Source organism: Papio anubis, chromosome 4 (assembly GCF_008728515.1).
Source record: "Papio anubis isolate 15944 chromosome 4, Panubis1.0, whole genome shotgun sequence".
Classification (NCBI taxonomy): domain Eukaryota; kingdom Metazoa; phylum Chordata; class Mammalia; order Primates; family Cercopithecidae; genus Papio; species Papio anubis.
The window spans coordinates 89689552-89761640 of record NC_044979.1 but is presented as its reverse complement, the minus strand read 5'-3'; the positions used below and the strand labels follow the sequence as shown (position 1 = coordinate 89761640).

The 72089-nt window shown below is 35.4% G+C and overlaps 1 long non-coding RNA gene across 1 annotated transcript; it reads right to left on the bottom strand.

Annotated features, from left to right (window-relative positions):
* Nucleotides 1-22371: 22371 nt before the first annotated feature.
* LOC103882999 lies at nt 22372-57073 on the bottom strand. The gene is made up of 5 exons (XR_002521032.2): nt 55528-57073; nt 45994-46261; nt 44944-45079; nt 26772-26929; nt 22372-22749 (listed from the first exon to the last, which is right to left on the bottom strand). It is a non-coding gene; the product is annotated as an uncharacterized LOC103882999 (long non-coding RNA).
* Between the last annotated feature and the right edge of the window lie 15016 nt (nt 57074-72089).

Here is a 72089-nt window from a genome sequence, read left to right as displayed (position 1 = left end):
TCAATTCTACTTTAAATATTTGGTAGAATTTAGTAGTAAAGTCCCTGGGCCCCAGGCTATTTTTTACTGGCTGACTTTTTGTTATGGCTTCAATCTCATTACTTGTTATTGGTGTGTTCAGGTTTTGGATTTCTTCCTGGTTCAATCTCGGTAGGTTGTATGTGTTTCAGAATTTCTCAATTTCTTCTAGATTTCCCAATTTATTGGCATATAGTTGCTCATACTAACCACTAACGATCCCTTCAATTTCTACAGTATCAATTGTTATGTGTTCTCTTTCATCTCTGATTTATTTAGATATTCTTTTATTCTTTTTCTGGCTAACAGGTTGTCAGTTTTGTTTAACTTTTCATAAAACTTTTTGTTTCATTGATCTTTTGTATTGTTTTCTTCATTTTGATTTATTTCTGCTCAAATTTTTATTATTTATTTTATTTTACTAATTGTGGGTTTGCTCTTTTCTAGTTCTTTAAGATGCATCATTAGGTTGTTAATTTGAAGTTTTTCTTCTTTTTTGATGTATCCACTTATATCTATAAAAGTCTCTCTTAGTACTGCTTTTACTGTATCCCATAGTTTTTGATATGTTGTGTTTACATTATTGTCTGTTTCCAGAAAATTTTCAATTTCCTTCTTAATTTCTGTATTGACCCACTGGTTATTCGGGAGCATATAGTTTAATTTCTATGTGTTTGTATAGTTTCCAAAGTTCTTCTTGTATTGATTCCTAGTTTTATTCCATTGTGGTCAAATAATAGGCTTGATATTATTTTAATTTTTTGAGTGTTTTGAGAACTTGTTTTGTGACCTAGTATATACTCTATCCTTAAGCATGATCCAAGTGCTGAGGAAAAGAATGTGTATTCTGTAGCCATTGGGTGAAATCTTCTGTAAATATCTATTAGATCCATTTGATCTATAGTGCATATGAAGTCTGATATTTCTTTGCCGATTTTCTGTCTGGAAGATCTGTCCAATGCTGAAAGTGGGGTATTGGAAGTCTCCATCTATTATTGTATTAGGGTCTCTCTCTCTTTAGCTCTAATAGTATTTGCTTTACATATCTGCGTGCTCCAGTGTTGGGTGCATATATATTTAAAATTGTTATATCTTCTTGCTAAATTGACCCCTTCATAATTATATAGTGACCTTCTTTGTCTCATCTTACAGTTTTTGTCTTGAAATCTGTTTTGCCTGATGTGAGTATAGCTACTCTTGATCTTTTTTGGTTTCCATTGGCATGGAATATCTTTTTCCATCCCTTTATTTTTAGTCTATGTGTGTCTTTATAGGTGAAGTGTATTTCCTTTAGGCAATAGATCATTGGGTCTTGTTTTTTAATCCATTCAGGTAGTCTATGTCTTCTGAGAATTTAGTCCATATACATTAAATGTCATTATTGATAGGTCAGGACTTACTCCTGCCATTTTGCTATTTGTTTTCTGGTTGTTTTGTGATCCCTTCCTTCGTTCGTTCTTTCCTGTCTTACTTTTAGTGAGGTGATTTTCACTGGGGACATAATTTACTTTCATGCTTTTCACTTTTTGTGTATCCATTTTATGTTTTTTGCGTGGAGGTCACCATTAGGCTTTCACATACTATCTTATAACCAATTGTTTGAAGCTGATAACAATACTGTTTGCAGAAACAAAGAAGCAAAAAGAAAAATAATAAAACTCTATGCTTAAATTCATCCCCCAGATTTTTGCTTTTTGTTGTTACTATTTATATCTTTTTTTTTTTTTCTGAGACGGAGTCTCACTGTCTCCCAGGCTGTAGTGCAGTGACGCAATCCCAGCTCAGTACAAGCGCTGCCTCCCGGGTTCACGCCATTCTCCTGCCTCAGCCTCCCAAGTATCTGGGACTACAGGCACTTGCCACCACACCCAGCTAATTTTTTGTATTTTTAGTAGAGACGGGTTTCACCATGTTAGCCAGGATGGTCTCAATCTCCTGACCTCAAGATCCACCCGCCTCAGCCTCCCAAAGTGCTGGGATTACAGGCATGAGCCACCACGCCCGGCCTGTTGTTACTATTTATATCTTATTGTACTGTTTGTGTCTTGAAAAGTTGTTGTAGTTATTATTGCAGATTGGTTCATCATTTAGTCTTTGTACTTACCATAATAGTTTACACACCACAGTTACAGTGTTATAACATTCTATGTTTTTTTCTGTACTTACTATTACCCGTGAGTTTTGTACTTTCAGAAGGTTTATTAGTGCTCATTAACATCCTTTTCTTTCTGATTGAAATACTCCCTTTACCATTTCTTGTAGGATAGGTCTGGTGTTGATGAAATCCCTCAGTTTTTGTCTGGAAAAGTCTTAGTTCTCCTTCATGTTTGAAGGACATTTTCACCAGTTATCCTATTTTAGGGTAAAAGTTTTCTTTTCCTTCAGTACTTTAAAATATATCATACCACTCTCTCCTGGCCTGTAAGGTTGCCACTGAAATGTCTGCTGCCAGACATATTGGAGCTTCATTGTATACTATTTCTTTCTTTTCTATTGTTGTTTTTAGGATCCTTTCTTTATTCCTGACCTTTGGGAGTCTGATTATTAAATGCCTTGAGGTAGTCTTCTCAGGTTAAATCTACTTGGTTTTCTATAACCTTCTTGTACCTGGATGATATCTTTCTCTAGGTTTGGTAAGTTCTCTGTTATTATCCTTTTGAATTAACTTTCTACCCTTCCTCTCTCTCAACCTCCACTTTAAGGCCAATAACAATTAAATACGCCCTTTTGAGACTATTTTTAAGATCCTGTAGAAATGCTTTATTTTTTCTTATTATTTTATTCTTTTGTCTCCTCTGACAGTGTGTTTTCAAATAACCTGTGTTCATGCTATTTCTATCTTCTGCTTGATCAAGTCTGCTATAAAAAGACTCTGATGCATTCTTCAGTATGCAAGTTGCATTTTTCAGCTCCAGAATTTCTGCTTCTTTTAAATTATTTCAATCTCTCTGTTAAATTTATATAATAGAATTCTGTATTCCTTCTCTGTGTTACCTTGAATTTCTTTGAGTTTCCTCAACATAGCTGTTTTGAATTATCTGTCTGAAAGGTCACATATCTCTGTTTCTCTAGGATTGGTCCCTGCTTCCTTATTTAGTTCATTTGATGAGGTAGTATTCTCCTGGATTGTCTTGACACTTGTAGATGTCTGTGCCTGGGCACTGAAGAGTTAGCTATTTATTGTAGTCTTCAGAGCCTAGGCTTGTTTGTATTCAAAAGGACTTGAGTGTTGTGATCTAAGCTGTATCTGTTTTAGGAAAGACCCCAAATCCAGTAACTCTGTGGGTTTTACAGACTCATAGAGATACTACCTTGATGGTGTTGGACAAGATACAGAATAATTCTCTGAATTGCCAGGCAGGGACTCTTGTTCTCTTATCTTACTTTCTCCCAAACAAGTTGAGTCTCTCTGTCCCTTGTGAGCTACCTGAAGCTGGGGGCAGAGTGAAACAAACACCCCTGTGCACCACCCCTAGGACTGCGCCGAGTCTGACCTGAAGCCAGCACAACACACGGCACTGGAGTTCGACCAAGGCCTGCTATAACCACTTCCTGGCTACTGCCTGTGTTTGCTCAAGGTCCTGGTGCTCTATAATCAGCAGGTGGCAAAGCCAGACAGTCCTGTATCCTTCCCTTCAGGATGGTGAGTTCCCATCTGGGAGCCAGGGATTAGACTCAAAGCCTTAGAAGTCTAGCAGGTGTTCTATCATCCTGAAGCTGAACTAGCACTCAAACCACAGGTTGCAGTCTTTCTCACTCTTCCCGCCCCTTTCCAAAGGCATAGGAGCATCACTCCATGGCCACCACCACCTCAGATACATGGGGAATACTGCCAGACTACTGTTGATATTTCCTCAAGGCCCAGGGGCTCTTTGGTCAGCTTGTGGTGAATTCTGCCCGGCTTGGGACTCACCCTTTGGGGTAGTGGGGTCCCCTATGGCCCAGGGAAGGTCCAGAAATGTAATCCAAGAACCAAGTCCTAGAGCCTTTGGTGCTCTATCCCCTGTGGCTGAGCTGGTACTTGAAGCCTACAACTCCCAGAGTCTCACTCAAGGCCTAGGACATAGTACCTGGGTATCACTGCTGGTTATTGGGGGCTCAAGGGCTCTTCAGTTAGCAGGTAATTAATCTTGCCAGGACTGGGTCCTTCTGATAAAGACAGCAGTTTCCCTTACAGTCCAGGGTGTGTCTAGAAATGTCATTTAGGAGGTACAGCCTCGAAAGGGCACCTCATGACTCAGATCAGTACCCTATGCTGCTGTGGCTGAGCTGGTATCCAAGATGCAAGACAATGTCCTCCCCACTCTTCCACCTCCTCTCCTCAAGCAAAAAGAAAGGGTCTCCTTTGGATCCATGAGCTGTGTAGCTTGGAGTTAGGGGGGTGATAATGCCAGCATTCTCTTAGATGCCCCAGCTGATGTCTCAGTAGGTCATGTGTACCCCAGTTCACTTGCTCTGGGCTCAGTTCAGCACTAGACTTGCCTAAGAATTGTAGTTATTACGTCCTAAGTTGCCTTTCAATTTCATTGAGGGCCCCAGATCTTTTTAACCCATGGTGCTGAGGCTTGTGGGAACTAAAATTCTGAGCATTGGGATCAGTGATTCCTCTCTAGCTAGGGCTGGTTAAATGCTCCTTCTATGGGCAGGTGTCGGCTGAGTTTGCTGTGGTTTTGCTTTTTGTTATAACTAACGCAACACTGAGTTCCATGCCACACAATTACTGGCTCTCTCCCTCAGCACACAGAAACACTGCACTATGCGACTGCTGCCGAGGGATTGTGGAGGGGTGGGTTTGGCGACTGGAGACTGTTTTTCCTTCAGTGCCTCTTTCAGCAATATGAGAATAAAACTGGGTACTGTGAGTGCTCACCTAATTTTTGGTTCTTATGAAGGTTTTTTTTTTTTTTTTTTTTTTTTTTTTGGTGTGTGTAGATAGTTGTTAAATTGGTGTTCTTGTGGGGGGAATGATTGGTGGAGCCTTCTATTCCACCATCTTGCTCTGCCCACCAGTCCTATTCTACGTTTTTTAGAAATTAATAAACTTTAACATTTAGAGCAGTTTTAGTTACACAGCAACAGCAAGCAGAAAGAGTTTTCATGTACACCCAACCCTCACACATGCACAATTTCACCTACTATCATCCTGCATCCCAGTTGTACTTGTTATTACAATTGGTAACCTACACTGACAGGTCATTATCACTAAACTCTGTAGTTTATATTAGGGTTCACTCTTGCTTCTGTACATTCTAGGGTTTTGACAAATGTATAGTGATGTGTATCCACCACTGTAGTATCAAACAGCGTAATTTTACTGCTCTAAAAATCCTCTGTGATCTGCCTAATTATCCTTCTCTTATCACTTACCCCAAGAAACTAGTGATTTTTTTTTACAGTCTTTATAGTTTTGCCTTTTTCGGAATGTGATGTAGTTGGAATCATGCAGTCTGTAGAATTTTTAGATTGTCTTCTGTCACTTAGCAATAGGCATTTAACTTTTCTCCATGTCTTTCCATGGCTTGATTACTTTCTTTTTTGCACTGAAATATATTCTATTGTCTGAATGTACCAGAGTTCACCCACTTACCTGCTAAAGGACATGTTGGTTTCTTTCAAGTTCTGGCAATTATGAATAAAATCGTTATAAACATTTGTGTGCAGGTTTTTGTAGACATAAGTTTTAATTCATTTGGCTGAATACCAATAAGTGTGATTGCAGTATTTTATGGTAAGAGTATGTTTAGTTTTTACAGAAAATGCCAAACTGTCTTCCAAAGTGGCTGTACCATTTTGCATTCAAATCAACAATGAATGAGAGTTTCTGTTGCCCTAATCCTTGCCAGCATTTGGTGTTGTAAGTGTTTTGGATTTGGGCCATTCTAACAGTTGTGCAGTCATATCCCATTGTTGTTTTAAATTGCAATTGTCTAATGACATATTGAACATCTTTTCATATACTTAATTGCCACCTTTATATCTTCTTTGGTGAGGTGTCTGTGCAGGTCTCTGGCTCATTTTTTAAAAAATTTGGTTCTTAGTTTCCTTATTTTTTATTAGATTGATGCAGATGTGACTGTGCTTTTTGTCATTACTTTCAATGACAAAAACTGCAATCACATCTGCACCAACCTAATAAGAGTTCTTAATATATGTTAGATAATAGTACTTTATCAGATGCAAATTTTTTCCCCAGAATTTGGCTTCTCATTTTCTTGACATCATCTTTTACAGAAAATAAGTTTTTAATTTTAGTGGATTCAATCTTCTCAATAATTTTATTCATGGATCATGCCTTAACGTTATATCTAAAAAGTCATCTGCACACCCAAGTTCATCCAGGCTTTCTCCTATGTTATTTTCTAGAAGTTTTATAGTTTTGAGGGTTCAGTTTAGACCCATGATTTACTTTGACTTAACTTTGGTAAAAGATGTAAGGTGTATGCCTAGGTTTATATTATTGCATGTGGACGTCCAGGTTTTCTACCACCATTTGTGGAAAAAGACTATCTTCACTTCATTGTGATGCTTTGCTCCTTTGTTAAATATCAGCTGACCATATTTATGTGGGTCTATTTCCGGGCTCCCTATGCTGTTCCACTGATTTGTCTATTCACTTACCAATACCACACTGTCTTAATGAATAGCTTTATAGTAAGTCTCTAAGTAGGGTAGTGTCAGTTTCTGACTTTGTTATTCTCCAATATTAATGTAACTATTCTAAGTCTCATTAGAATTGGTTCGTTGATATCCACAGAATTGCTTGCTGGGATTTTGTTTTGTATTGAATCTCATAGATCAAACTGGAAATAACTGCCATCTTGACTATATGGTGTCTTCCAGTCCATGACCACAAATTATGCTTCCATTAATTGGTTCTTTTGTGATTTCTGTCATCTGAATTTTGTTTTCTTCATACAGATTGTGTACATATTTTTTTATACTTATAACTAATATTTTATTTTTGATGGATGCTAATGTAAATGATAATGTTTTTAATTGGAAATTCCACTTGTTCATTGCTGGTATATAGAGAAGTGATTGACTTTTGTATACTAACCTTGTATCCTGCAACCATTCTATAATAGCTTATTAGTTTCAGAAGATTGTTGTCATTTCTTTTGGGTTTTCTACATATATTATCATGTTGTCTGCAAAAAAATGAGTTTTATTTCTTCCTTCCCAGTCTGTATACATTTTATCTCATTTTCTTGCCTTATTGCACTAGCTGGGACACACAATACAATGTTGAAAAGCCATGGTGACACAAGGAACTCATTGCTTTGTTCCCGATTTTTGTGAGATAGCATCCAGTTTCTAAGCATTATATATGTCATAAATTTTATTTTTTTAGATGTTCTTTATCAAGTTGAGGGAGTTCTCCCTCTTTACCTAGTGTCCTGAGTGTTTTTTTTATCATTAATGAATGTTGACATTTGTCAACTATTTTTTCTGTATCTATTGATATAGTCATGTGATTTGTCTTCTTTTGTCTGTTGACATGATAGATTAAATTGATTTTCAAATGCTGAACTGGCCTTGCATACCTGGCATAAATCCCACTTGGTTTTGTCATGTATAATTTTTTTCATGTGCGTTTTTGTCTGGTTTTGATATTAGGGTAATGTTGATCTCAGAGACTGAATTCGGAAATACTCCCTCTGCTTCTATCTTCTGGAAGAGATTGTGTAGAATTGATACAATTCATTCCTTAAATGGTGTCAGTGAACTCATCTGGTCCTGATGCTGTTTTGGAAGATTATTATTGATTCAATTACCTTAATATATATAGGCCTTTATCCATTAAAGAAAGGCAGGTATAGGACTATTTATATTGTTGATTTCTTTTGGTGGGAGTTTTAGCAAATTGCATCTTTCAAATAATCGGTCCATTTCATCCATGTTAACTAATTTGTAGACAGAGGGTTGTTAATAACATTCCTTTATTTCCTTTTTAATGTCATTGGGATCTGTAGTGATGTCTTCTGTTTCATTTCTGACATTTGTAATTTGTGCCTTCTGTCTTTTTTTTCTTAACCTTTCGAGAGGCTTATCAATTTTATGAATTTTTAAAGGAACTAGATTTTAGTTTATTTTATATATATATATAAAATTTAATTTGGAGTTCTTTAAAAAATAATATATCAGAACATATACATAAGATTTTCAGTCAAGAAAATTTTTCCATTTATAGAAAATAACATATTAGAATCAATATACCAAAAGGTATACTAATCTTCAGAGAATAAAAATAATTTGGGTTACCATTCATTATAGTTGCAGGGGGGAAAGAGCAATTGACATGAGATATCTCTATAGAAATATTTTCTAGTAGAAGAAAATAGAATAACGCTTTTAAGATACCCAAGGAAAGAAAATATGAGCCAAGGACTTTATACCCAGACAAATTGTACTTCATGTACCAAAGCAATACACAAAGTATTAGGAACTGGCAAGAACTCAAGACATTGCTTTCATAACCACTTTTTGAATAACTTAAGAGAATGGTGTCCCAAGCAAATAAGAAATAACTGGAAAAGCTTCAGCATAAATTCTGGTGGATTTCACTAAACATACTTCATTGTAGAAAGCAAGTTTAATAGAGATAAGGGAGCAGGTGTATGTATAGTGCTTTATATTTTGCAAAGCACATTTATATACTCAATTTTATTTTACATTTCCTAATAGTTCTGTAATGTTTCCAGAGATTAGAAACATTACACTTGACAAATGAGTAAATATAGTAAATGAGGTAAAATGATTTTCCTAAGTTTATAAAACCAGAAAGTGGCTGAGTCAGAGCTTGAACTCAAATCTTCCTTCTCACAAGTAAAGCTGTAAAGGGGAATAATAAGTAGGTTCAGGGATGGTGAATAAATCACTTGTTAAGTGAGCAAGATTTACACAGATAAGATGTATGAAATTATTTTTTTAAAGTAAGCTGAACCCAAATATCAAGAGCTTTGACAACTACGAAAGCCCTAAAATATCTAAGCAGAGAAGTGATATGGTGTAGGGGTATTTGAAGAAATTAAATCTAAAGTCAGCTTGCAGAAATAAATGAAAAAGGACATTAGAAAGAAGAATTCTTATGAGGATGCTTTTACCATTGTTTCTATCTAAATCGCCCAGTTTCTAGGTTCAAAAGTACTGGTGTGAAAGGAAGGCAGAAACAAATGTCAGAGGCATTTTGTCATGAATTTATTAAATCCCTACCAAAATAATTCTCAACTGTGTGTCAGAGAATCTATGAACCAGAAACTCTTGGAGAAATGACACAGAAAAGGTAAATCTGATAAACACCTAAGTTTGAGAACCGATGAACTTTATACTGTGGCAGGAATAATTAATTTTAATGACTAATTGAACACAGAAGTAAGGATGCATATAAAATCAAGACAATTCCAAATTTTTAAGCCTGGGAGACTTTATCCCAGGAAAATGAGAATAACTTTGTCATTATTATTATTATCAAAAATAACCTATAAATTCTGCTAATTCCTGCTGTGTTAAATTTAAAATTCACTGAAACATAATGCCTAGGGGTTAGAAAGTTTATAACAGATGCAATTAAAACATTTATTGGCATATATAAACTCAAGGAAATGAGACATGGCAATTTAAGAGACATGGCAGAGTAATTAAAATGGATTACTCTATATCTACCTACAGTTACAGAAAAAGATAATTTTAAAAGTAGAAAAGATGCAATATTTGAAGAGGTAATAATTACAAAATTTTCAGGATTAATGAAAGGCAAGAGTTCCTTTGCTCACTGCGAACACCTATGAGGCAATGAATGAATACTCTGGCCATTAATTTCCTATTTTTGAAGTCTATGTATTTTTACCTTGTCAAAGCATTAACATGGGCATACTGTTAGCCTTGTTCTTATCATCTGAAGATAAAATGAGAGTATAAAAACATACTTTGCAAAACACTACACAATATCAATTCATTTGTCTTTATTTTAATATTTCTTTCTAATTCTCCTGTCATTCAAGGCGCAGTTGGGTTTTTAGAGTATTTTTTATTAATGTCAATCATTAGGCCCTTTGTTCACTGATATGCATTTCTGTTTATATAGACTTCAACTATTAAAAATGGTGACACATTTTTTGAATCAATTTCAATTTGTAATCACTCCTCTTGTCATCTTACCTAGAGAACAAATACACTAAGGTAGTGAATTTCATCTTATTACCACTCCTTCCAAAACAGAAACTACATCTAACAAGTACCCAATGTTTGATGGCTTTATTGATTTTCTTCTGAACAGTTTCCATTAGATTTTCCCATTAAAAATGTGGCAGCATTTATGTCATTGTTCCAACTGCAGGTGGCACTGACTGACTTAATTTGTCAGTTCTGTTCTTGGTTATTCTTTCTTAACCTGGAAGTGAACAGAATACTACACATCATGAATCATCCTGAAGAAAACGCCGGAAAAATAGTTCCTTTGAGGGAGCAGTTTCATGTGGGAAACCATTCTCTCTTTTTATCTATTGTGCTCCTAGGAGTCCAGCCAGGACCACATCTGTTTAGTTTATTTGATATATCTTAGTGTCTACCATGGTGAGGTGAATGTGGAGATATTTGATAAATAATGTATCATGATGGTTGTGGCTATCATCATTAGGGTGATTATGTAACCTATTCAAGGGTTTTGATGTTTTGACCTCACGGTATGATTTGTTTTGTTTCTAGATTTCTCTTTATTAATGGAGGCCTTGAATGAATTACATTTGTTTAAGCATTCAGAGAGTCATAAGAAAGACCTATAGAGGTCACCAGTCTATATATGTTATTTCACACAGGAAGGAGTTTAAAGAACAGGGAGGTCTGACTTGCTCAATATAAAGCATGTAGTCAGTTTCAGTTCTAAGACTTAAAAAGCAGGTCTTGTGATCCTAAACACAGTATAATTTCTACTACACTAAAATTAGAAATTGCCTTTGCTATTACAAAAATGGTAATGTACAGCTCTGATTCTAAATCGTGTTTTAGAATTTTGCTTTAGAATTCACAATGAAAGACAAAGAATAGAGAAGTGAAAATCACTTGATGTATTTCTTCCCAATTTAGAGATTTTGACAGAGTGGGTGGGTCCATCCCATTTTATCAGGCATTATGGAAAAGTAATAAAATCCTGAGCTAAGAGAATACAACCGAATTAAAGCTAGTTGGGTAGCCAGTTTCAACCTCAGCTGACAAAGGAAACTGACAGAATGTAAGTGAAGAGAACTTCAGGGTGTGTGTTAATATTGGCTGAGAGGAATTAAAAAAAAATAGAAACTTAACTCCCTGTTGAGATGGCTAGTATTAAAAGCAAATCTTCTTTATAGTGATCTGGATATCAATTTCTGTTGGGGTTCAGAAAAATGATTGGGGATTTCAAAATATACAATATAATGTATATTCTGACATTAATGATTTTCATCAACTGAGGTAAAGAGATGGAGTATAAGATGAAAATCCTATATATCCCAATGTCAGCTTGATGCACAATGCAGCTACCATAACAAACCTCAAAAGACATTTGTTCATGTGGTTAATTTTGTAGCCAAATGTTTTATTTCATAATTCTGGAAGTCAACCAATTCTCTGTTCCCTTACTACATTTCAACACTGAATAAATACAATGCTGGACCTGGCCCACTGAAAACGACCTGCTATCACTCATACAGGCAAAGCCATGATTCGGAATTGATTTGGTCCTCCTTCTGGATTGTGGTAGGGAAAATAAATGCATGTGGTGACTTATGACTGTTTCTTCAGGTGACTTGCACCTTGGCTCACTTGATTTGTGCTGATGGGACCACAGAGAGACCTTTATCTGCTTCCCAGCCACCAAAGGTCAAGCTATTTTCATGCTTCTCCGTCTCAATTTCCTTCCTTCTGGGATTGGTACTGTTTTTGCAAGCTCTATATTATTGTCACATCTACTTTTTTTCAACCCATATTTACTTTTTGATTATTGTAAGTCCCTCTTAAATATAGTACAAACCTATGTAATTATTTTACAAAGAAAGAAACATTATGTAAGGCCTTTACTTTCCCCCTGATATCCGCCAAGTTGAACCGCTTGCTATTCTCCAAAGGTATGACACCCTTTCATCTCTTTTTGCTTTTGTGTATGCTGCTTCATTTGCCTAGAAGGTTCATTCTTTCTTTCTGTTCCTGGCTAATTTCTATTACCCTTCAATATTTAACTTAGCTACCACTCTACCAGAAAATCTTTCCTGACTCATTCGGTCTGAATTCAGTGCCCCTACATTGCACTTGCAAAGTAAATGCCATCTTGGCTTATTATTCTATTTCTCACACTGTATTGTTATTGCCATTTTATTGCTCTCACACATCCTTCCAGCACTCTATAAGCCAAATCAGAGCAATTACTGGCTTCTTTTTCTTTCTTTTGCCTGGGCCAAGCATAGGGTGTGGGACACAGTAAGTATATAATACATGGCAGATGAATAAATGCATGGACATTTAAAACAAGATTCAGCTGTTTGTCACTTAATTTTTTTAAATACTGAAAAGAGTTATTGGTATAGATAGAAGAAAATTATATAAGAAGACATGAGGTATGACCTAGACAAATCTTAACTTCCCTCCTCATTTTAATTTACTCATATGTGAAATAAAGCTATATGTGATTTATAATGACAAAAACAATTCTTAGAGACAGATTACATTTTTTTCATAAGAGACAGTGAAGTGGTGTGACAGTTTATATGCAATTGAACACTACATATTAAATCTCTAATAAGTGTTTGTCACTATGTAATATTGACAGCACTTTTAAAAAATTATTCAGAGCTGAGCTAATAATAATAATAATAAGTATTCATATAAATAAGTGTTGTAACCTTAACAAAACCAATTTGGTGGAGACCACAGGTGACATGTCAATGTCTATAGAGAAAGGAAACTATGACTTAGGATGATCCTAGAAAGAAGTGCTATAGAAAAGGAATTTCACAATTTGAGGGCTGAGGACCAGCAAAGGCTAATTTAATTACAAAACCGAATGGGTTCTTAGGGTCACCAATCTCCTTTGATTTAGAACAATTTCAGTTGAGGTTTAATGAATTGTACCAAATTAAAGAACTCACATAGTCCTTCCCTGGAATTAAAGTCTCTCAATCTGGTACTTTTCTCACTGTAACATCTGACCTGCAATATAATAAACTAAGGCTACCAGCTAGTACTAACAAAGCACATGTAAAGCCAAAGGTAGGGGGAAAAAAGTGGAGCACATGTGAAAACTCCATACCTAAAGAGCACATGTAGCCTCAAAACTCCAGCTAGATATTTTAGACAAAATTTGGGCATACATTTCAAATGCTATGTGAAGTAAATGTCTACTTTTTTTTCACCCAGCATCACTTTCTTTATTATAAGAAAACTCTAATTTTACTCAATAAACTGTCTCTTCCAGCCTCAATCTTTATAGTAATAGCTTGTGTCACAAGCTTCTTGATCTAGGAGCAACCTTGTTGCTGATCTGTGTATTTCTAAATTTATTGCCCCAGAGTCATAGGCAGTTGAAGAGTAAATGTTATAAAGTGGGTAAAAGAATATATTTCTCCTGTCTAACTTTTGGGAGCTCTGAGATCTGACTGTTGAAGATTATCATCTATTTTATAATAGATGATATTTATATTATAAATATAGCATATTTATGTCAAATACAGTTGACCCTTGAACAACTCAGGTTGGAATTGTGTGGGTCTACTTATGCACTGATTGTTTCAACAAATATACTGGAATTTTTAAAAGATTTCCAACAATTTGAAAAAACTTGCAGGTGAATCTCAATAGCTTAGAAATATTGAAAAAAAATAAGAGAAAGTTAGGTATAGTCATGAGGGCATAAAATATACATAGATATTAGTTTATTTTATCATTTACCACCATAAAATATGCAAAAATCTGCAATAAAAAGTCAGGATTTATCAAAATATATACACACAAACACAGACCATACATGGTGTCAGTTGTAGCTGAGAGAAATGTAAACAAACATAAAAATGCAGAATGAAATCATAACAGAATAAAATTAACTATAGTACATATTATACTACTGTAATAATTTTGTAGCAATCTCCTGTTGCTATTGCAGTGAGATCTGTTTAAGATGCCATATGATGCTAATCATCTCCAGTAAATTGCATATCACAGAAAAAAATGATCTCACAGTTCTTGTGTATTTCATATTTTTCATCATGCTTAGTGCAGTACTGTAAACCTTGAGTAATGCCATTGGATCCCTATGAAGTGTCACTAGTAATGCTGGAAGTGCTGCCAAGAAACAGAGAAAAGTCATTACACTATATAAAAAAGTTGACTTGCTTGATATGTGCAGCAGGCTCAGGTCTATAGCTGCAGTTTCCCATCATTTCAATAGAAATAAATTCAACATGAGGCACACTGTGAAAGACAAGGAGAAGAAGAAAGGGAGGGAAGGAAGAAAGGGAGGGGAGGGATGGCACAGAGGGGAGGGCAGGTGGGGTAGAGAGAGAGAGAGAGGAAGGAAGGAAGGAAGGAAGGAAGGAAGGAAGGAAGGAAGGAAGGAATTAACTCATGAAGCTGCTGTTTAGCAAGTATAAAAACCTTGCACTTTTCGCAAAATACTTTTAAATCTCACATTGAAAATTCAGTTTATATGTGAGTACAGGGTTACTATGAAAGTATATCTATAGACTCTAAATTTATTTTTTTTAAGGAAGTCATTATGTGACATCTTAAAATGAAAGTCTCTAAACCTGGAGAATTTAATGCCAGCAACGGATGGTTTGATAATTTAGGAAGAGGTTTGTCTTAAAAAAAATTCAAGATAACAGGAGAAGCAGCTTCAGTTAATCAAGAGGCTGTAGACGAGTTCCCAGAGGTGTCATAAAGAAAATTATTCAAGAGGGCCAGGCACGGTGGCTCATGCCTGTAATCCCAGCACTTTGGGAGGCCAAGGTGGGCAGATCACAAGGTCAGGAGATCGAGACCATCCTGACATGGTGAAACCCCGTCTCTACTAAAAATATGAAAAACTAACTGGGCATGGTGGTGGGCGCCTGTAGTCCCAGCTAGTCTAGTCGGGAGTCTAAGGCAGGAGAATGCCATGAATCTGGGAGGCGGAGCTTGCAGATAGCACCACTGCTCTACAGCCTAGGCAACAGAGCGAGACTCCATCTCAAAAAAAAAAAAAAAAAAAAGAAAAGAAAATTATTGAAGAGAAAGAATATTTGCTCCAACAGATTTTTAATGCAGACAAAGGTGCTCTATTTTGGGTAAAACAATGCCATAAAGAAAATTTACTAGGAAGGAAAAGAAGCAAGTACCACGACTTAAGGGAGGAAGAAAAAGGGTTAACTCTACTGTTTGTTGTGCAAATACAGTCAGGTTTATGATCAGGACTACCCTTATATATAAAGTCACTAAGCTCTTACCCTTGAAGGTAAAAGTGAAACACCAGATACCAGTCTTCTGATTATAAAAGAAAACTTGAACGACACCCTTTTTCTGGATTAGTTCCATTGATTGTTCGTCCCTGAAGTTAGGAAGTACCTTGCTAATGAGGGACTGTCTTTTAAAGTTCTTTTGATATTGGACAATGTTCCTGGCCACTCAGAACACCATGATTTCAACAACAAAGACGCTGAAACTGTCTGCTTGTCCCCAAACACAACATTGTTAATTCAACCTGTAGTTCAGAGAGTCATAAAAACCTTTAAGTTCAAATATACATGATGCTCTATGGACAGGACTGTCAATGCTATAGAAGAGAACCCTCAGAGAGAGCATCATGAAAGTCTTAAAGCATTACATTGAAGATGTCATCTTTGTTACAGAAAAAGCTGTGAAAGCCATCAAGCCTAAAACAATAAATTTCTACTGGAGAAAACAGTGTCCAGATGTTACACATGACTTCACAGGATTTATGACAGAGACAATCAAGGAAATCATGAGAGAGATTGTGGATATGGCAAAAAAAAAAAAAAAAAAAAAAAAAAGGACAGGTGAAAAGTTACAAGATATGAATCTTCAAGAAATTTGAGAGTTAATAGACACCACACCAGAGCAATTAACAGAAGACAACTTAATGGAGACAAGTGCTTTTGAACCTGTTCCAGATGACAAGGAAGACGCAGAAGAAACAATGCCAGGAAACAAATTGACATCAGACAATCTGGCAGGAGAATTCTGATGATTCAAGACAGTTTGTGACTTTTTTTAGACATGGACTCTTCCATGATATGAGCAACAGTGGAAGAAGGATTGGTACCATATAGAAAATTTTTTGAGAAATGTAAAAGCAAAAATATCAGACAGAAATTATGATGATGATTTCTGTAAAGTTACAGCTATTGTAACCTGCCTCTCCTGCCTCCCCTTCCACCTCCCAACCTCCTTCACCTCTGCCAGCTCTGATACAGTAAGACCAATCCCTCCTCTTCTTCCTCCTAAGCCTACTCAATGTGAAGGCAATGAGGATGAAAACCTTTAAGATAAACCAATTTCACTTAATGAAGAGCAAAAATATTTTCTCTTCCTTATAATTTTCTTAGTAAAATTTTCTTTTCTCTAGCATAATTTATTGTAAGAATACAGTATAAAATACATATAACATACAAAATGTGTGCTAATCGATTGTTTATGTTACCAGTGAGGCTTATGGTCAACACTAGGCTGTTAGTAGTTAAGTTTTGGAGGAGCCAAAAGATAATACACAAATTTTCAACTGTGAAGGGGTCACTCCCCCTAACCCCTGCATTGTTCAAGGGTCAATTGTATTTATTGAAATTTTTTTCCACCTCTGATGCTTTCAACTTTTGCCTTTACCTGCTAAGGCCATCTCTAAGATATGTAAACTTCATTCCCAATTCCCTTACATGCAAGGTTTCCATCACAAAGTTTCTGCTAGAACATAGTCCACTCAAACTCTTATTCACAATCCCAATAGTAACAGTCTGATTTTCCTCCTCCTTAATTGTGCTTTTAAAACATTGCCTCTCTTTATGGAAGACTGCTGGCTCCACAGATGAACATCTTTGGGTTAGAATGTTGGCTGAGCCACATGTTAGCTATATAACCTTGGGAAAACTACTTAACACTTCAAAGCATAATTTTATTCATCTGCAAAATATATAATAATTTATATGTACTGCACATGAACGTTGTAGGGCTAATATAGGTTATGTAACACATTTAGCAGAGTTCATAGTACTTAGCAAGCACCCTATAAATATTAGATATTATTATCATTATTATTTTAAAGCAGTAACTTCGGATACTCTTTTCCATTTAAGAGTCTTACATACTTATTAATACTAAGACTCTTACATACTTAATGCAACTGTATTCTTTACTGGTCATTTGGTGATAAAATAAATATTTGATTATCTCTAACAACTCTAAGCATTTGAGAGAGAGAGAGAGAGAGAGAGAGAGAGAGAGAGAATGTCGGCATCTCTAGTCTATGCCACTAGATTTCACTCTCTTTCTTAAGGAAGAACTGAGAGCTTCTGTGTCTTATTATCCCTAGCTCCTAGCATAAAACCTGGCACTGAGAAAGAAGAAAGGAGAAGAGACAACAAAGAATTTCATCACAGTATTTTATAATTTGTTCACTGTGAATTCTAGAAAACTCTTTAAGCTGGCATATAAAATTATATATATTTCTCTATATAATCAAAATGTAAATAAACTGGCCAGATTTCTTACCTGATTAAACTATAACATGTCAAATATTTCTTTAAATAAAATTATCAACTGAGACTTTTTAAAAGGTGTGTCAAAACAGACATGTTCCTTTGTGTAAATATATCTTATTCATTTGACATAAGATTATTGATCACCTATTATGAGGCAAGTAATATGCCAAAAGATGCTGAGAATGTGAAGACAAAGAAAATATAATCTCTGCCTTTCCGTAGATTATGGATTAATGAAGTAGAATGACTAGTAGGTAGATACACTATGATATAACATGGCAAGTGTATGATATGGTGACGCTGTAAGTTAGTATAGATCCTGAGGATAAGATAACTAACACAATGGGGCACTGAATGATTGTCTGAATACTAGCTCTTGGTTCTTTTTGATGGAATAGAATGTACTCATTTGTAAACTTAAAAAATAGTATTTTTTCACACATCTGAGGCTTTGAAGGTGACTAGGTGTGTTCTCCCTGCCTTCCCTTTACAGGGGCCCATATTTTCTTCTCTAACTTAACTCTTTGACTTTTACCTCTATCATTTTTCTCTTCCCAAAATTGGACAGTAAGGGCAGAGCCAAGGACAAAGGCAGGACTGGAGACATAAGATTGTTGGTATACAAGTGGAGATAGTATACATTACTCTTTTGGTGCAGTGACAGAAATTCAACTCAAACTTCCTTAGACAAGAAACGTGAAGTATTATCCTTCACTACAAACTGTTGCTGAGGACTACTGCTGCTAGGGAATTTGAATGCTGACAAGATTCTCTCACCATTTCACATGTGTACTACTATTATTTCTACTTCATTCCTTCAGACATTCTCCATACAACTGAAATGATGGTTGCTAGTAGCTTCCAGGCTTTCATGATACAACAAGGGGCTGTACTGTTAGTATCTACTTTAAAACGTCTTTAGAAAAATTGTAATTGGCCACCAGTGACCAGGAACAATAAAACGTGTCCAGAGGAGTAAGCTCTGAAAGCAGACTTTGGCTCTCGTTCAACCATGCAGTGGAGGGAGAGTAAGAAAAAACCCATTCTAGAAGAAAGGGGATGGGGGGTAGGGTAAACAGAGGCAAACATATATAGATGCTGGCATTCAACAAGTGTCTATTGACTTCCTAATGTGCCAAGCACTGGACTTGGTGCTATAGTCTAGTACGAGGGAATAATACTAATCAAATAATCTATAAACAAATCCTCTCTATGGAGAATAGGAGCAGCTTCCTAATCCTGACTACAGCCAGTTCTATCAACCCAGAATCAGTCAGGAAAACAGAGATATCCTAACACTTCCAAGAATAAAGGTTTCGCTCAGAAATTAGGCTTTACACAGATGTTGGAAGAGCTGGAGAGGGAAGGTCAGAGCGTTGCCCTGGTAAAACTGGGACTGCTGAAGCTGGAAAGTCAGGGATGCTGGGGAAAATCTCTGCCATCTGCCGCAATATGGATGGTTCTCGTGTGCTCACTGAGTAGCTGCTACAAGTTTGCCTGCCTACAAGTTCGGTTGCAACCACATCCAGAGAATAAGAGCTTTTTCTCTTCTGCTGTCTAAATCTCATGCAACTTCCTCTCAATAGGAAATTCTACCCGGAAAATAATAGGGAAGGGGAGTTTGGGGAATGCAATTTTCAGATCTTTGAAGGGTGTGGTAATGATGCTGAGTTGACAGTAGACAATCCAGCCTAGCAGCCTTTCCCAGTTTCATATATTAGTAAGTTGGTCATTTTATTGATGACCCATTCTGACAGTCCCTGTGTTCAGTATGTTGTATTTCCTCAGCCTTACAGCAACCCTAATGGTATTGTGTGTGGTGTGGGAAGGGAGCAGGAAGGGGAGGGAGCTTTTTTCCTACATGTACAGATAAAATTAAAGCTAATCAGGGTAATTGATCTAGGGTTCCACAGTTGTAGTAACAGTGGAGCTGAGGTTCAAATACAAATTTGCCTGATATAAAGTCTGATTTCTGAAACATACACACTGTTGCCCCTCTAGCTCTTCTATATAATTGTGGGTTGTGAGTAAGAGAGCCAAAGCCCGTTCATTTTCTCATGTAATTTCACTGTGGATGGTACTTCTAATTCCAATTACTCCTGTAAAACAGTCTGGTCTCCAGAACAATGTAATCTTTAAGGGGGCAGTGTTGAAAGGGCTTAAATGAAGAAGGCTTCCATCTCTCTCCAGTCCTTCTCTATGATTTCTCACTCCTCAATTTCTGCTTGCTAATTTGACTTCTAAATACTTTGATACTGGAAATGAGGTATTTTGTATAGTAAAAATGATATTTTTTGATTACTGGAAAGATATGTTCCAATATAAATACATATATCTGAAAATTGCTTTACAAATGCATTTCAGATGCATATATAATCAAATTTCTCAAGACTTCACTGTATAACTAGTATATTAAAATCTTGGACACAGAGAGGTGAGAACCACATACTAGACAACTAAGATGACTCCACCAGCAACTCCATGGATTTCATCATGATATGGCCTGCAGCCTTGTCTTCCTATGATGGCAAGAGGAAAATACAAGGGTATTTCAGTTCAGCTGAAGTTGAGAAAATTATCTCAAATATGTGCCATCAGGAGTTAGGGTGCTGTATTTCTTGTTTCTTAGCTTGTATAAGGAGGATGTTAAGAGTCTGTCTCCCTTTAGTATCTGTGAAGATTTAATACCACTTTTATAAATGGTAGCCAAACTACTCTTTAAGTGCAGGAGAATGTAGTTTTAATTAATGGTAAAAGTCATTTTGGGAAGATAGATTCAATAAATGAAATAAATATTTTTTTTAAAAAAAGGTCATGAGGCACAAACAATAAATTGACTATAATGAAATGGTATTTTTTAACCCTATTGGTCAAATTGACTGGTATTTGTACATTTTAAGCGATAGCATTATCAAATGTAAGATAATAAAAACATAATACTCTGCTAATTCCAAACCTTTTTCTCTCTAAATTTTGAGAATAGATAAGTGTGGCACAGTTAGAAGCAACGTGCACCTTTAGTGACTTGCAATAATTCTATTGAACTATTCAGAGTTCTCAAGGGAAAACAGTTCTCTCGTTATTCCTAGATATTTTCTTCAAAGACTTTAAGCTTCTTTCTATTCAACAGGTAAAGGCTGCATCATGCCAACCTGTCATCAGTCTATCACCTCTCACCACCGAAATTCAAAAGAAAACTCTTGCTGAGGTGGCTTGGAAGGAAACAGAAAATTGTAAAATGTCTTCAGTAAATAAGGCCCCTAGCCAGCAGTCAAGTAGCATGCATTCACTGTGAAACTCAGTGCACTTACAATCACCTCTGCTATCTCCTCCTAGGTTGGCTTCTATGTGGTAGCTGGGAAAATGCAAAATATAAATAAACAGAAAAATCCAGGTGTCATGGGGATTTGGTAAAGCAACCTTTCATTTCTGGAAGTCTGTGTGAAAAATAATGCCGAAATCAAAATCCAAAAGTGTTGGGTGGAGTGAACCTAGTCTCTGGATATTTGGCTGTACAAACTCAAAAGCCCTAAGCCTTCTGGCCAAGAGGAGCATGATTGGCAGCTTGCAGAGACGGCTGGGATGGAAACAGCAGGCATGTGGATCAGGGTTGAGGTGAATGAACAGAAATGCCTAGCTCCCTGGAGAAAGAGGGTAGAGGGAGGATAAATGATATTTTGGCATTTAGGGAAGTTTCTGGCATATCATATTGAATAAAAGATAATGTACAGTTGGCAAGAGAAATGAAACTTAATGACTCATTAGTTGAGATAAATCTGATTCCTCTTGAAAGAAATTCTGTCTCAGGTTGCAGATATGAGTAATTATGTATGTCATGAAGTGACTTATTTAATTTTAAATCAAAATGGGGATGACTTTGAATAGCAGCAAAAAGAAAAAAGCAAAATTAATGATGATAATGTCTTTAAGCAAAGTATTAGTACTTAGGAGCTATAAGTTGCTGAGGTCTGCACATAACAGTTTGCAAACATGTGATATACGGCCCTGATGCAGATATCTATTTTAATTGAGTTGATGTTTTTACCAGTAAATAATCTACCAGCCAATTCCAAAAGGAAAAAAAAAAACCAAACACATAAACCTAAACCTTCAGCCTGTATAAAAATTCAGGCTTTAAACATTGAATCACTAATATGTAGTAACAAATAAGACAAATATGTAAGAGTTTTAAATAGGATCTGTAGCACCCAATTACCAAATCCTAAGAATACTCATTTATTCTGCCATTCAGGAATTTGACATTTATTTTACATATTCACAGAAAAATATCTTTGAAATGAGGAAGCTATGATAGAGAAAGACATTATATGGCACAATCCTAGAGCCAGAAAGACATTCCAACATGTTACAGAAAGGTAAGAAAGGGGGAGAGGGAGGAAAAAATGAAGAAGGAACAGAGGGAGGAAGGTAGGAAGGTCAAGGGTGAGGGAGGGAGGAAAGAAAAAAGGAAGGAGGAACGATACAAGGAAGCAAGCTGGCTGCTGCTACTAATGTATAAATATATGGTAAAATAATAATATAAAATATATATTAGAGAACCTATATATTATGATTCAGATAATTAAAAGTTAGAACAATAGACCAATAATCATAAAGATATTCAAGTTGTATGTATTCCATAAATTTAGAAAATACAGGAAAAATGAGAGAGGTGTGCTCTAGAAAATTATATGAAAGTAAAGATAGATAATCTGTACTGTAATGAGGTACCATAGAAAGTTTCTATGGAGGCAGTGTTCTAGTCACTTTGACATTGATAAGCAGTGTATTTGTAATGCTGTGTAGAGGCTGGTGCTTCCTATAAACCAAATATAAATGGACACATTTCAAAGTTCTACATGGATTATTTCTAACAACTGTTCAACAGTAGTTTTGTTTCTCATTATATGAGAAATATAACTGACCATAGGATTTGTTCCAATAAGCTTACCTAGAGTTAGGTGCAATTCTCTGATGACTGGTGAGCTCTTGTTCATTCCTTTTTATCCAACAAGCTAGACTGGAAAGCAACCAATGAAGAATAATATTATTATGGAAATTATCTTATATTTGCTTCTCTTTTTTGTCAAGAGATACATGTCATATTCCTTTATTTAATTTTAAGCCCTCTTTTAGTTTTGTTCCCCACTATTTCTTTTTTCTCTAATTTTTTATATCATGGTATGTATCGTAGTATATATACATAACATAAAATTTACCATCTTAATCATTCTTAAGTGTACAGTTCAGTGATATTAAATACATCCATATCATTGTATAGCCATCACCACCATCCAACTCCACAACACTTCATCTTGTAAAACTGAAACTCTACACCTATCAAACAATAACTCTCCATTTCTCCCTCTTCCGCATCCCTGACAATCACCATTCTTTCTATCTCTATGATTTTGACAACTCCACATAATTCATATAAGTGGACTCATACAGTATTTGCTTTTTTGTGACTTGCTTATTTCACTGCCATAATGTCCTCAAGGATCATTCATATTATGGCATGTTGCAGAAGTTCCTTTTTTAAAGGCTGAATAACATTTCATTGTATGGATATACCACATTTGTTTACCCTTATATCCACTGAAGGACACTAGGGTTGTTTCCACATTTTTGCAATTGTGAGTTATGCTACTATGAATATGGATATGCAAATATATCTTCAAGACCCTGCTTTCAGTTCTTTTAAGTATACACACAGAAGTGAAGATGCTGGATCATATGGTAATTCTATTCCTAATTTTTTGAAGAATCACTCACTATACTGTTTTTCACAGCAACTACACAATTTTCCATTCCCACCAGCACTACACAAGTGTGCGAATTTCTCCACATCCTCAACAACACTTATTTTTGTTATTTTTTTATAGCAGCCATTGTAGTCTGTGTGAAGTGGTATCTTAATGCAGTTTTGATTTGCATTTCCCTAGTGATTAGTGATTCTGAGCATCTTTTTATGTGTTTATAAGCCACTTGCATATCTTCTTTGGAGATATGTGTATCCAAGTACTTTGCCCATTTTTGCATTTTGTTATTGTTGTTGTTATTGAATTTTAGGCATTCTCTACATATTCTGGATATTAATTCCTTAGATGTATGATTTACAAATACTTTCTTTCATTCTGTGTGTTGTCTTTTTACTCAGTTGATAGTGTCTTTCAAGGCACAAATTATTTCAATTTTTATGAAGTTTAATTTGTATATTTTTTCTTTTGTTGCCTGTGCCTTTGGTCTCACATCCAAGAAATCATTGCCAAATTCAATGCTGTAAAGCCTGTGCTCTAAGTTTTCTTCTAACAGTTTTATTTCTTTTGGTCTTACATTTATGTTTTTGATCCATTTAATTTTCATAAATATTGTTATATAAAGTTCCAACTTTATTCCTTTGCTTGTGAATACCCAGTTTTCTCAGCACCATTTATTGTAAACTGTCCTCCACCCAGTGAATGGTCTTAACACTCGTGTCAAAAATCATTTGACTATATACATGAGAGTTTATTTGTGGGCTCTCAATTTCACTAATCTATACATCTGTATTTATACCTACACCATACTGTTTTGATTACCATAGCTTTTGTAGTAAGTTTTGAAATCAGAAAGGGTGAGTTCTACAGTTTTGTTCTTTTTTTCAAGACTGTTTTGGCTATTCAGGTTTCTTTGAAATTTCATATACATGTTAAGGTGAGTTTTTCTATTTTTACAAATAAACATTATTGTGAATTTAGTAGTGCATTGAATTTATGGACTTCTTTGGGTAGTATTGATATCTTAACAATATTAAGCTTTCCAATCTCTGAACATGGGATGTTTTCATTTATTTATGTCAATAATTTCTTTCACCAATGTTTTCTAGTTTTCATTGTACACATCTTTCACCTACTTGGTTAAATTAATCCCTTTCTTTCTGAAATGATTGTAAATTGAATTGTTTTTATAATTTCCTTTTCATATTAGTTATGTTAGTGTATATTAATGCACCTAGTTTTTGCATGTTAACTTTTTGTCCTGCTATTTTGCTGAATTCATTTATCATTTATAAGTTTTTGATTACTGAACTTATACTAATTCAATCTCCTTACTCGTTACAGAAGTTTATTTGCATATTTTGTTTCTTGATGATTCAGTTTTACAGGTTTTATGTTTCTAAAAATTTGTCCATTTCATCTAGGTTATCCAATTTTTTGACATGCAATTGTTCATAGAACTCTCCTATAATCATTTATTATGCTGTGTAATCAGTAGTAACATCTCCACTTTTATTTCTAATTTTATATTTTTTAGTCCTCTTACTCTTTTTCTTAGTCTATCTAGCTAAAGTCTTGTTGACTTTATTCATCTTTTCAAAGAAACAACTTTTGACTTTATTGATTCTATTTTTTTCTATTATTTGTTTCATTTATCTATGTTCTAATTTTTATTATGTCTTACTTCTGCTAGCTTTGGGCTTAGTTTCTTCTCTTTTTCTAGTTCCTTAAGGTGTAAAGTTAAATTGTTGGCTTGAGATCTTTCTTGCTTTTTAATGTAAGTATTTAAAAATTTCTTCATTAGTACTACTTTCACTGAGTCCCATAAGTTTTGGTATGTTGTTTTTTAATTCATCTTTAAATATTTCCTTATTTGCCTTGTGGTTTTTCTTTGATCCACTGGTTGCTTAAGTGTATGTTGTTTTATTTCTACAATTCGTAAATTTTCCAGTTTTACTTCTGTTTTTGACTTCTAGGTTTATCTTATTGTGGTCAGAGAAGATACTTTGTATGATATATACTTTGAAATATACTGAGACTTAACTTTTGGCCTGGAGAATGTTCCATATTCACTTGAAAAGAATGTGTATGATGTTGTTAAAGAGAGTGTTCTGCATATGTCTTTTATATCTAGTTGCTTTACTGTGCTCTTCAAGTTCTATATTTCCACATTTTCCTTTAGTTCTTTGAACCTCTTTAAGACAGTTGTTTTAAAATTTCTGTCAGTTAGTTCTGCCATTGGGTGCTTTTAAATGACAGTTTCTACTGATTTATTTATTTCCTTTGAATAGGTATTACTTTCCTGAATCTTTATATGCCTTGTGATTTTTTTGGTTGAAAATGGGACATTTGAATCTAATAATGTGGTACCTGGAAATCTGATTATTCTTCTTCTCCTGGTTTGCTATTTGATGTTGTTCTACATTGTTTTTGTATTTTAGAAGAATATTTGCAAATTGTCTCTACTGAGAATCAGTCTGAGACCCTTAAAGTCTTCTCAAGTCTTTTTGACCTTGTGCCTTTTTCTGAGCCTGCCCAGTACTTTCCAATTTTTCTCCTATATGCAGTTGTTTTTGAGGGTTCTAGTCTTTTTTTTTTTTTTTTTTTTTTTTTTTTTTTGAGATGGAGTCTCGCTCTGTTGCCCAGGCTGGAGTGCAGTGGCCGGATCTCAGCTCACTGCAAGCTCCGCCTCCCGGGTTTACTCCATTCTCCTGCCTCAGCCTCCCGAGTAGCTGGGACTACAGGCACCCGCCACCTCGCCCGGCTAGTTTTTTGTATTTTTTAGTAGAGACGGGGTTTCACTGTGTTAGCCAGGATGGTCTTGATCTCCTGACCTCATGATCCACCCGTCTCGGCCTCCCAAAGTGCTCGGATTATGGGCTTGAGCCACCGCGCCCGGCCGAGGTTTCTAGTCTTTATGATCTGGCTTCTAAAAGAGGGAAAAGAGAAAAGTGAAAAGGAGGAGGGAGAAGGGCACCAGCCCTTTAAATACTCTGGAAGTCACTGTAGCTGAGGGACAAGCATTTTCGTTGCTGGTGGATGGTGCCATAGCAATGGTTATCCACCTTTTTGTTTGCACCTCTGTGATGAGAAGGAGCAATCAATGATAACACCGATCCCCAATACTGAAAGACAGGGTGCTTTTTGCCTACCCTTACTCCTGCAAGCTGTGGCAAGTTGCTCACAGAAGTGTGCACAGCTGGTTGCCCTTGGCTGGGGGTGGGGGATAGGAAGCTTATATTATACTAACAGCTGAGATTGATAAAAATTAACTGCAATTTACCATTCAAGCCTTCTCCTAAAAGTCGCAAACCTTCAATAGGCTCCAGAGTTCCAAAATAATTACACCAGACAGGTACTGCCAATGCAATTGTTGTCCAGGTAGGGATATAGATTCATGGTTGTTCCTACTCTGCCATCTTTCCAGAATCCTCTCATTTACTTTAAAAGAAGAAAAATAATTGGCAAGCTTAAGTTATTTTCAATATCACATTGCTTGGACATACCTTATAATATACCAATGTATAGCAAATTTACTTTCAAGAACCACTATAAATGGTAAAGGACTCTTTAAAAAATTAGAGATAAAAGAGCCAAAATCCATTAGAAAACTGAGCAAAGCATATAAATACAAAATTCACAAGGAGTGATATGTAAATAACTCTTAAACACATGAAAAGATGTTCATATTTAGTTTTGTCCAGCAATTCCATGTTTAGTAACTTAACCTGATGAAATATCCTCCCAAATACAAAAACATGTTGAAGCTTATGCATGGCAGCATTATTTGCAATATCAAAATATTGAAAATGACCTAAAAGTCTATACATATGGAAGCAATCAATAAACTATGGTAATTTTCTATAATGGGAGGCTAATACGGTATTTAAAAAGTGAGGAATATGTTTATGAATGGATATTGAGAAATTTCATAGGATGTATACATTGGATAAACAGAAGCAATAGGGAAAGGTTATCTATTGAACACTACCTTTTGTGTGAACACAAGCTCGTATGTACGTCTGCATATTTACTTCTATATGTCTATCATCACTCTACGCTCATTTTTCAAAAAGACATGCAGTAAGGATAAATTAGCCACTAATAAAATTGTTTACTTAGAAGAAGTGATTAAGAATCCAGAAAAAGAGATTGGGAAGGAAATTGGATTTTGAAACATGCTAATATTTTACATAAGCAAAAAATAAAATTATTTCAACAAAGATAAGGGGAGAAATCCTAAAATCGAATATTGAAAGAAATGGTCTATAACTATGTATCAAAGAGATAACATATTCACTTAGATAGAAAAACAAAAATTTATCCAAATAAATTTTTCATACAATAATTTAACTGTATAATTCCAACAGTATATATTCTAAGGACAAAAAAAATTAAGATACCTTGAGTTGTCCTTCTTAGGTTTATTATTTGCAGTGCTACTAACACAGAAATTCCAACACTATTTTGTATTTATTGTAGAATTGAGAAAATAAGTTATTATATATTGATATTGCTGATAAATTAGGATTTTTTTTTTTTTTTTTGCTATAGAAGAAGAAAGATACAATTGTGGGATAGGAGAAAAAGAAGAAACATATTGTGGTGCTAGAATTGGAATAGGAAGTATCTGTCTACAAAAACGGTCTAACAAAATGGCACCCTAGTAGCAATAATCATTCCTAGCTTACCAGTATCACCTTTGAAATATCATTTTACACTAAAAGGAATGAGAGCTCCTTGAAGAAAAGACTGATTCCAGATCTAGAGCAGGAAGATTATAGTGTGACCCTAAAATATCCTGTGGTGCCAGGAAAAAAGAAAAACCTGGAGAACAAATAGAGACATATTCTGAGGAAACCGGCATTAAGAGTCTTTTACTGGCCAAATTTGGGACAATTTTTTGCCTCAAAATAAATACTCACAGAAATAGAATCACACACACACAAAATCTACAAATTGATACTGATTTTAAAATAGATGAGTTGGGAAGGGATGATTTGAGTAAACGATTTTTTAAAGCAGACTAATAAACATTGAAGAAACTGTACTTATCAATTATAAAATGCTAAATAAATCTTTACCATGAAGAAATCACATCTTAACTAATCAAACTTAACATAAACAGTTATGGCGAAGAGTGACATCATGTACTCCCAATGTGATAAACTGAGAAAGATCAAATATTACTAACATAAAATTTCTGCCAAAAATGTTTCTGCTTACTGGGAAATTATCTAACAAGTCCAAAATATGTGTCATTCTGACCTTGATTCTCCAAAAATGTCAGTTTCAAGAAAGACATAAAAAATGCTGAAGTCTTCTAGATTATAGAAGATTACAGACATCACAAATAAAATGCATGATTCTTGACTCGTTATTGAATTAAATGAAAAACAGCTTTTCCCTAAAAATTGGTGGAGTCAAGGCTTTTAGTGCGCCTCGGCCAGTTGGAAATAAGAAGATTGTACATGAAGATCAATTCTGAGTTTCAATTTAAGAAGAAAGACAAGAATCCACCAGAATCATGAAGGATACCCTAGATCTCAGGGAGAACAACAGGGATGAAGAGCCCCTGCGATGGTATCCAGCTGATAAAAGCAGCTCTCTAGGCACTGGCAGCACCCTCTCATCTGGATCAGCAGCCTGAGCCACCCCACCCTTCATGTGCATACATTGTGGTGCAGTGGGGTGCTCTCTACTACATCACCAGGAAGATATCCAGGCATTCAGAGCAACTACTTTCCTAGTTTAGCAGCCTGAGCCAGCCTACCTGTCCTAGACATATATTATGGTGTGGTGGAGCCCTTTCTGCTCCATGGCCAGGCAGATCTCCAGGCATTCAGAGTACCTGCTCACTTGGATAAGCAGCTGCAGCCACCCCACCCTTCCTGTGTATAGATCACTGTGCAGTGGGATCCACTCTGCTCCATGCCTAGGCAAATCTTCGGGTATTCAAAGGACTGGCTTGCCCCACAATTCCTGTGCAGAGATCTTCAGCTGGCTCTTACCCATAAGTGTTATATATTGACTTGCAGGTTGAACCACACAGCCCAATATAAAACCTGCTGGAAAAAAAAACTGCATAGGGCTATAAAAGCAAAGCCAAAAGGCCCTAATCAACATTCTCTAAAGTCAAACCCCCAAGGGAGGGGGTGGGGTAAAAGATAAAGGAAAAAATATACTGAAAGAACAAAATTCTCCTCACACAAAAATAATTACCAAATTTAGAAGGGCCAGTATATCCAGATGAAAAGGAACCAGTGCAAGAATTATGCCATGTAATACCTGAAAAAAAAGGACCATACTACGTCTCCATCAGGAAATGAAGGAACTGATAAATATCTTTAAAAGAAACCAATTGGAGATTTTGGAATAGAAAAACTCACTTAAGGAATTTCAAAGATATCAATGAAACTTTTATGAACAGAGTGGACAAGCAGAAGAAAGTATTTCAGAGCTTGTAGGCACGTCTTTCAAACTAATTCAGTCAGACAAAAAAAAAAAAAAAAAAAGAGAGAGAGAATAAAGCATTTAAATAATGAAAAGTCTTCAAGAAATATGAGATTGTATAAAATGACCAAGCTTATAAAGTGTTGGCAATCCTGAGAGAGGAGAAAAAAACAATTTCAAAAACATATTTTAGGAAATACTTCAAGAAAATTTCCCTAATCTTGCTAGAGAGGTTACATTCAGATACTATAAATCCAAAGAACACCTGTGAGATACTGTATAAAACAAACAACAGCAAGGTATAAAGTCATCAAACTCACCCAGGTCAATGCTAAAGAAACAAATCTTAAAGGCAACTAAAGAAAAAGGTCAGATTATGTACAAAGGGAATGTTATCAGGCTAACAAGAGTTATCAGCAGAAATCTTACCAGTCAGGAGAGATTGAGGTGTATTTTCAGTATTCTTAAAGAAAATACATTTCAACTGAGAAGTACATATCCCACTAAACTAAGCTTCATAAGCAAAGGATAAATAAAATATTTTCCAGAGAAGTAAGCACTAATGGAATTTATTACCATTAGATCAGCCCTCCTTAGGGAAGTTCTAAACATGTATATGAAAGAATGATACTTGCTACCATAAAACACACTTAAGTACAAAGCCCATAGGCTCTACAAAGCAACCGCACAATAGAAACTACAAAGCAACCAGCTAACAACTTCACAATAGGATCAAAATGTCACATATCAATATTAACCTTGAATGTAAATGGTCTAAAGGCCCCATTTACAGGCAGAGTTTCATTGGATTAAAAAAACAAGACCTATCTGTCTTCTGTCTCCAAGAGCCCCACCTCACAGATAATGACACACACACAGGATAAAATGATTGGAGAAAGATCTATCCATAAATGGAAAACAGAAAACAGCAGGGGTCACTATCATTATATCAGATAAGAGAGATTTTAACCAACAAAGGAGGAGGAAGGGCATTAAATAATGATAAAAGATTCAATTCAACCAGAAGACTCAACTATTGTAAATATAGACACACCCAACATTGGAGCACCCAGATTCATAAAACAAGTACTTCTAGACTTAGGAAAGGACTTAGATAGACATACAATAATAGTGGGGTACATCAACACCCCACCAGCAGTATTAGGTAGTTCACTGAAGCAGAAAATTCACAAATTCTGGACTTAATTAGATGACCAATTGGACTCAATAGACATCTACAGAACACTCCACCCAACAACCACATAATATACATTAAGAGGACATACATCTATATACAGAACATACTCCAAGACTGACCACATGCTCAGCCATAGTTTCAACAAATTCAAAAATATTGAAATTATACCAACCATATTCTCAAACCATAGTGGAATAAAAACAGAAATCAGTACCTAGAACATCTCCAAAAATAGCACAATTTCATAGAAATTAAACGACTTGCTCCTGAATGACTTTTGGTTAAAAATAGGATTAAGACAGAAATCAAAAAGTTCTTTAAAATAAATGAAAATAGACACACAACATACCAACGTCTCCCAGATACAGGAAAAGCAGTGTTTAGAGGAAAATTTATGCTTTTCCACTAAATGCTTATCTCAAAAAGTTAGAAAGATGTCGAATTAACAATCTAACTTCACACCTAGAGGAACTAGAAAAACAAAAACTAACTTCAAAGCTGTAAGAAAAGAAATAACTAAAATCAGAGTGGAAATGAATGAAATTGAGACTCAAAAATCCATACAACGAATCAATAAATCCAAAAGTTTGTCCTTTGAAAGGAAACAAGATTAATAGACCACTAGCTAGATTAACAAACAAAAAAGAGAGAAGATCCAAATAAGCATAAGCAGAAACAACACAGGGGATATTAAAACCAATTCCATAAAAATACATTAGATCCTCTAAGACTATTATAAGCAACTTTATGCACATAAACAAGATAACCTAGAAAAAATGAATAAATTCCTGGAAACACACAAGCTCTCCATATGAATCAGGAATAAACTGAAACTCTGAACAGACTAATACTGAGTTCTGAAATTGAGTCAGTAAGAAAAATCCTACCAACCAAAAGCAGCCTTAGACCAGATGGATTCACAGCTGAATTCTACTTGATATACAAAAAGAGTGGTTACAAATTCTAATGAAACTTTTCTAAAAAATCAAGAAGGAGAGATTCCTCCCTAACTCATTCTCTCATTCTATGAAACCATCATCACCCCTACACCAAATCCTGGCAAAGAAACAATGAAAAATGTAACTAACAAACAAACAAAAACAAAAACAAAACCAACATCCCTGATGATCACAGATGCAAAAACCCTCAACAAAATACTAGCAAACCCAATCCAGTAGCACATAAAAAGCTATTTACCAAAATCAAGTATGCTTCATTCTTGGGATGTAAGGTACATTCAACAGATGCAAGTCAATAAATGTGATTAATCACATAAACAGAATTAAAAACAAAAATCATATAATTATCTCAACAGACGTGGAAAAAGCCTTTGATAAAATCCAATAGCACTTCATAACAAAAACCCTCAATAAACTAGGCATTGAAGGATTATAACTAAAAATAAGAACCATCTACGACAGACCCACAGCCAATATCACACTGGATGAACAAAAGCTGGAGGCATTTTCCTTGAGAATTGGAACAAGATAAGAATGCCCATTGTCCTCATTCCTATTTAACATCATACTGGAATTCCTTGCCAGGCCAATCAGACAAGATAATGAAATACAGGGCATCAAAATAGGAGAAGAAGAAGTCAAATTATCTCTCTTCATAAATGATATGATAGTATACCTATAAAATCTTAAAGACTCCACCAAAAGGCTCCTGGAACAGAAAAAATACTTCAGTAAAGTTTCAGGATACAAAAAATCAGTGTACAAAAAATAGTAACATTTCTATATACCAATAATCTTCAAATGAGAGCCAAATCAAGAATGCAATTACATTTAAAATAGCAACAAAATAAATAAAATACCTAGGAATTCATCTAATCAAGGAGGTGGAATAACATATCTCTACAAGGAGAACTACAAAATACTGCTGAAACTAATAATAGATGACATAAACAAATGGAAAAATATTCCACCCTTATGGATTGGAAAAAGCCATATTATTAAAATGGCAATACTACCCAAAGCAATTTTGCAGATTAATTGCGATTCCTATCAAACTACCAATGTCATTTTTTGCAGAATTAGAAAAAACTATTTTAAAATTCATATGGAATCAAAAAAGAGCCTCAGTAGCCAAAGTATCCCAAGCAAAAAGAGTAACTCCAGGGGCATCACATTACCCAACTTCAAACTGTGCTATAAAGCTACAGTAACCCAAACCAAATGTTACTGTTATATAAACAGACACCTAGACCAAATGGAACAGAATAGAGAACCCAGAAGTAAAGCCACACATCTATAGCCATTTGATCTTTGATAAAGTTGACAACGATAAGCAATAAAGGATTCTCTATTCAATAAATGATACTGGGATAGCTGGCTAGCTACATGCAGAAGAATGAAATTAGACTTCTATCTTTCACCATATACAATATTAACTCAAGATGGATCAAAGATTTAGATGTAAGTCTAAATCATCTAGAATTCCAGAAGAAAACCTAGGAAACACCATTCTGGACATGGGCCTTGGTACTCAATTTATGACTAAGTCCTCAAAAGTCATTGCAACAAAAACAAAAACAAATGAGAAGTTAGATCTAATTAAACTAAAGAGCTTCTGTACAGCAAAAGATATTATCAATATGGTTAAAGTGACAATCTCCTTAATGGCAGGAAATATTGACAAACTATGCATTCAACCAAGGTCTAAAATCCAGAATCTATAAAGAATTTTAACAATTCAACAAGCAAAAAGACAAATAAACTCATTAACAAATTGGCAACACATGGGCAGACACTTCTCAAAAGTAGACATACAAGTGGCCAACAAAGGTATGAAAAAAAATGCTCATAAACACTAATCATCAGAGAAATGTAAATGAAAACCACAATAAGATATCATCTCACAGAAGTCAGAGTGGTTACTGTTAAAAAGTCAAAAGATAACAGATTCTAGGAAGGTTGTAGATAAAAGGGAATGTTTATACACTGTAGGTGGGTATATATTAGTTCAGCTACTACGAAAAGCAGTTTGGGGATTTCTTAAGGAACAATTAGCAGGGCTACCATTTGACCCAGCCATCCCCCTACTGGGTATATATACAAAGGAGAGTAAATTGTTCTACCAAAAAGATATATGGCGTGTACATTCATTTTAGTGTAATTCACAATAGCAAAGATAAAGACTTAACTTAGGTGCCCATCAATGGTGGATTAGATAAAGGAAATGTGGTATGTATACACCATGAAATACTACAGAGCCATAAAAAGAATGAGATCATGACATTTGCAGCAACATGGATGCAGCTGGAAGCCATTATACTAAGAAAATAAATGCATTAACAGAATACCAAATATCACATGTTCTCATTTATAAGTAGGAGCTAAACATTGGGTACTCATAAACATAAAGATGGCAACAACAGACATTGGGGACTTACAGAGTGGGGAGGGAGAAAGGAGGCAAGAAATGATAAACTAAGTGTGAGTACTATGCATACTATTTGGGTTATAGGATCATTCATATCCCAAATATCGGCATCACACAATATACTCATGTAATGAACCTGCACATATACTCCCTGAATCTAAAATAAAAGATAAAATTATTTTAAAATACAAGCTATAAAGGAAACTATTGTTATTATTGGGAATATATGAATACATATCATATATTAAATATACCATCCATATTCAATGTCAGATTTCCTGAGTTTGATCATTCTATTCTATTTAAGTAGAATATCTTTGTTCTCGTGAGATATGTAGAAAAGTAGCTGTAGACTGCCACAATGTCTGAAACTATGTCTCAGTAAATACAAGCTTTTCTATATATTTCATGTGACATTTCTACTAGTAAAATAAATCCACTGTCTTCATATCTCTGAGAAGTGGTAGGGCCAGCAAGACAGCTGATGTGGAGCCCAGAGGGTTTGATGCAGTAGCATCAGTAGTGGAGCACAGCCAGGGACAGCCATCCCTCAAGGCTCAACTTGCTCCCATAGGAGTCTTTAGCCCTAAGAAAATGGCTGGACCTGATCTCTGCAGGGTAGTCTTGCACATCAGATGGGGCTGCTCCAACCTGAGCACCCCTTGGTCTACTACTCACTCCTGGGGCCCTAGCCTGGCCACCCCTGCTTGCAGGGAAGCCTTGGGTGCCCTTGGGACCCATACCATAGCTTCTACCCTGGCAGACTGTGCCTGAGAAGTAGAGAGCTCCAGTGAGGCAGCCCTATGGACACACACCAATCCATCCACTCCCTCCCTATAATGCAGCTTCCTACAGGCCCACAGCAACTATCCACATAACTTTGCATGTGCATGTCTGCACAGGCAGGTTTTACTTTCCTTGCCCTGCCAGCAGTCCAGCAGTCTACCCCCTGCTGGCTGTCACTGCAGACAGAGCTTCGGCAACACAGAGCCAGAAAGCCCCAACCCTACCAACACCCAACCCTTGCACTAACACTGCTCAGAGAACAGTGGATCTCCCTCACCCTGAGCAATCACTTCTGCTTGCAGGGCACAGAGAAGGCATCCAGGCCTGTACTCATGAGCACCCTACTTCCAAGTCAACGCCACCTCCAGCATGACTAAACACACAGTCTCCTGCACCACCACCAATGGCATTGTTTCTGCCACTGTGGTGAATGCCCTCAGGAAGGCAGGCACCCTGGCACCCACTAGCACTCTGCCACAGCTACTGCACCTCCACTCCTCCCACCCACAGCTCAGTGGATTTCAGACCTTGAGAAGACATAGAAACAAAGTTGTGGTCCAGTACAAGTCCCACAGACTTAGAGCATGCAGTCCAGGGGCTGGGAGCTGAGTGTTGGCCCCCTAAAATCTTCCAGAAATGAAGCTGGATGAATACACCTTATACCGCAATCGAATCCTCAAGGTCATCAGATAGGATAAAAGAAAAAAAAGTAACTAAACTTAGAGCAGAACTGAAGGAGACAGAAAAACAAAAAACCCTACAAAAAAAATCAATGAATCCAGGAGCTGGTTTTTAGAAAAGATCAAAAAAATTGATATACTGCTAGCAAGACTAATAAAGAAGAAAAGAGAGAAGAATCAAACAGATACAATAAAAAATGATAAAGGGGATATCACCACCGACCCCACAGAAATACAAACTACCATCAGAGAATACTATAAACACTTCTACACAAATAAACTAGAAAATCTAGAAGAAATGGATAATTTCCTGGACACTTACACTCTCCCAAGACTAAACAAGGAAGAACTTGAATTCCTGAATAGACCAATAGCGGGCTCTGAAATTGAGGCAATAATTAATAGCCTACCAACCAAAAAAAAGGCCAGGACCAGACAGGTTCACAGACGAATTCTACCAGAGGTACAAGGAGGAGTTGGTACCATTCCTTCTGAAACTATTTCAATCAATAGAAAAAGAGAGAATCCTCCCTAACTCATTTTATGAGGCCAACATCATCCTGATACCAAAGCCTGGCACAGACACAACAAAAAAAGATAATTTTAGACCAATATCCCTGATGAACATCAATAAATATCCTCAATAAAATATCCTCAATAAAATACTGGCAAATATCCTCAACAAAATACTGGCAAAGCGAATCCAGCAGCACATCAAAAAGCTTATCCACCATGATCAAGTGGGCTTCATCCCTGGGATGCAAGACTGGTTCAACATACGCAAATCAATAAACGTAATCCAGCATATAAACAGAACCAAAGACAAAAACCACATGATTATCTCAATAGATGCAGAAAAGGCCTTTAACAAAATTCAACAGCCCTTCATGCTAAAAACTCTCAATAAATTCGGTATTGATTGAACGTATCTCAAAATAATAAGAGCTATTTATGACAAACCCACAGCCAATATCATATTGAATGGGCAAAAGCTGGAAGCATTCCCTTTGAAAACTGGCACAAGACAGGGATGCCCTCTCTCACCACTCCTATTCAACATAGTGGTGGAAGTTCTGGCTAGGGCAATCAGGCAAGAGAAAGAAATAAAGGGTATTCAATTAGGAAAAGAAGAAGTCAAATTGTCCCTGTTTGCAGATGACATGATTGTATATTTAGAAAACCCCATTGTCTCAGCCCAAAATCTCCTTAAGCTGATAAGCAACTTCAGCAAAGTCTCAGGATACAAAAACAAGGTGCAAAAATCACAAGCATTCTTATATACCAGTAACAGACAGAGAGCCGAATCATGAATGAACTCCCATTCACAATAGCTTCAAAGAGAATCAAATACCTAGGAATCCAATGTACAAGGGATGTAAATGACCTCTTCAAGGAGAACTACAAACCACTGCTCAGTGAAATAAAAGAGGACACAAACAAATGGAAGAACATACCATAGTCATGGATAGGAAGAATCAATATTGTGAAAATGGCCATACTGCCCAAGGTAATTTATAGATTCAATGCCATCCCCATTAAGCTACCAATGTCTTTCTTCACAGAATTGGAAAAAACTGCTTTAAAGTTCATATGGAACCAAAAAAGAGCCCACATTGCCAAGACAATCCTAAGTCAAAGGAACAAAGCTGGTGGCATCACGCTACCTGACTTCAAACTATACTACAAGGCTACAGTAACCAAAACAGCATGGTACTGGTACCAAAACAGAGATAAAGACCAAAGGAACAGAAGAGAGTCCTTAGAAATAATACCACACATCTACAGCCATCTGATCTTTGACAAACCTGAGAGAAACAAGAAATGGGGAAAGGATTCCCTATTTAATAAATGGTGCTGGGAAAATTGGCTAGCCATAAGTAGAAAGCTGAAACTGGATCCCTTCCTTACTCCTTATATGAAAATTAATTCAAGATGGACTAGAGACTTAAATGTTAGACCTAATACCATAAAAACCCTAGAAGAAAACCTAGGTAATACCATTCAGAACATAGGCATGGGCAAGGACTTCATGTCTAAAACACCAAAAGCAACGGCAACAAAAGCCAAAATTGACAAACAGAATCTAATTAAACTAAAGAGCTTCTGCACAGCAAAAGAAACTACCATCAGAGTGAACAGGCAACCTACAGAATGGGAGAAAATTTTTGCAATCTTCTCATCTGACAAAGGGCTAATATCCAGAACCTACAAAGAACTCAAACAAATTTACAAGAAAAAAACAACCCCATCAAAAAGTGGGTAAAGGATATGAACAGACACTTCTCAAAAGAAGACATTCATACAGCCAATAGACACATGAAAAAATGCTCATCATCACTGGCCATCAGAGAAATGCAAATCAAAACCACAATGAGATACCATCTCTCACCAGTTAGAATGGCAATCATTAAAAAGTCAGGGAACAACAGGTGCTGGAGAGGATGTGGAGAAATAGGAACGCTTTTACACTGTTGGTGGGACTCTAAACTAGTTCAACCATTGTGGAAAACAGTGTGGCAATTCCTCAAGGATCTGGAACTAGAAATACCATTTGACCCAGCCATCCCATTACTGGGTGTATACCCAAAGGATTATAAATCACGCTGCTATAAAGACACATGCACAAGTATGTTTACTGTGGCACTATTCACAATAGCAAAGACTTAGAATCAACCCAAATGACCATCAGTGACACACTGGATTAAGAAAATGTGGCACATCTACACCATGGAATACTATGCAGCCATACACAAGGATGAGATCGTGTCCTTTGTAGGGACATGGATGCAGCTGGAAACCATCATTCTCAGCAAACTATCGCAAGAACAGAAAACCAAATACTGCATGTTCTCACTCATAGGTGGGAATTGAACAATGAGATCACTTGGACACAGGAAGGGGAACATCACACACCGGGGCCTATTGTGGGGAGGGGGAGGGATAGCACTAGGAGATATACCTAATGTAAATGATGAGTTAATGGGTGCAGCACACCAACACGGCACATGTATACATATGTAACAAACCTGCACGTTGTGCACATGTACCCTAGAACTTAAAGTATAATAATAAAAAAAAAAGAAAAAAAATCTAAAGGTCAGCAATTTCAAAGATTGAAGGTAAATAACCCCACAAAGTTGAGGGATAATCAGCATAAGATCCCTGAAAACTCAAAAAACCAGAGTGTCTTCCTTTCTCCAAATGACCATATCTCCCCTCCAGCAAGGGTTCTGAAACAGACTGAGGTGGCTGAAATGACAGAAATAGAATTCAGAATATGGATAGCAATGAATATCACTGAGCTACAGGAGTACATTGAAATCCAATGCAAGGAAGCTGAAAATCATGATAAAACAATGTAGGAGCTGACAGACAAAATAGCCAGTATAGAAAAGAATGTGAATGACCTAATAGAGCTGAAAAACACGCTATAAAAATTTCATAAGGCAATCACAAGTATTAATAGCAGAATAGACCAAGTGGAGGAGAGATCACAGAGCTTGTAGACCAGCTTTCTGAAATAAGGCAGTTCCACAAGAATAGACAAAAAAGAACTGTAAAAGAATGAACAAAACCTCCACGAAATACGGGATTATGTAAAGAGGCTGAATCTATGACTCATTGGTGTCCCTGTAAGAGATGGGGAAAATACAGCCAATGTGGAAAACATATTTCAAGACAACATCCATGAGTAGTTCCCCAATCTAGCTAGAGAGGCCAACATTCAAATTCAGGAAATGCAGAAAACCCCAGTAAGATACTTCACAGAAGATCATCCTCAAGAAACATAATCATCAGATTCTTCAAGGTTAAAATGAAAGAAAAAAATGTTGAAGACATCTAGAGAGAAAGGTCACTTACAAAGGGAAGCCCATCAGACTAACAGCAGACCTCTCAGCAGAAACCCAACAAGTCAGAAGAGACTGAGGACCAACATTCGACATTCTTAAAGAAAAGAAATTACAATGCAGAATTTCATATCCACCCAAACTAAGCTTCATAAGTGAAGGAGAAATAAGACCCTTTTCAGACAAACAAATGCTGAGGAAAATCATTACCACCAGACCTGCCTTACAAGAGCCCCTGAAGGAAGCACTACATATGAAAAGGAGAATGTTACCAGACACTACAAAAACACACTAAAATACACAGACCAGCAAAACTATAAAGCAACCACATAAACAAGTCTGCAAAATAACCAGCTAACATCCTGATGACAAGATCAAATCCACACATATCTATACTAACCTTAAATGTAAATGGGCTAAATGCCTTAATTAAAAGGCACAGAATGGCAAGGTGAATAAAGAACCCAGACCCACTGGTATGCTGTCTACAGGAGACCCATCTCACATGCAATGACACACAGGTTTAAAATAAAGAGATAGAAGAAAATCTACCAAGCAAATGGAAACCAGAAAAAAGCAGGGGTTGCAATTCTAGTTTCCAACAAAACAGACTTTATACGAAAAAAGATAAAAAAGTAAAGAAGGGCATTACATAATGGTAAAGGGTTAAATTCAACAAGCAAATCTAACTATCCAAAATATATATGCACCCACTAGAGGAGCACCCATATTAATAAAGCAAGTTCTTAAAGACCTTCAAAGAGATTTAAATTCTCACACAATAACAGTGGGAAAATGTAACACACTACTGACAATATTAGGCAGATTGTTGAGACAGAAAATTAACAGATATTCTGGACCTGAACTCAGCACTGGATCAAACAGAACTGGTAGATATATATACAACTCTCTACCCCAAAACAACAATTATACATTCTTCTCATAGTTACATGGTACATATTCTAAAACTGATCACATATTCAGAAATAAAACACTCCTCAGCAAATGCAAAAGAACTGAAATTATAACAAACAATCTCTCAGACCCCAGAATAATCAAATTAGAAGTCAAGACTAGGAAATTCACTCAGAACCATGCAATTTCATGGAATATTGAATAACCTGCTTCTAAATGACTTTTGTGTAAATACTGAATTTAAGACAGAGATAAACAAGTTATTTGAAACTAATAAAAAGAAAGTTACAACATACCAGAATCTCTGGGACACAGCTCAGTCTGTGTTAAGAGGGAAATTTATAGCACTAAACACTCACATCAAAAATTTAGAATTTCTCAAGTTAACAACTTAATATCACAATTAAAGAACTAGAGAACCAAGAGCAAACAAATTCTAAAACTAGCAGCAGACTAGAAAAAAACAAAATCAGAGCTGAACTGAAGGAGACAGAGACATTAAAAACCATTCAAAAGATTAATGAATCCAGGAGATTTTTTTTTTAATGAATGAAATAGTTAGACTTCTAGCTAGATTAATAAAGAGGAAAAGAGAGATTCAAATAAATACAATCAGAAATTTTAACAAAGGGGAGATTACCACTGATCCCAAAGAAATACAAATAACCATTCGAGACTATTATGAATACCTCTATTTACACAAACCAGAAAGTCTAGAAGAAATGAATAAATTCCTGGACATGTATACCCTCCTAAGACTGAACCAGGAAGAAACTGAATCCCTGAACAGACCAATAATGAGCTTTGAAATTGAGTCAGTAATAAATAGCCAACCAACAAAAAAAGCCCAAGACCACATGGATTCACAGATGAATTCTACCAGATATACAAAGAAAAGCTCATACCATTCATGCTGAAACTACTCCAAAAAGTTGAGGAGAAGGAATTCCTCCCTAGCTTATTCTACAAAGCTAGCATCACACTGCTACCAAAACCTGACAGAGTCACAACAACAAAAATTTCAGACATATATTCTTGATGAACATTGATGCAAAGTAGTCAACAGAATACTTGCAAACCAATTCAGCAGCACATCAAAAAGCTTATCCACCATGATCAAGTAGGCTTTATCCCTGGGATGCAAGGTTTGTTCAACATCTGCAAATCAATAAATGTGATTGATCACATAAATACCACTAAAGACAAAAACCACATGATTATCTCAATAGATGCAGAAAAGGCTTTTGATAAAATCCAATACCCCTTAATGTTAAAAATTCTCAATAAACTAGGTATTGAAGGAACATACCTCAAAGTAATAAGAACCACCTATAACAAACCCACAGCCAACATCATATTGAATGGGCAAAAGCTGGAAGCAATCCCCTTGAAAACTGGAGGAAGACAGGAATACCCTTTCTTACCACTCCTATTCAACATAACATTGGAAGTCCTGGCCAGGACAAGCAGGCAAGAGAAAGAAATAAAGGCATCCCAATAGGAAGAAAGGAAGTCAAACTATCCCTGTTTGCAGACAAAATGATCCTATAGCTAGAAAACCCCCTAGTCTCAGCCCAAAAGCTTTTTAAGCTGATAAACTTCAGCAAAGCATCAGCATACAAAATCAATGTGCAAAAATCGGTAACATTCTTATACACCAACAACAGTCAAGCCAAGATCAAAATCAGGAATGCAATCTCATTTAAAATTGCCACAAAAAATAATAAAATACCTAAGAATAGAGCTAACCAGGAAGGTAAAAGATCTCTAGAAAGAGAACTACAAAACATGACTCAAAGAAACCAGATATGACACAAACAAATGGAAAAACATTCCTTGCTCATGGATAGGAAGAATCAATACTGTGAAAATGGTCATACTGCCCAAAATGATTTATAGATTCAATGCCATTCCTATTACACTACCATTCAAATTCTTCACAGAACTAGAAAAACACTATTTTACAATTAACATGGAATCAAAAAAGAGCCCTAATAGCCAAGGCAATCCTAATAGCTGAGTCAATAATAAGCAAAAAGAACAAAGCTAGAGTCATTGTGCTACTAGACTTCAAACTGTATTACAGGGCTATGGTAAACAAAATAGCGTAGCACTGATACAAAAACAGACGCACAGACCAGTGGAACAGAATAAAGAATGCAGCAATAAGGCTGCACACCTACAACTAGCTGATCTTCAACAAACCTGATAAAAACAAGCAATGGGGAAAGGACTTCGTATTCAAAAAATGATGCTGGAATAACTAGCCATGTGCAGAATATTGAAACTGGACCCCTTCCTTATACTATATACAAAAACTAACTCAAGATGGATCAAAGACTTAAATGTAAAGCCCAAAACTATAAAAACCCTGAAAGACAACCTAGGCAATACTATACAGGACATAGGAATGAGCAAAGATTTCATGATGAAGATGCCAAAAGCAATTACAACAAAACCACAAAATGACAAATGGGATCTAATTAAATAAAAGAGCTTCTGCACAGCAAATTATTAATAGAATGAACAGACAACCTATAGAATGGGAGAACATATTTGCAAACTAGGTATCCGATAAAGGTGTAATAACCAGCATCTATAAGATACTTAAAATAATTTACAAGAAAAAAAAATGAGCAACCCTTTTAAAAAGTATGCAAATGACATGAATGGACACTTTTCAAAAGAAGACATACATGCAGCCAACAAGTATCTGAAAAATAGCTCAATATCACTCATCATTAGAGAAATGCAAATCAAAAACACAATGAGATACCATCTAACACCAGTCAGAATGACTATTATTAAAAAGTCAAAAAATAAAAGACAATAGTGAGGTTGCAGAAAAAAAGGAATGCTTATACACTGTTGGTGGGAGTGTAAATTAGTTCAGATCTTGTGGAAGGCAGTTTGGTGATTCTTCAAAGACCTAGAGGCAGAAATATCATTCAACCCAGCAATCTCAGTACTGGGTATATACCCAAAGAAATATAAATCATTCTTTTATAAAGACACATGCATATGTAAGTTCATTGCAGCACTATTCACAATAGTGAAGACATGGGATCAACGTAAATGCCTATCAGTGATAGACTGTATAAAGAAAATATGGTACATAAACACCATGGAGTACTATGCAGCTATATAAAATAAGAACAAGATTATGCTCTCTGCAGGAACAGGGATGGAGCTGGAGACCATTATCCTTAGCAAACTAATGCAGGAACAGAAAACAAAATACCACATGTTCTCACTTGTAAGTGGGAGATAATGATGAGAACACATGGGCTTATACAGGGGAGCACCATACGCTGGGGCCTATTGGAGGGTGGGGTTGAGAGGAGGGAGAGAGTTAGGGAAAAAAAAGTCCACTAATGGGTACTAGGCTTAGTATCTGAGGATAAAATAATCTGTACAACAAACCCCCATTACCCACGTTTGCCTATATAATAAAACTGCACATATACCCTGAACCTAAAACTATTTGCAAATACATATATTGATATTTTAGCATACCCCTTGTCATTCTGAAATGTTTACTACAACTTCTTGACATTCATTTACCATGTATATTTTTTGTTTTAGCATTATTTCTGCCTTCCCTTACCCCCCTTTTCTGAATGCTGACAGCTTCATTCACCAGGGCTATTTCTGGCTGCTCATTGTAACCTTTATTCACTACAAAATCATTTCAAACTGCAATTTCTTTAAATAGATTCCCTTTACATTTTTAGACATGAATTATCTGTTTATGAAGTTTCTCTAATTACAGCATGAGTTACTTGGAAATTCCCATCTGTATCCAATGTGCAGTTGGCATCATGCTACACTTATTTTCTTAAGTTTCTTTCTTAAAAGAAAATAAAGTGGAAGAAAAATCATACTAAAAATAGCAATCATATTTCTATAAACATTAATGTTAGTGCAATCTTCCTCAATGTCTTAGCTAGTATTTTTTCTTAATATTTATTTTTCTGGAGCCCAGCTCCCTGGACAGCTTCTTTGGAAACCCATCTAATATGTGACAGGTCTGCAAAGGGATCAGCATGTTTCAGTATCATATATACAGTGTAATTTAGAATAGTCTAAACCAACAGACAGCTTTGAACAGTATGAATTTCATGTCTATTTACATAGAAGACATTCATGGGAGGAGAACTAACATTATCTATAAACAGACATACTTACCCATACAAACATAATCAGTCAATGTTGTTGATTATCCTCCTGGAAAAGACCAGAGGGCTTACTGTGATTCTTTTAAATTCCTCCCCAGTTCCAATCGAACTGTAAAACAGTTGTGTCTCTTTACAGATCCCGAAAGCTGATAGGAAATTAGAGTAAGCAAGTAAGTATTCAACTACATATTTTCTAATTTTAGGATTTTTAGTATTCCTCTTAAAAATTATTGGTGGTTTTATACTCAGACCCTGGAAATGTTAAACAAACTAAAAAAAAAAAAAAAGGCCAAGTCACCTAAGGAGTACTTTATATAATCAAAAGTTTGTGATATAAAGTTAAAGCTTATATCTACTGTCAGCCCTGTTGTTCAGTAGTCAGAATCATTATTTAAAATTCCAGTATTACATATAATTGCTTGTTACTTCAAATGGTATAAGAAGGAAACAAAGAAGACATTTGTGAGATTGTCTTTTAAGAAAAAATCCAGCAAATATGGTAGCCACAGTGTTCTTGTCAGTTACTAACGATGGAACGAATTGCAAAGTTTTCTACAGGAACTTCAGGGGATCTGTGCCTCCTACCTCTCTACAGTAGCAATCTCCTCCTAACCTGGGTGGCAAGGAGAAAGCAATTCTTCCTCCCAATATGTCTAACATGCTCCTCTCATAACCACAGGGTATAGAAAAACACTGATTCCACAAAAAGAATAGATGCATAATCACACATTAACAGCTAGAAGTTTTCAAAGCATATATTTGAAGCCTTCAATAGAAATCAGTTTATAAAATCTCAGTGCTTTGAGACTGATTAATTACATAAAGAAAAACTAACACTTGGGGCCCTGAAGCAGGAAGGCTAGTATCTATCAGTAGGTAGGATTAGATAAGAACCAAGGGAGGCACAGAAAGGAACTACTTCCCTGCCCAATTTAGTTAAGGCTTCCTACCAGTTCCATGCTGGAGAAATTAGAAATGATACATTATCCTTTCTAAAAAAATAATTTATTGTGATTTAAATACAAAGTAAACTGAATATGGGGAATCATTTTCAACATACCCGCTTGTCAATTTCATCAAGTCCTAAATTTAAAAACTGCTATGAATTGCTGCATATAGGTTCCCAGACTGCATAGAACCTCCCTGATTATGAGAGTCAAGATGCTGGTGATGAGTCACAACAAATCTAGATACGCAGTTCCCTTAAACGCCTTTCTCAGAAACGTACTTTTGTCCAGGTGTACTCGCAATGACATTGTTTTGTTGCAAAGAAAAACATATCTGACTCCTGAAAAAAGTGGGCAAATCATTTCATTTAGAGAGACACCCTAAAAATAGAAAGAAAGTAAAGAATCTAAACATAATGATAAGGCAAAATAAAATGTTATTTATCATTATTATTACATCAAATTGCATTTGGTCTGAAATTTGTCCTCTAATGAGTCTTAACTTTATACTTCTGGTCTCATCCCATTTACTATTTCACAACATCTATAGTCAAAAGGCTAGGCACAGTGTACATGGGTCCTTTCCTAGCATCTTACAAAGCTAAAAACAAGGCATCCATATGGCTGAAGTCTCACCTGGAATTTGGGGTACTCTTTCAGATTTAATCAGGTTGTTAGAAGAAATTTTCTGCAGCTGTAGAACTGAGGTTCCCTTCTTCTTGGTGGCTATTGGCCTGGGACCACACTCAGCTCCTAGGGGTCACCCTAAGCTCCTTGCCACATCCCTCAGCCTCAGTCTATTAATGACATGGTGGTTACTCTTTCAAGGCCAACAAGGGAGTATCTCTGTCTCTTTTAATCCTTCTGACTTATTTTAAGGGTTCACCTGATTAGATAGAGCCCATCCAGGATAACCTTTCTCATATAAACTCAATTTATATGAGACTTTCATGATATCTGTAAAATCCCTTTACAGACACACCTAGATTAGTATTTAAGTCAATAAATGAAAGAAAATGTGTATAACAGAGGGGTGGGGATATTGGGGCCATCTTAGAATTCTGCCTTCCACAATCATATGCTTAACTCAAAACTCATCATCATTATTGTCCCATGTATGACTACTTTAATTTACTTTTACATTTATTTAATACTATAATGAATAGGTACAAACCTCCTGTTCAACTCAAGAAGCATAGCATAGTAAAAATTATTAATGTTTACCAAAATGTACCTCCACATTCTATCTTCCTGCTAAGAGATAGCTTTCTAAATTTCATTTATTATTCATAATATTTAACATTTTTACCAATATACATGTCCACATATTTCATTTCACTTATTTTGAACTTAAGATACACCATAAACATTCTCCTGGGACTTGCCTCATCCATTGTGCTTGTATAATGTTATTACTTCCATCTCCTTGGTTATTATAACTTCAGGGGTTTCATTAAAAAACCTTTTGTACATCTTGTAGATAAGAAAAGTAAGGTATAGAAAGTCCTTACAATATCATTTTGTATTGGTAGACTTTTATCATCAAAATTCAGTGTCATTTCTACCATTTAGTACATTTCAATGAAATCACCTACAGTATATTAAAATATATTTATGTGTACCATTATAAATAAAATTTGAATAAGTTTATTAATGAACCAAATTATGCTAAAATCAGTAAAACTCTTCCCAATGTGTCATGATACAAATAACAATACACAAAAATATCTTGTCAGAGTGGTTAGAATTTCTGCAGTACACCTTTACAAATTATAGAAAAAGAAACATAGTAAGTAAAACTCTGGATTTAAACTGACTTTTTCAAGAACCACACAAACCACTATCTGAAATTCTCAAATGATATTCTTGGTAATTATTGGGTATTTATTGAATAACAATGAATGGTTAGCATCCCATAACAGGCATAATAGAAAATATCTGTAGAATTAAAAACTTCCTGTAATACCTGTTCTTATTATTGGAAGGAGTAACTTTAGCAGGATAAGCAATGCTTTAAAACAGGAGTTACTGCCATTTGATAGAGATGGTATAGTGTAGTGCAGCTAAAAGATAGTAGTGGGTTGTAAAAAAATTAGTAATTCTTAAACTTTTGATCTATAAAGATAGGTTTCTTTATACAAGATATTGGATGAAGGAGGAAAGAAGTTGACTATTTCCTTCAGCTAACTCTGTGTTTGGAAAGGGAGCCCCCTTAGAGTCATGAGACCAGATAGCTATAGGATAGCTGCATTTATCAGGTCTATCAGCTACCTCCTTTTGCATTATCCATTCCTTGTGTTATTGCACAACCACCAGAGACATCAGTTATTAGAGAGTGGGTAGAGAGGAGTATATATTTGGATGCAAAAAGGACAGAACAGATCAAGAACAAAATATGACTATATGAAATATAACTTTAGGAATATCCCTTCCTTTTGCCTCTCCAACCCCCAAATCTTTTATATGGTATTGTGTTACTTTAACTGTGCGTATTCAAATGAAACTGAAATTTACTTTAGCAACAAAATGAACTTAACAGTCCTCAATCCTGCCTCCCATCTGTCATTTTCCTCTTCCTTTTATCTAGTGTTGCCTATGACTATCTTCCAGACATTTCTGTAGTTCACTCATCTTAACTTGGTTGTCTCCTTAAACCATTAGGAGTCCATGAACTTTATTGTGAGAATGAATATTGACCTCTCAGGAGCACTTCACAATCCAGTGTGTCCTGTCCCGTCTTTCATAAATTGATTTTTTAGACTATTGGATATTGAACAGATAATTAGAAAAGCTTAGGCCAATTGGGATTACATATAAAGGCCATAAAACAAATAAATAGAGTGAGTTTAATGAACCAACTATAGACCACAAAATATAATTACAGCAGCAGCAGCAGAGATTTATAAAACCGAGAATGTCTTCTCTTGTTTAGTATACTTAGCTCTTAACTATACTTAGCAGGAAAACTTGCTAATTACAATAAGATAACCTTAAAATGACAACATATTCTTTAAAATCTTAGGACACATTAGAATTCTAAGTAATTACGAAAGAATTTAACTTTTTGAAAAGCCATTTAATTTACCCATAGTATTGGTACACAGATTGAACAAGGAATTCAAAAAGTAGCAAGTGAAATAGATCACTGATGGCCCCAATAATGAATATTTGCGGCCACAAGTCTCTATATCAGCATTGAGTGTTTTTGCTTTTGATCATATAGCAACTGTGCTCTGTCCACAAGATCATACGCTCATAGAATTTTTTCAGCAGCTACTAATTTGTACTAAAAAACTTATGAAAAATATCACCAGCCTTTAATAACAAGAAACTTTCTCTTTAAATTTTCATTTAATTTAAAATATAATTGTATATCCACATGCTATTGTAAAAAAAAGTAAGAGATTTCATGTATCTTTTAACCAATTATTCCCAATGGTAACATCTTGAAAACTGTAATCCAATATTGCAACCTGAATATTGACATTGATACAGTCAAGATACAAAGCATTTTCAATATCACGGGTCCCTTATGTTGCACTTTCATAGCCACAGGGCTTTCCCAACTTAAACTCTGGCAACCACTAACCTGTTCTCTATTTCTATCATTTTTTTCATTTCAATGTAATATAAATGGACTCATATGCTATATAACCCTTATAGCCTAATTCTGTGGGTCATTATTCGGTTTGTTGCATTTATCAATATCTTGTTCATTTTTTTGCTGACTGATATTTCACGGTATAGATATATCACAATTTATTTAAGTGTTCACTCATTAACAGACATCTGGGTTGTGTCCAGTTTTTGTATATTATAGATAAGACTAGTATAAACATATACAGACTTTGTGTGAACAGAAGTCTTCATTTCTCTGAGATAAATGTCTAGGATTGCAACTTCTGGTTGTATGTTAGCTGTATGCTTAGTTCTTTATCAATGTACCAAACAAATTTTCCACAGTGGTTGTACCACTTTCATTCTCACCAGCAGTATATCTAGTGATCCAGTTCCTCTTATTCTCACTAGAATGTGGTATTGCCACTGTTTCTATTTTAGCCATCTTAATAGGTATACAATAATACATCAATTTGGTTTAATTTACATTTCCTGAATGACTTGTGACATTGAAGATTTTATGTGGTTACTTCCCAAATATATATCCTCTTCAGTAAAATGTCTTTTCATGGTTTGAACCATGTTCTTCTTTTAATTAATTAATTTTTAAATTTTGTGGGTACACAGTAGGTATATATGTTTATGGGGTACATGAGATGTTTTGATATAGGCATGCAATGTGAACCACATCATGGTGAATGGGGTATCCATCCCCTCAAGCATTTATCCTTTGAGTTACAAATAATCCAATTACATTCTTTAAGTTATTTCAAAATGTACAATTAAGTTAGTATTGACTATAGTCACCCTATTGTGCTATTGAACAGTAGGTCTTATTCATTCCTTCTAATTTTTGGAGCCATTAACCATCCCTACCTCCCCACTACCCTTTAGGTTTAACTATGAGAGTTCTAGATACCGTTCTCTTGTCAGGTATGTGGTTAGCAAATATTTTTTCCCAGTCTGTACCTTATTTTTTAATATTCTGAACAGGGTATTTTGTAGAAAAATACATTTTTTAGTTTTGATGAAGTCTAATTTACCAGTTTTTCCTTTTATGAATTGCATTTGTTCTGTTAAGTTTGAGAACCTATTGTCTAGACCTAGCTCTCATACCCTTGTGGACTTCTCTATTAATAATTTTTATTTCAATTCTGGGGTTTTCCCTAACATATTTAGTAACTCTGTTGCTTAGTGCATACATATTTAGGATTGCTACATCTTTTTTTGTAACTTAAGCCTTTTATAATTGTATAAACTCCATCACTGTCTCTGGTAATTTTTTATTTTTTGCTCTGAAGTCTATCTGATATTAACATAGCTTCTCCTGCTTTCCTTTGATTAATATTTCTATGAAATACTTTTCCATCCTTTTTACTGTCAACCTGACTATATCACTATATTTGAAGTGACTTTATTGTCAACAGCATAATTTGATGCGTCAATGTTTAATTCAATGTGTCAATTTTCATTTTAATTGGTGAGTTTAGACTAGTCATTTTTAGTGTAATTATTGATATGTTAGGGCTCGAGTTTGCCATTTTGTTTTTGTTTGTTCTGTTTTTCACTTCTTTGTCTTTTTCACGATCTCTGAGTTAAGTAAACACCTTTTTAGAATTTTATTTTAAATTTATCTATATAGTGTTTGGAGTATATCTCTTTGTAAAGATTTTTCAGTGGTTGCTCTAGGTATTACAATATATGCGTATAACTTACCACAGTTTATTGATGTCCTTATTTTACCAGTTCGAGTATAGAAACTTATCTCCCCATTTTATGTCTCACCCATTTATAACATAATTATCTTAAATATTTTCTGTCTCTCTCTATATATATATTTGGCAAATTTATTATTTCTTTCTTCATTCATCAAACAGCATTTTGAAAACCCAAGAGAAGAATAAAAGTCTATTGTATGTACTCATATTTTTGCTTACTATGTTCTGTCATTCTCCCTGAAATTCTAAGTTTCTTTTATTGGTACCTTTCTGTTTAGGGAATTTCCCTTAGCCATTATTTTAAGGTAAAACTATGGGACAAATTATTTTAGTTTTTCATCCTCTTGATTTCCCTTTCATTCCTGAATGGTATATTCACTGTCTACAGAATTCTAAGCTGACAGTTCTTTTCCTGTAGCACCTGAAATATATTGTTGTCATTTTCTTCTCATCTCCATGATTTCTGATTTAAAAAAATCTTGTCAATCTAGTTAATCCGATATGTAAGGCATTATATTTGTCTGATTGCTTTCTAAATTTGTCTTTAATTTTCAGTAGTTTAATTTTGATGTGCTTTGGCATTGATTACTTTGTGTTTATCATATTTGGGTCTTATATATAGTACCTTGAATTTGTAAGTTTATGTCTCTTGCCAAATTTTGAAGGTTTTTGGACATTATTTCTTTGGGTATTTTTTTCAGCCCCGCCCTTTCTCTTCTCTTCTAAGACTCCGAAGGATATTAGATATTTTGTTATGATCACCAAGGTCCTTGAGGCTCTGTTCATTTATGGTCAACCTAGTTGCTCTTTTTCACTCAGATTGGGCAATTTCAATTACAGTGCTTTCTTCCGTCCCTGTCCCTCCAGTCTACTATTAACGCCATTTATTCACTGGCCTTGTAATTTCATTTTTCAGTTGTAAAATTACCATGTAGTTATTCTTCATATCTTCTATTTCCTTGTTGAGACTTGAACTTTTCATTGGTTTCAAGTGTGACTTTAATTGCCCACCGAAGCATTTTTATGACAGCTCCTTTAAGATATTTATTAGATAATTCTAACATCTATGTAATCTTTCTGTTAATATCTTCTGATTTTTTGTTTCATTCAGTATGAGATTGACCTCATTCTTGGTGTGACAAATAATTTTCTATTGCAACTTGGGTATTTTTGTGATATGCTCAAAGATTCTGGATCTTATTTAAACCTTCTATTTTAGCAAACTTTCACGAGCACTTCTCTGGCAGGGGAAGAGGGACCTCTGCATCATTTTTGATAGTTGGTGGTAAAAGCAACATTCTCCACTCATCTTCAATTGACACAAGAGGGGAGGTAGCTTCTAATTATGCTGCATGGGGCAGCTATTGTGTAAGTCCTAACTCTCCACTAGGTCTCCACTGACTCCACTCCAATGGGAGGGTGAAGGAGTGCCTTGATACTGCTGGGTGAGTGTGGATGAACAGGCTCCACTCCTGGCCTTTGCTGATACTGAGGCTTGGAGTGATGGCTCACTAATGGCCAATAAAGATGAAAGTCCCAGCTCTCTCTGTGACTTTTCTTGACATCACACAGTGGGGAGTTGTAGTGCTTCGTTGCAACCTCAGGAAGGTGAATTCTAGGCAACCCACTTAGCTTTTACTAGTGAGGTTTGGGGTGATGCCCTACTGTTTTATGTGGTTTTTGGCTAGAGTACTTATTATCTAAATGTTTTTTTTGTCATGGCTCATAGAATGTTAATGTTTAAAGGAACTTAAGAAATGATGTCATTTAATTCTTTAATTTTACTTATGAGGACCAGAAAAATTAAATGTATTGCTTATGATAAATATTTCTATTTAGTATCAGATACTGTATTAGAACAAAAATGTTTGGATTCCCACTTCAATATTATTTTTCCTTTGTCAGGCACTTTGTCCAACCTCAATTAATTCAAGGGATGGAAGAGTACCATTCCAGATATTTAAAAATTACTTTGCTCTTTTAGACAACTATGTATTTGTAAATTTAATGATCCAAACATAAATGCTTCCCTTCATTATATCAATGTAAATATTATAGCAAAATCCCCAAACCTCTGGAACTATAGTTTTAACAAAAATTGATGTAATATCACGATCCTATAGTAAAATATTTCTTCCCATTTCTTTCTACAGAATCCCATAACATTGCCTTGGAATTTGTTCTTAGAATTCTTCACTGTTTGAAGTTCATTAGAAAAGATGCCATCACAAGAAATGCTATTTTTTTTTTCAAAGTTGACCTTAAAATTAGTTCATTCTTCATAGTGGCATATAAAAGCGGTCATCATAGAAGATGGGGCATATTTAGACTTTATGGTGTGCTCCTTGGAAGAAGTCTTTGCCCTAGACAGACACATTTATTTAGTCTTGGATGAGAGAACCAGTTTGAGGTGTTACTTTTAACACTAGGATTAGAGAATTGGTAGCTATCCAAAACGAAGGAAAAGGTTAAATCTACTAAAACAATTTTTATAGGAGGATTTCCTTATTTAAAAGTGTTTCTCAGGTCCACGTTTACTTTCCAGTGTTGGAGATTAGAGAAAATATAAAATTATCTTAGTCACAGCTTGACTGGGTAAGCAGTCAGGTTGACACATAAGGGAACCCCAGATAGCTGCCAAACATTGTTTCTGGGGTATTTGTGAGGGTGTTTCTGGAAGGCACTAGCATGTGAATCTGTAGATGGAGTAAAGAAGGTCACCCTCCCTGACATGGGTGGGCATCATCCAACCCATTGAGGTCTGAATAGAACAAAAAGGTGTAAGAAGGAAAAATCTGCTCTCTACTTGAGCTGAGATATCCATTTTCTTCTGTTCTTGAGAACAGGCATTCCTGGTTCTTGGGCCTTTGGACATGGACCTGAACTTATGCCATTGGATGCCCTGAATCTCAGGATTTTGGGTTTGGACTGAAACGATAGCACTGGCTTACTGGACTTCCAGTTTGTAGACAGTAGACAGTCTCCTCAGGCTCCATAATCAGACAAGCCAGTCCCTCACATTGTAGCTTACTCTTTTTATCTAGTCTGTCTATCTATCTATCTGGCTGGCTGGCTATCTATCTATCTATCTATTTATCTATCTTATTGCTTCTGTTTCTCTGGAGAATCCTGAGTAATACAATGGTGACTAATAACTTCATTTTTGCTTCCAAAAATAACTCATCATAGCTCATTAGAAACTTGAGATTATATATAAATTAATGGCACACACATTTTGAGATTTAGACTTCTATCATATACCTTTCACAAATAATATATTATCCAATTTAAAGGCCCTCACTGTTTGCATGATAAAAGGAATGGAACGATAGAAGCAATAAGCTACTACATGGTATGCAAGAGAACAGAGTATATTGGATATACAATAGTAGGAAAGTGTAAACAGTGTCATAAAAACAGAGTATGAAAATACAAATATAAATAATGTTTTATAGGAGCTTTTTTATGAAGAATAACAGTGATACATTAATTTGTATAAATCAGGTTATTACATATTACTGTATATGTGTAATAATTTTAGCCTTCCATTATTTAGTGTTCTGTCACATTTAGCTGATTTACTATTTTTCATCTTAACACAACTTTTACTTTAACATAATCCTTATTAAGCATAAAATAACAATTTATTATGTTATCAATATAACTTATTATCTACTATGAATCAGACACTAGACCAAGTACTAAACATTGTTAAAACTCAATAATGTCTTGTAGCTGTTTATAGTTTCATGACATGACATAGATTTGCAAACAAGTACAAAATTATAACCAAGATTATATGATATGTGTTGTAAGAGCAATATATATTATTATAGTACAGAAGATTTAAAAAATTACTTTCTTTGAACATTAAAATTCAGGAACAAAGAAACATGTAAAAATACTCTATAGTTAGAAAAACCCAGGAAGCCTGTTTCTAAATTTAAAGTATGCCATGAAAGAGGGGATTATTTTCTGAAATTTGCACATAAGAACAAACTACAGTCACACGTAGCTGAAAAATGTTACTTAATGTTAATCTAGTTTGATAAAGATTTATATTCCCATATGAAACCAGATGGTAAAGATTATATATTTTGATATAAAATGGGTAAATACGGCATGATGGAAAGAACACATTACAGAGAGAACTTTGATCTACGGAGGTGCTAGAAACAATTAAAGATATGAAAGCAGCAAGTATCACCAGTCCCAGATGGAGTCCCTGTGAATTCGACTAAGTGTTCCAAGACTGTTTGACAATTTCTCTCACAGATGTTTTTAATCTTGGATTGAGGGCTCAAGTGTTACCTGGATCCATGTAAAGGCTACTTTGGGAGTAATGGCAAGAAGGGTATCCAGGATCTTGACACTGGTTCTTCGTTTTGAATGGTCTTTCTGATGCCAGTTTTATCAGCCAACTTCCAATCCTTGGTGATTTCTCTATGTGATGCACAAGAAAGGATGTGGGTCATCTGAGATCATTTGAAGGATATGATAGGAAAGAAACCAAAAATGAGTATACATTTCCTAAAAGTATCCAACAGTAATATTTTACAGTAAAATGAGCTAATTAAAAGAAATGCAGATTATTAGACTCTTCCAGTAAGAGCAGACTTGGAGATATGTCACCCATCTAAACGGCAAAACAGAAGAAGATATCTTATCCTGACATGGCCCAAATATTCTGGACATCTTCAGATTCAGTACAGAGGCTAAAGGAAAATTACTATCAGAAAAAAAAAAAAATGTTAGTATGACACCCAATTATAAGTTGTCTGTTGTAGCCTGAAGTTTAGATGCAACCTAAAAGTTCAACAAGAAAAGACAGTTTTAAGTTCAATAATATCTGCTTATTAGAGAACAAACAAGGAATTAACAGTCATTTATTGACTTACTATTGGGTAATTTGAAAAGAAGAATTTCTGAAGAAATGAGGAACAATCAGTAAACTTTTCATTCATACTACTGGATTTTTCTGTTAGTATCTTCCAATCTCACTTGGTAAGAGTCAAATATATACTCAGGGAAATGCAAATAAGCAAAAGGATTTTTTCATGGGCATGGATACTGCTGATTGAATTACAAGGCAAATGTAAAATTTAAATGACAAACTTTATAGTTGTACAATTGCCTTACTTTACTTTTGATAGGTAATAACAGAGTCACTAAATGAACTATAATAATAAAAATTGATCATTTGTCAAAAATCTTTCTCTCTCCTTCCTTCCCCATCTCTGTCTCTCTTCCTTTTTACTTTTTTTTTGCTCTCACTCTCTTTTTTTATTCCAGACACTTTCATTTAGAGTCCCAGAGAAATAAATATTTCAGAGAGGAATTCCATGCTTTCTTTGGAAGAAAAATTCCCCAAGAGTTCAATAATGCTCTATAGAAACAGTTAGTGGTGGGAGGCCTTCCCTACTAAATTTAAAACAATATTATCAGCATGTCAATTAAAACCCTTGTGGGATTGGGTGTGGTGTTAGAAGCAACTCTAGGTCACTACAGAACACAGAGAAAATGTTCAAAACAAACCTCTAAATTAAGTTGGGTCTTTTTTCCTTCTATTTTAATAGAAGGATGGCTCATTCTTATATTCATTCTGTTATTGATATAACCTTAATATTTTGGCAACATGTCTCAGAAAGACTGACCACATCCCCACCTTTTATTCCATGAAAGACAGGGAAATGCTGATCTTGGTAATTTCCTGAGGAGACAGAGAGAAGGTTCATGAACCTTAGCATTATTATAGTGCTCAAAGCAGGACTGTTCCAAGAAATTTGGACAGTGGGAGAGCACAATGATTTTCATCTTAAAACTCTATTGTCTAAATTTCTCTATGACTGACCACCAAGAATAATAGTGTTATAGCATAAATGGGCAACATAGATTTATGAAACAGTATTATGACATGTATAGCAAAACATTTGGTATATAAAGAAAAAGCAAAAAAAATCTTTTTTTGTATTTCTAAAATTTCCACATTTTTCTATTTCTAAAATTTGGATGTACTTTTTATAATTGATGTATATGTTTGTAGTGAGACTTTTAAAAAAGCTTCTAGTAAAACAATGACACTTTTTCCAGATATCCAAGTATATTGTTTGTTATAAAATGGTACTATTTAATTTCCTAATTTGGATTTTTCTTTTACTACGTGTAATATCTAAAACAAAAGACTATATGAAAATCAAGTACATTGTAGATATCACATGACAAGATTTGGAGAACCCTTGCTTACACACATGTAACATTTGCAAATTCAAATATAAAGAAATATGCCATTTTCTTCAAATACAGCTACTACGTAAAACTTCCGATTATGAAAGCAGGTCGTGAGCCAGTGAGAAGCTAGGTTCTCATGCGCAGCATTTTGGACTATATATGGGCTAAGTGAAAGGTGGTGGGTCACTTCAATGCATGCTGTGCTGTTTCAACCCAAATGTTTCCCTTCTACATTGATATAAAATAATTGAAATAAAGTTAAATATTTAAGTTAGGAAAAGGTAGTCACTTAAGGGGAAAAGGAATGCTGTATCTTACTTCATATGTGTTGAAGGTCATCATTGTGTATGGCAACTCTCAATGTTTATGATTTCTTCTCTGAGAATGTCATATATACTTAGTGATTGATAGGTAAGTCAATACTGCTTGAAGTTTAAATTGTCTTCCAGTCTGGAAGAGAATCTATGACACTAGTTAGTGTTCTTAGAAAATGTGGAACATACCATTGGATATTTTTTGCATAGTTAAAAAACCTATTCAAGTTCAAGACAATACTACTGGGAATGAGAAATGCCATGAATGTAATTGATTAAAAATAGATGACTCACATACCCAATCATCTTAAATACATGTAGAAACAGGTATTTGTTTTAAAGTGAGTCACTTCACTGAAGACGCCAACCTCTCCCTCTTAGATTAGGGCTTTCTAAACCATTTTGCAAAAAGATGTCACTTGAGGGCAAAACGGAGAGTGGTGGGAGAGAACAATTTTGAAGGACATATAAAATGCTTTTGGCCACCCTGGTTAAAATTTCTGTAACTATTTCTTTAATGAAATTATGTATATGTAAGCACATCACATAGGCACATACACAAACAAAAGCCTCAATTTAAAAAGATTTGAGAAGTCTGTATTTCCTGCGCCCACTGTAATTCTTAGACATCATTGATGACCTAATATCTGTATCTTCTCCCTCTACCAAAAGCCCAGGTTGAGGCATAGTTCAGGTCTCTAAGCTATTCAGTGGAGATACAAGTCCCTTGTTTGCCAAATTTAAAGGCACTTAATGAAAAGCTTCTGATTACATGTCAGCACTCATTTTCCAAGGTTGAACTACAAATATTTAGCTAGTTAAGAACTAGTCACCAAATATGTACCATAGCTAGTTGTTTGACTTCTACAAAGATAAAATCCTGAAAATACAAGCACACCTGACAGATACTGGGAATGAGTAGTTCCAGATCACCATAATAAAGCAAATATTCCAATAAAGCAAGTCACACAAAATTTGTTTCCCAATGCATTTAAAAGATACATTTACACTATCTTGTACTCTTCAACTGTGCAATAGCATTATGTCTAAAAAAGTAATGTACATTTCTTAATTTTAAAATAATCTATTACTAAAAAAATGCTAATGATCATCTGAGCCTTCAGTGAGTTGTAAACTTTCTGCTGGTAGAGAATCTTGCCTTGATGTTGATGGCTTCTTCCCAATCAGGGTTGCTGAATGATGGGAGTCTAAGGTAATTTCTTAAAATAAGAGAATAATAAATTTTGCTGCATTGATTAACTCTTCTTTTTACGAAACCTTTTTTTTATACTATGCAATGCTGTTTGATAGCATTTGACCCACACTAGAGCTTCAAAATTGGAGTCAATACTCTCAAATCCTGCTGCTGCTTTATCAACTAAGTTTATGTAATATTCTAAATCCTTTGTTGTCATTTCAACAGTGTCCACAGCATCTTCACCAGGAATTTCATCTCAAGAAATAATTTTCCTTAATTTCAATTCAAGTTTTATCATGAGATTGCAGCAAATAAGTCACATCTTCAAGATTTATTTCTAATTCTTGTTCTTTTAGCTATTTCTACCACATCTGCATTGATTTCCTCCACTGAAGTCTTGAACTTCTCAAGTTATCCATGAGGGCTGGAATCAACTTCTTCCAAATTCCTATTAATGTTGATATTTTTGCCTCTTCCAATTAATCATGAATATTCTTTTTTTTTGGTTATATATATATATATTTTTTATTATATTTTAAGTTCTACGGTGCATGTGCACAACGTGCAGATTTGTTACATATGTATACATGTGTCATGTTGGTGGGCTGCACTGATTAACTCATCATTTACATTAGGTATATCTCCTAATGCTATCCCTCCCCCCATCCCCTCCCTACAATAGGATCCGGTGTGTGATGCTCCCCTTCCTGTGTCCAAGTGATCCATTGTTCAATTCCCACCTATGAGTGAGAACATGCGGTATTTGGTTTTCTGTTCTTGTGAGAGTTTGCTGAGAATGATGGTTTCCAGCTGCATCCATGTCCCTACAAAGGACATGAACTCATCCTTTTTTATGGCTGCATAGTACTCCATGGTGTATATGTGCCACATTTTCTTAATCCAATGTGTCACTGATGGACATTTCGGTTGATTCCAAGTCTTTGTTATTGTGAAGAGTGCCACAATAAACATATGTGTGCATGTGTATTTATAGAAGCATGATTTATAATCCTTTGGGTATATCCCCAGTAATGGGATGGCTGGGTCAAATGGTATTTCTAGTTCTAGATTCTTGAGGAATTGCCACACTGTTTTCCACAATGGTTGGACTAGTTTACAGTCCCACCAACAGTGTAAGAGTGTTCCTATTTCTCCACATCCTCTCCAGCACCTGTTGTTTTCTGATTTTTTAATGATTGTTATTCTAACTGGTGTGAGATGGTACCTCATTGTGGTTTTGATTTGCATTTATCTGATGGCGAGTGATGATGAGCATTTTTTCATGGGTCTGTTGGCTGTATGAATGTCATCTTTTGAGAAGTGTCTGTTCATATCTTTTGCTCACTTTTTGATGGGGTTGTTTTTTTCTTGTAAATTTGATTGAGTTCTTTATAGGTTCTGGATATTAGCCCTTTGTCAGATGAGTAGATTGCAAAAATTTTCTCCCATTCTGTAGGTTGACTGTTCACTCTCATGGTAGTTTCTTTTGCTGTGCAGAAACTCTTTAGTTGAATTATATCCCATTTGTCAATTTTGGCTTTCGTTGCTGGTGCTTTTGGTGTTTTAGACATGAAGCCCTTGCCCATGCCTATGTTCTAAATGGTATTGCCTAGGTTTTCTTCTAGGGTTTTTATGGTTTTAGGTCTAACATTTAAGTCTCTAGTCCATCTTGAATTAATTTTCGTATAAGGAGTAAGGAAAGGATCCAGTTGCAGCTTTCTACTTATGGCTAGCCAATTTTCCCAGCACCATTTATTAAATAGGGAATCATTTCCCCATTTCTTGTTTTTGTCAGGTTTGTCAAAGATCAGATGGCTGTAGATGTGTGGTATTTTTTCTGAGGGCTCTGTTCTGTTCCATTGGTCTATATCGCTGTTTTGGCACCAGTACCATGCTGTTTGGTTACTGTAGCCTTGTAGTATAGTTTGAAGTCAGGTAGTGTGATTCCACCAGCTTTGTTCTTTTGGCTTAGGATTGTCTTGGCAATGCGGGGTCTTTTTTGGTTCCATATGAACTTTAAAGCAGTTTTTTCCAATTCTGTGAAGAAACTCATTGGTAGCTTGATGGGGATGGCATTGAATCTATAAATTACCTTGGGCGGTATGGCCATTTTCACGATATTGATTCTTCCTATCCATGAGCATGGTATGTTCTTCCATTTGTTTGTGTCCTCTTTGATTTTACTGAGCAGTGGTTTGTAGTTCTCTTTGGAGAGGTCATTTACATCCCTTGTACGTTGGATTCCTCAGTATTTTATTCTCTTTGAAGCTATTGTGAATGGGAGTTCATTCATGATTTGGCTCTCTGTTTGTCTGTTATTGGTGTATAAGAATGCTTGTGATTTTTGCACCTTGTTTTTGTATCCTGAGACTTTGCTGAAGTTGCTTATCAGCTTAAGGAGATTTTGGGCTGAGACAATGGGGTTTTCTAAATATACAATCATGTCATCTGCAAACAGGGACAATTTGACTTCTTCTTTTCCTAACTGAATACCCTTTCTTTCTTGCCTGATTGCCTTAGCCAGAACTTCCAACACTATGTTGAATAGGAGTGGTGATACAGGGCATCCCTGTCTTGTGCTAGTTTTCAAAGGGAATGCTTCCAGTTTTTGCCCATTCAGTATGAGATTGGCTGTGGGTTTGTCATAAATAGCTCTTAGTATTTTGAGATATGTTCCATCAATACCGAATTTATTGAGAGTTTTTAGCATGAAGGGCTGTTGAATTTTGTCAAAGGCCTTTTCTGCGTCACTTGAGATAATCATGTGGTTTTGTCTTTGGTTCTGTTTATATGCTGGATTACATTTATTGATTTGCGTATGTTGAACCATTCTTGCATCCCAGGGACGAAGCCCACTTGATCATGGTGGATAAGCTTTTTGATGTGCTGCTGGATTCGGTTTGCCAGTATTTTATTGAGGATTTTCACATCGAAGTTCATCAGGGATATTGATCTAAAATTCTCTTTTTTTGTTGTATCTCTGTCAGGCTTTGGTATCAGGATGATGTTGGCCTCGTGAAATGAGTTAGGAAGGATTCCCTCTTTTTCTATTGATTGGAATAGTTTCAGAGGGAATGGTACCAACTCCTCCTTGTACTTCTGGTAGAATTTGGCTGTGAATCCATCTAGTCCTGGACTTTCTTTGGTTGATAGGCTAATAATTATTGCCTCAATTTCAGAGCCTGCTATTGGTCTATTCAGGGATTCAGCTTCTTCCTGGTTTAGTCTTGGGAGAGTATGTCCAGGAAATTATCCATTTCTTCTAGGTTTTCTAGTTTATTTGCGTAGAGGTGTTTATAGTATTCTCTGATAGTAGTTTGTATTTCTGTGGGGTCAGTGGTGATATCCCCTTTATCATTTTTTATTGCATCTATTGGATTCTTCTCTTTTCTTCATTAGTCTTGCTAGCGGTCTATCAATTTTGTTGATCTTTTTCAAAAAACCAGCTCCTGGATTCATTGATTTTTTGGAGGGTTTTTTTGTGTCTCTATCTCCTTCAGTTCTGCTCTGATGTTAGTTATTTCTTATCTTCTGCTAGCTTTTGAATGTGTTTGCTCTTGCTTCTCTAGTTCTTTTAATTTTCATGTCAGGGTGTCAATTTTAGATCTTTCCTGCTTTCTCTTGTGGGCATTTAGTGCTATAAATTTCCCTCTACACACTGCTTTAAATGTGTCCCAGAGATTCTGGTATGTTGTCTTAATGGTACCTAGAATGGTAAATCCTTTCTAGAATGTTTTTAATTTACTAGACCCAGATCCATCAAAGGAATGATTATGGCAGGTACAGACATACAAAATATATCTGTGAAATTAATTAGGCTTGGAAGTCAAAATTACTCCTTGATCTATGGTTTGTTAAATGGATGTTGTGTTGGCAAGCATGAAAACATTAATCTCCATGTACATCTTCATCAGAGCTCTTGAGTGACTAGACACAGTGTCAATCAACAGTAACATTTTAAAAGAAATCTTTTTCTTTTTCTGAGTAGTAAGTCTCAACAGTGGGCTTTAAATATTCAGTAAATAATGTTATAACCAAATATGTCTTCATCTAGGCTTTATTGTTTATTTACAGATCACAGGCACAGTAGATTTAGCATAATTCTTAAGGATTCTAGGATTTGAAGAATGACAAATGAATATTGACTTTAACTTAATTCACCAGTTGCATTAGCTCCTAACAAGAGAGTCAGCCTGTTATCTGAAGGTTTGAAGCCAGGCATTTACTTCTCTTCTCTAACTATGAAAATCATAGATGGTATCTTCTTCAAGTAGAAGGCTATTTTACCTACGTTGAAACTCTGTTTAGTCTACCTTCATCAATTATTTTAGCTAGATCTTCTTGGATAACTTGCTATAGCTTCTCCATTAGCACTTGCTGCTTCACCTTGTACTTTGGTTTTGGAAACAACTTCTTTCCTTAAACCTCAAGAATCAACCTCAGCTAGCTTCAGGCTTTTCTTCTACAGCTTCCTGTACCTCTCTCAACCTTTATTAAATCAAAGAGAGGTTGGGTCTTTCTCTGGATTAGGTTTTGGCATAAGGGGATGTTGTGGCTCGTTTGATCTTCTATTCAGGCCACTAAAACTTTCTCCATATCAGCTGCTTCTCCAAAACATCAGTAAGTCTGCTTTTCTTTCTTATAGATTAACTTCTTTTCTTCAAGAACTTTTCCTTTGCATTTACAACTTGGCTGTATGGTGGAAGAGGCTTAGTTTTTGGCCTGTCTCAGGTTTTGCCATGCCTCCCTCACTAAGTTTAATTATTTCTACATTTTCACTGAAAGTAATGAGAGATGTACAGTTATTCCTTTTACTTGAACACTTAGAAGCCATTGTAGTTTTATTATTTGGCTTAATTTCAGTGTTATCATGTTTCAGGGAATAGGAAGGCGTGAGGAAAGAGTTAGAGAGATGGTGAAATGACTGGGTAGTGGAACAGTCAGAACACACACCAAAATTATCTATTAAAGTTTGCTTTACGTGGGTACAGTTCATGGTTCCCCAAAATAGTTCTACTGGTAACATCAAAGACCCTGATCAGAGATCACCATAACATATACATGATGAAAAGTCTGAAATACTGTGAGAATTTCCAAGATGTAAAACAGAGTCACAAAGTGAGCACATGCTTTTGGAACAATGATGTATGCAAACTGCCGAGGCCTCAATCAAAAAAGCGTACCAGGCTCTTAACACTTTTTCTAAGACCTGACAGAAGTGATAAATCAGTATGCCATGTCTAAATTATCTTCTCAGAATTTCACACAGACCAAGTGGAAACCTTTCAACATTGTACTTCAGAAAATTGAAACCAGCTTGGTAAATTTGTTTATTTTCCTCCAACAGTGCCCTGGTTTTCGTAACACAGACAGTTTGTAAGTGTCCTAATGAATGGTAACTACCCATCTGATTCTCAATCTTCATACTCACTCTGCCAAGAAATTTGTTTTGTGACTCTTCAACATTTGCTTTTCTACCACCTGAAGCAAGCCATGGGACCTGATTTAAAGTTCGTTCATGCCATTGTTTTTTCCAAATTCACTTGCTTTCATAACTGAAAATGACCTCAAAGAATGATTAATACCCTGTGGGGGTCCATGACATAAATCCGATCCAGTATGCCTGATGCAAGCTCTCTCAGAAGGAATGTTACAGCTATATTGCCGTGGAAACCTGGTGACACTGTGCAGAACACCAGAAATAAAATCTTCAAAAGGCATAACTACTTAACTTGGACTCAAATTTATGTTTACTTGACTTGTTACCAACAAAATGCAGCGAACTGTTTTCCCTATAAATTGCATAATGTGTTGTAAAACTACCAAGAAGAATAATAGAACAATGAATGATAGGTCATTTTTATTTCTTGGGTCTCTTTATGTTTTTCCCTGTCTTAGGGAAAGGTAGTATATTAAGGGTAATGAACGATGGAGGAAAGTAAGTATCAAAAATCTCTTAAGCGTGTGTCTACACAAGGTCCTGGACCAAAATTGGTACGTTTTGTTCAAAACATTTGTAAGGGCAATCTTTAATATAGTTGAAAGAATTATTTTATAGGAACCTTGTATATATAAATCAACTAATATTAAATCAATTCAGTACTTCTGTCTGACAGACTAAATAATGAATTAGGAAACATTCATGGTTATGGTGACACAGGGAGCTTATCATAGTGGTTAAGAAAGTGAGTTCTGGAGTTTAGTCATAGAGATCAAAACCCTGAGTGACCATGGGAAAGTTAATCTCCTATGCCTCAGTTTCTTCAATTGTAAAAGGAAGATAATAATAGTAGCTACCTAATAGGGTTATAATAAAAATTAAATGACTTATTTTTTTTAAAGGGCTTGGAAGATTTGCTGGCAAATGCTCCATAAGAATTATTTTAGATTCATGTAAATGATTGTATCAATATAAAATATTAACTGAATGTAAATATAGTCATGTGGTGCTGAATTTACATAGCTAATTTCACAGTTGACTGTTCAAAAACACAATCTTACTAATGTGACATGGTATATGCATATACAGGATTAAACTTACAGCCAATGAAGCTGCAAGAAACATAATAGGGTTTACATTAGGCTCTTTGAGAAAAGATTTTAGTTATAATCTAATATGATTTTCAAGGAAAGGAAACCAAGGTCTACAGAAATTAACTGCTTTCCCAAAGGAACATAGATTAGTGGAAAACTGAGCCTTGAATGAAGATCTGCTGATTTTCTGTAGATATAGAAAATTTGCAGACAATTTACATTTTGGGGACAGTGTGTTTTAGACATTGTATTATAAAAAGATAATTGTATGTTAACATAGAACAAATTCTATAATTTGGTCTTTGGATTCTTATCAAACACTCACCATTAAATAATTTAGCTATGACTGACATATGAATTATTTAGTAATCACAATGTTATAATATGTATGATTTGTATGATTATTTAAAACAAAAAGACTTTGGCATATCCATTCTGTAAATACTGCTAGTATTAAGGTATGGTATAAAACACAGACAGCATTTTAAAAACCAATTCCATATATTGAAGAAGGGAACCAAATATTTTCATTTTTCATAATGCTATTGACATGTTTTTTCATGTAATTCTTACAATTTTATAAGTCGTTATTATTGAACTTATTTTATAAATAACCTGAGGACCAAGGTTATTTAGGTAGCTTTATCCAGGCTCACACTATTAGTGAGTGGTCAAAGCCAGATCTCTAGCACCAAATCCAACACACCTCCAGTATACTGGATGAATTTATTCTGCACATATTTACTCACTCTCTCCTTTGCCTTCTGAGAATATAAAGGTCTCTTGGAGATTACTTGTTTGCATGGCCCACATTTTTTTTAATGTTAAATGAAGTTTGATGATTTTCTTTTTTGCTCAAATTTCTTTACACAAGTCAAGGTGTTCAAAATCCTACTTATTTGAAGGGTAATCTAAGGCTATCAGTATGAGCATTACCTAGGAGCTTAAAAACACAGATTCCTAGCTCTTCACTCAGATCTACTGAACTGGAATCTGCATTGTAACAAGCTCCCAGGTATTTTATGTGCACATCAAACACTGTGAAGCACCAGTCCAAATTACTATACACTTGTTTAAATGCTGTTCAACCATTAGTGGTGTTAATAATGGTAGTTGCAGTGCTTATGTTTCACAAATTAAACAGTTTGTGGGAAAAAATTGTTTTTTTAAATCAAAAGTTAAATCAATATTTATGTCCTTTATATATTTTTTCTCTTCAGTTTACCATAAGCTCTGCACAGCAATTAAAAAGTATGAACTAGGCCGGGCGCGGTGGCTCAAGCCTGTAATCCCAGCACTTTGGGAGGCCGAGGCGGGCGGATCACGAGGTCAGGAGATCGAGACCATCCTGGCTAACATGGTGAAACCCCGTCTCTACTAAAAATACAAAAAACTAGCCGGGCGAGGCGGCGGGCGCCTGTAGTCCCAGCTACTCGGAGGCTGAGGCAGGATAATGGCCTGAACCTGGGAGGCGGAGCTTGCAGTGAGCCGAGATCGCGCCACTGCACTCCAGCCTGGGTGACACAGCGCGAGACTCCGTCTCAAAAAAAAAAAAAAAAAAAAAAAAAAAAAAAGTATGAACTAAGGAAGTCAGAGGATTTCATATGCCTTTAAAAACAATTAAAGGGATTACTGGATCATTGGACCTTTTACAAGGACTCTCAAAATACCTTCTGGAGAATTAGAAAGATAGGAATAATGGAGCATTGAATCACCATTCATCACCTTAATTGCTAACATTTATAAAATCTCTAAAGTTGAGAGGAAATTTCATATACATGATTATCAATGTTTCCGGCAGTGGGGGAAAATCATATAACTGAATTATCCAGAAATTAAAGTATATGACTTTAAGTGCAATGTAATTAGAAAAGTTTCTCTTAAAATTTGCTACTTGCACAAAGGACTTTACATGTCATATAGTTTGTTTGTAGGTCTCAAGTTAAGTGTCAAAAACAAAATGTTTTAAAAAATAAATTACATTCCAAAAAGATCACTCTGATAGCTAAGTTGAGATAGAGTTTAATAGTGTAAAGACAGAAATAGGGGACCTGCTGGGAAAATATTGCAATAATCAAAATTGTAGGTCAGATCGAATTGGCAGTAGAAGATGTGAGACATGAATAGATTCTGAAACTCTTTTGAATATGAAGAGAACTTGCTGATGGATCAGAGGCGGAATGTGAGAGAAAAAGGGGAACAGAAGTTGGTCTCAAATCTTTTAGCCTGAGAAACTGGTAAGGAGTTGCCAGCAAATAAGATGTGGATGCTCTACTTGGAACATGTTTTTTCAGGAAATATTATTAATATGAAGAAAAAATACTAGGAATAGGTGATGGGGAGATAAAAAAGTTGCAATGTGAAGGAAAGGTGTAACAAAAGCATGGTACTACAGTAAGGGAGTGAGCTTGCTTGAGAACATTGTGATTGTGTACTAATTTGAGGTTTTGGTCATGAAGCTATAGTAATACCAACTTTTCAGGATATGTGATCATTTTCATCATTACCCAGCTGTACACATTCAGTAAGGCAGAAAACAGAGTTTGGTTTATCCTGGATTTCACTGTTGACAGTCAGTGTGACAAAGGAAGAAAAGGAGAGTGAGTTAAGGAAATTCACCAAGGAATGTCTATAATGTTGAGCTATGGAATTTAAGTAATGTAAAGGGGAGATAAGAATTAGCCTGGCATGGTGGCAGGTGCCTGTAATCCTAGCTACTTGGGAGGCTGAGGCAGGAGAATCACTTGAACCCGGGAGATGGAGGTTGCAGTGAGCTGAGATTGCACCACTGCACTCCAGCCCAGGCGACAGAGCAAGACTCTGTCTCAAAAAGAAGTAGTGGGTTGTGGGGGCTGGGAGAGGGGAAGTAAGGAGACACTAAAATACCAACAACATATAACATTTGTAGGATTCAATGATCTTACTGCCTGTAAGCCTATTTCTAAAGATTAACATTGACAAATGTGCCCACAAAGAAAAATATTTATCACATCGCTGGTAATAGCAGTGCCTGAATTGTTCAGCCTAGATATTATTATAGCGTGTAAGAGCAAATATACTTTCAAAGTTCAAGCTCATTTTCATTTATTCTTTGTGACTAGTGGACTTAATAAAACCTTCTGACGGGAACAGATTTTCATCAACTATAAATAGAACATAATTCTTGAATTTGTGAATGGTTCTTTGCTGCTATTAATTAGTCCTTTCTTTTCCACATGCAGACTTAATTTAGTGATTAATTGAAATGTGTTAGGACATTTGTGTTGTCTTAGCAGCTCTGTAGGATTTATGTATTACTTCTGGACAGTGATATAAAATGTGGATTTAATCAGAATGCTTTATACCCTATCTCCAAGAAATTCTGTAGGAAATTAAGCTTTTCTAGTTCTAGTGCTTGTTTGGTAGAAAGAATTAAACTTTTTAAAACCATATGGCTCCATCATTTTTTTATACAAGGCCTTTCTCTATGTAGGTTACCTAAATGACATAGCTGAATCTAATGAGCCAAATTTATCAGAGACCTACAGGTCTCGTAACCTCAAGACCAGATAGAAAGCATAATCAGTGAGTGTAGATTAAGGATACATTTCCCATAATTGTTAAGACTTTATTATAACCAGATTATGAATATCTAGATACCAGTTCAATTCTCTCATGGGAATTTCAGTGCTTATTCATTAATTTGAGGAACAGATTGCCATCTTACATCTGGTAATGCTATGGGCTAAATTAGTTATATCAAATTTCTCACCTTCTTATCTGGTTCTAAGCCTGTAATGACAGAAGTTTTCCTCTGTTCAAAAAAGACATATCATCTAGTCTAAGTATCATAAAACACATATTATCATTAAACATCTCTGCCTAATCTGAAGCTATGTTACTGGTTCTTTATCTGGGAAGCAGTTAACTAACACCACCCACAGGGAACAAGTATATTTAATGCAGGAGGGATGACGTTTGGGTTTGTCTGATATTTTCTCATGAGTAACTTCAGGTGATAGGCCTCCAAAAACGGCTGTCTAAGGAGGTTAAGCCATTCTCCACCACAAAAAGTTAGAATAAAATATCACAAAATAGAAACAAATAGATAAATACGTATTTCTGGGTACTGCAACATGATCAAAGGCATACAACAAAATGAGATACGTGTTTACTCTTTAAAAACTGCTATTGTCAGTGTAGTGGCTCATGCCTGTAATCTCAGCACTTTGGGAGGCTGAGGCGGGTGGGTCACTTGAGGTCAGGAGTTCAAGACCAGCCTGGCCAACATGGCGAAACCCTGTCTCTACTAAAAATACAAAAAATTGAGCTGGGTGTGGTGGCAGGCACGTGTAATCCCAGCTACTCAGGAGGCTGCGGCATAAGAATCACTTGAACCCGGGAGATCAAAGTTGCAGTGAGCCGATATCACACTACTGCACTCCAGCCTGGAGGACAAGAGTGAGAATATTAAAAAAAAAAAAAAAAAAACAGACAAACAAAACTGCTACTACATTGGAGGAAACCAGTGGAACATCTGTGGGCTTCTTACTCAGGGATGCTCAAAATACCACCGACCTCCGTCCACCACTACCACCCAAGGGATGCTCAAAATACCACCGACCTCCATCCACCACTACCACCCAAGCTCAGACAGTAAAAACTGTAGCTTTATAAGTGGTGAGTTATGGTTCACACAGTTCAAGATTGACGGCACAAAGGTTTACTAGCCACACTGGTAGACTCATTCAAGAAGAGAATATAGGAGGCAAAAATCGGCAACTATAATGGCCAGGTATGATGTGGGGTGGGAGGCAGAACATTAGAAATTTAAGGGATAAATCTTGAAATTGAGAGAGTTATAGAAGCCATCAAATAACAAACTCTCCACATGTTTGGTGGACTGCTAAACTATGCCTTAAGTGGGAGACCTGTGATTGACCAATGAAAAGAGATTCTTGAGACATGAGTAAAATCCAAGTCACTTGTGACTTTGAATATATTCCTCTACCTACGCATCCCAGTTAGCATTACAAGTTTGAGGTGATTCAGCATAGTTTCTGCCCAAATCACTGGTTAAATACGAAAATATTCAATCCTCTAGGGATCAAGCTAAAACATGTTGAGTGGAGATATATGCAGCTATACACAAGAGGAAACACGGATTTCCCAGGATGAATCTAATCAATTAACAGAAACAAAAAACTTTAACACATAATTACAGTAGGGTTATAGAATAAAAGGTTAATATACAAAATCAACTGCTTTCTTCTATTTTAACAATGAACAATTATAATTTACAATTAAAACACAGTATCATTTATATTAGTGCCAAGAAAAGAGAGTGAGAAAGAAATAATTATGTATACATCATACAAATTATATACAGGATATATGAGAGAAAAACTAGAAAATGCAATAAAGAATCAAAATCTAAATAAATAAGGACAGTCTATGTTCATGGAAAGAAAGATTCATGAAAATGTCATTTCTTCCCCCAAATAAATTAAAAACCATCACAATCCCAGTCAAAATTCCTGCAAGTTATTTTGTAGATATTAATAAACTTAATCTAGGGTTTATATGGAAAAGCAAAAGATCCAAAACAGCTAACACAATACCAAAGAAAAACAAGGTCAAAAGACTGACACTAACAACTTCAAGTTCACCATAAAGCTATGATATTCACAACAGTGTGGTATGGTGAAAGAATGGACAAATAGATCAATGTAATAGAGAGCCCAGAAATAGACCCACCAAAATATAGTCAGCTGATCTTTGACAAAGGAGTAATGGCAATTCCAAAAGACAATGGATAGTCTTTTCAACAAATGGTGCTGAAACAATTGGACATCCATAGGCAAAACAGAACTAAACAAAATGAAAAACAACCAGATAGGCATCTTATGTCTTTCACAAAAATTAACTCGAATGGATCTTAAACCTAAGTACAAAATGCAAACTTATTATATTTGTGGAAGATAAAATGGGGTAAAATTCATGCAACCAGATTTGGTGATGAGTTTGTAGATACCACACAAAAAGCACTATTCATGGAAGAAGAAATTGATAATTTAGATGTTATTAAAATTAAAAACTCCTGCTCATTAAGAGAATAAGGAAATAAGTCACAGACTGGGAGAAATCATTTATAAAACATATCAGATAAGGAATTTGTACACAAATATATACAAAGGACTCAAAAACTCAGCAAAAAGCACACAACACAGTTAAGAATGGGCAAAAGATCTGAATACAACTCAGTAAAGAAAATTATACAGATGACATATAAGCATAGGAAAAGATACCTCATATGAAGTATCTTTAAGAAATTATAAACAAAAAAAAATGACACACCCATTAGAGTTGCTAAAGCTACAAACAACCAAACAAACAAACATGATACCAAATGCCAGTGAGAATGCTGAGCAACAAGAACACTCAATCACGGCTGGCAGCAATGCAAGCAGATTGACTATTTTGGAAGACAGTTTGGTAGTTTCTTTTAAAGTTAAAAGTAGTTTTACCATATGATCCAGCCACCATATTCCTAGGTATTTACTCAGTTTTGAAAATTTATGTCCACACAAAAACCTGCACATAAATGTTTAGAGCAGCCT